Here is a 72089-nt window from a genome sequence, read left to right as displayed (position 1 = left end):
CTTCCATGCCATACACAAGAGAGAAAGGAGTTGCCCCGGTTGAACTGCGTACCGTAGTACGGTAGCCATGCAAGGCAAAAGGTAGCATTTCATGCCAGTCTTTGTAAGTAGTGACCATCTTCTGAACAATCTTCTTGATGTTCTTGTTAGCGGCCTCAACTGCACCATTCATCTGAGGTCTATAAGGAGAAGAGTTGTGATGTTCGATTTTGAATTCTTCGCATAAAGCTTGCATCATGCTATTGTTCAGATTGGAACCATTGTCAGTGATAATTTTGTTGGGAACACCATATCGACAGATGATGTTATTCTTGATAAACTTGACAACCACTTGCTTGGTCACATTGGCATAGGAGGCAGCTTCAACCCACTTGGTGAAGTAGTCAATTGCCACTAGAATGAAACGATGTCCATTGGACGCTTTTGGTTCAATTCTTCCGATCATGTCAATGCCCCACATAGAGAAAGGCCATGGGGAAGAGATAACATTGAGGGCATGTGGAGGCACATGAATCTTATCAGCATAAATTTGGCATTTGTGGCATCTTTTAGCATGTTTGTGGCAATCACGCTCCATGGTTATCCAGTAATAGCCGGCTCTTAACAATTTCCTTGACATGGTATGACCCGAAGCATGGGTCCCAAAAGTACCATCATGTACATCATGCATCAACTTCTCAGCTTCTTGTTTGTCAACACATCTTAACAAGACCATATCATAGTTCCTCTTGTATAGGGTTTCTCCGTCCAGAAGGAATTTGCTAGCCCACCGTCTCAGAGTCTTTTTATCCCTGTTGGAAGCACCAGGTGGATATTCACGATTCTGCAAGAATTGTTTGATGTTGTAGTACCAAGGCTTTTTGTCATTCACATCTTTGTCAGCTTGATCTGGCATATTTTCAATAGTAAACACATGAGCGGGTCTATCAAGACGCTGCACTTTGATTACGGGCACATCATTCCAGTGATTGACACGAAACATGGAAGACAAAGTAGCAAGAGCGTCGGCCATCTGATTCTCATCCCGAGGGATGTGGTGCAGCTCAACCTTTGTAAAGTATGTCAACAGACGTCTTGCATAATCACGGTAAGGGATCAGCTTCTCATGATGAGTCTCCCATTCACCCTTTATCTGATTAATGACAAGTGCAGAATCTCCATAGATATCAAGGTGCTTAATTCTTAGATCAAGGGCTTCTTCAATGCCCAAGATGCATGCTTCATATTCAGCTATGTTGTTTGTACATTCGAAAGTTATTCGAGCGGTGAAGGGAATGTGGTGCCCTTGCGGAGTTACAATGATGGCTCCAATTCCTTTACCATAAGCATTAACAGCACCATCAAACACCAATCCCCACTTGCTATTGGGATCTGGCCCTTCATTGATCAGTGGCTCTTCACAGTCTTTTGCTTTCAGATACATAATCTCTTCATCAGGGAAATCAAACTTAATTGGCTGGTAATCATTAAGAGGTTGACAAGCAAGATGCTCAGCAAGGATGCTTCCTTTGATTGCTTTCTGAGCTTTGTACACAATGTCATATTCAGACAACAACATTTGCCAACGTGCAATCCTTCCAGTAACAGCAGGCTTTTCAAAGATGTACTTGATTGGATCCATTCGGGATATCAACCAAGTTGTATGATTCACCATATAATGACGCAGGCGTTTGGCAGCCCAAGCTAAAGCACAACAAGTTTTTTCAAGCATTGCATACCGAGTCTCACAGTCGGTGAACCTTTTGCTCAGATAGTAGATAGCATGCTCTTTCTTACCAGTCTCATCTTGTTGACCGAGAACACAGCCCACTGAATCATCTAACACTGACAGATACATAATCAACGGCCTTCCTTCCACTGGCGGGACAAGGATAGGTGGCTCCAACAGGTATTCTTTGATGCTATCAAAAGCTGCTTGACATTCATCATTCCATACAACAGGCTGATTCTTTCTGAGTAATTTGAAAATTGGTCCACAAGTAGTAGTCATGTGAGATATGAATCTTGAAATATAGTTCAGACGTCCGAGGAAACCTCTGACTTGCTTCTCAGTTTGAGGGGCCGGCATTTCTCTGATGGCTCGGACTTTGTCAGGATCAACTTCAATGCCTTTTTGACTGACAATGAAGCCTAGCAACTTTCCCGATCGTACACCGAATGTACACTTGTTAGGATTCAACCGCAGCTTGTACTTTCTTAGTCTTTCAAACATCTTTTTCAAATACACAACATGCTGCTCTTCATCACTTGACTTCACAATCATGTCATCAACATATACCTCAATCTCTTTGTGAATCATATCATGAAACAGAGTTGTCATACCTCTTTGATAGGTAGCACCAGCATTTATCAAGCCAAACGGCATTACTTTATAACAGAACGTTCCCCACGGAGTGATGAAGGACGTCTTTTCTCTATCTTCAGGAGACATTCGTATCTGATTGTAACCAGAGAAACCATCCATAAAGGAGAAAACTTTAGACTGAGCAGTACTGTCAACAAGCACATCAATATGAGGCAATGGGAAGTTATCTTTTGGACTGGCTTTGTTCAGATCTCTGTAATCAACACACATTCGGACTTTCCCATCTTTCTTTGGTACTGGTACGATGTTGGCAATCCACTCAGGGTATTCAGCTGTCATGAGGAAACCCGCATCAATTTGCTTTTGCACTTCAGCCTTGATCTTAAGAGCCATGTCTGGACGAGACCTTCTCAATTTCTGCTTGACAGGAGGACATTCAGGTCTTGTCGGTATCCGATGTTCCACAATCTTGGGATCTAGACCCGGCATATCTTCATAGGACCATGCAAAAACATCTGGATAATCATGGAGAAGCTGAATGATCTTCTTTTTCACCTCTGGCTCAAGTGCAGCACCAATCTTGATCTCTCGCTTGTTTTCTTCAGTACCCAGGTTGATGAGTTCAATCTCCTCCTGGTGAGGCTGAATGGCTCTTCTTTCTTGTTCAAGCAGTCGAGTGATCTCATACGGTATCTCTTCATAATCATCATCCTCATCTTCAGCTTCATATACAGGGAATTCAAAATTTGGAGGAACCATAGGGTCACTGTGTTCAACGGGTTTATTATGGTTCAATCTGCATAATATGATTGGGATGATTTTTAGAAAAAGTTTTTCATGCAGATTTTTGAAATTAATAAGAAAATAACAAATGTTTTGGTTTTTTCTGGCATTACCATTATTTCCAAGAAAAAGGCACTAAAAAGTAAAAAAAACAAAGAGTCGTGAGAAAAACGACAACTTTTATTGATAACGGCAATGCCGAAACAAACATGCCCTTACAATGGTATCACTTTCGCCTTGGGCAGAGCGAAAGGATTGTTATTTTGAAAACGAAGAAAACATGAGCAACAAGACACATTACATGGAAGCATGCATGACTAAAGGAACATCAATGGCTTCCCAATTTCTCACAGTGCCTCCTGGTATAACAAATGCAGGCACGTGACCACTTCCAGCAGCGTCTTCAGCAATGGCATTGATGAACCCAGCACTGTAGAAGGTTCCCTTTGAAACAGCAGATGTTGGGGAGAATCCAAGGCCTTCTTTACGCTTGTTTTCCAAAATCTGAATCACTTTGCCCCAGCCAGCAGCTTGCCCTGCTTGAACAGCCTTCTGGGCGTCCTTGAGTGAAGCTATGCTAGTACCAGCCCTCCGGGGTTCTGCACCCTTAACAGTCAAGCCTGGCACAATCACACATACATCACTGGCAATCAAGTGTTTGTCATCCATCAGGCTCTGAATATCATCTTGCACCACACAACAGCCCATAGGATTTTGGAGACACTCTGAACAAGAATCATGATCATGATTGAACAGAGAAGCCTGGCAAAGTTTGACATGTAATGGTACCAAGGGAGTAACGACATTGCGGACATCCAGCCTGGGATCCTCTTGATGAACGGGAATCCTTTCAAAGGCCTCAATCATATTGACAGCAGCATGGTTTGGAAGCGGGTTGTCAAGGACGTGAGGAACACTATTCTCAAAAGTCAACCGTCCCTTTTCTATCAGATCTTTCACAATATACTTCAGAGCAAAGCAATTTTCAATATCATGGCCTTGAGCACCCTGATGAAATTCACATGTTAAGTCCTGTCGGAACCTGGGAGGCAATGGATTAGGCGGAGGCTTGCCTGGTCTGGTGACACAGTGCCCCTTGGCCAGTAGAGTTGGGAGCAGCTCACCATAAAGCATTGGTATTGTTGGAAAAGAAGGTTTGGGTCGGGGACCCTGTTGTTGCTGCCGTTGCTGTTGAGCAGGAGGCTGTTGTTGTACTTGCTGAGGAATAGCATTGACGGGCATTGGTGGTTGACCCGGTGGCAGAGGGTATTGCTGGTAGAATGGTGGGAAGAAAGGATGCTGAGAGTATTGCATGTAGTGATAAGGCAGAGGTAGTTGCATGGCTGTTGCAGACGGGTTACCAGACACCATCCCTACGTCAGATTCTTTCCTTTTGTGATGACCGTTACCGTACTTCTTTGGTGCACTGTTTGAAGATTCACCCTTCTCAAGGACAATAATACCATCTCGGACAGCCTCTTCTAGACGGGTTCCCATTGTAACCATATCAGAGAAGTTGTTCGGAGCAGAGACTATCATTCTCTCCTTATATTCCTTCTTTAGAGTCTTCAGGAATGTCTGCGTTAATTCTTCCTCATCAAGTCGAGGAGAAACACGAGCAGCTGCCCCTCTCCACCTCTGAGCATATTCTCGGAAGGTTTCATCTGATTTCTGAGATAGGGCTTTAAGAGAGTCCCTGTTTGGCCTTAGACGGGTATTGAATTCATATTGACCTTCGAAAGCAGCAGCGAGTTCCTCAAAAGTATGAATGTTGTCTTTGCTCAGACTAGTGTACCAATCTGCTGCATCATCTGTCAAGCTACTCTGGAAGCAGTGGATCATCAGTGCATCATTGTCGGCATAGTTAGCCATCTTTCGGACATACCGGATAACATGGTTGTGTGGGCAAGAAGTCCCATTGTACTTGTCAAATTCTGGCTCTTTGAATTTCTTAGGAACCTCAAATCGGGACACCAAGCACAGATCACGAGCTTTAGCAGGAGCACCATTGTTTCCTCGGCTAGCCTTGACCTCACGGAGTTCCCCAGCCAACTCCCTTAACTGTCTCTTCATAGCTTCCATTGCGGGATCTTGTCCACGCGGAGTATCAACATCAATCACCTGTTGCACAGTGTGTACAATAGGGTCGGTAACAACGGTGGTTACTTGAGGCATAGCAGTAGACACAGGAATCTGTCCTTGACCAGCAAAACCAGAGACACCAGCAGCAGTATTAGGAGAGTAGAAAGGTGGGAGTCCGTAAGGACGGCCGTTGGGCATAACAAAACGAGCATCAGTAGCCACAGTAGATAGTGGGATAGAGGGAATCACCTCAGCAGTAACTGGAACAGAAGTGGCTGGTTGTTCTTGTGAAGCCATCATAGCGGACATAGCGTCATGAGCCTTAGCCAAGTCTTCCTTCATAGCAGCCAATTCGGCACGGAGCTGAGCATTCTCTTCTTCAAAATTAGCCATCATCCTTCTCTTGTGAAATCTTGTCTGATGAATTCTATCTGGTTGGTAGACTTTGCGAACACGAGCCACTTTTCAGACTGCGGCGGACAAAACCAGGAGGCAATGAGCACGAGAGAAGTTTTTTGTGGTCAATGAATGCATATGATGCATGAAATGTGTAAATGCATGTAAAAAAAGACTCTTTTTACGTTATCGAAGGGTTTTAGACAAATTATAAACTCGTAAACATTACTAAACAACAATTAACATAAACGGGAAACACACAATCAACATATGGTTTTACAAGACAATTTCAACATGAACAAATGGAAATAACAACAGAAAAATGGAAATCCTCAAGCATAGGAAGTGGAAGCATCATCCTCAGACTCAGACTCATAGTCGCAGTATCGTGCATAGAAGTCACGGGCCCCCCTAGCCCTCTTGGAGTCCCTCATAAGCATCCTATCTTTCTCTTCAATCTCTATCTTAGCCTTAGCTAACTCTTTCTTCAGTGTCAAGACCTCATGAGTCTGCTGCTCACCCTTTCCATCCAAAGTCATGATCAAGTTCTCAGCCTCATAATATCTAGCTCTCCACTGATACTTCTCCCGACTCTCCATAGCTAGATGCTCCTGATACATCTCCTGGGTAGGTGGGAGTAGAGGCAAAGGCATGGTAGGAACAGTTGCAGACACATATCTCATAGAGGGGTAAGGCATACCAATCTCCTCAGCTTGGTTTATCACCCACTGTGTATAGGCCTCATGAGCAATACCGGACCTTACGCCCATATGCTTCACCTCTTTCTTCCGAAGCTTAGTCCAAGCTTCCATGAAATCTTCTCTAATTCCGGTAGGAGCATTGGAGTAGTGAAAGAAATAAGGAGCCGTAGCAAGATTGATGGGTTTATCTTTCATCGGGAAACCAAACTGTCGCAAAGCAAGCTCCGGGTTATAGTTGATTCCACCCCGGGTACCAAGAAGAGGTACATTAAGAAACTTTCCACCACCGAAGATGATTTCCTTGACCCTAGAAGCGGGAGTGAGCCAAACCACTTCATTAGGAGTGAGAGCCATAATCCTCTGTGAAATAGACCAATTCCTCGGATTGTCATGGAAAGACTGCGGAAGGTGCGAAATAAACCACCTATAGAGGAGAGGCACACAACAAAGAATGTATCCACGACCTTTGCTGGAACGATCGTGAATAGCATGGTATGTGTCAGCTAGCAAAGTAGGAACCGGATTCTTGGAGTGGAAGATCATAATAGCATTCATGTCCACGAAGCCATCAAGATTTGGAAAGAGAATAAGCCCATAGATGAGAAGTGCAAGAATAGCCTCAAGAGTGTCCTGACAAGTAGTCTTGAGGTTGGCTTTCTCAAGTAGATACTCTGAAGTGAACCCTCGGATATGTGCCTTAGTAACAAGATTCTTGGAGACATCGGTGGTCTTGAGATAGAGATCTTTAGCAATAACCAATGGAGGAAGAGGATTTTCAGGTCCTGAGAAAGGTATCCCCTTAGCAATAGATAAACCCATCAAGGAAGGATAAGCCTCTAGAGTAGGCACCAACTGAAAGTCTGGAAAAGTGAAGCACCGATACTCTGGATCATAGAATTGCACTAGAGTGTGCACAAGCTTCTCATCCACACTAGTATGAAGAATAGGAAGTAAAGCCCCGTAGCGACGTCGGAAACCAGTCGGATCCTCAATCTTGAGTGCCAAATCTCTCAAACTAGCCAAATCCACTTCCTTGAACTTGTAGGATTTAGTCATCTTCATCCCTACAATGTTTACAAATTCAACTTGTCTAAGCCCTTCGATAACAATGCATGACAAAAGTTTATGCATGTATGCATGTATGCATGAATGCATGATTATGTTCAAGTTCGGAGAAAACATGGTGGGTTTGAAGTTCAAAGTCGAGGAGTCATGGGTGGACACGGTGTCCGGTGAAACTAGGGTTTTAGGATAATAGTAACCGGGTTCTAAAAAGGTTCCCAAGTTGCAACCTCTCCGACGTATCTCATGGTGCCACGAGACAACTCTCGCTCCATGATTATACGTGGAAGGTCTAACTTGAGTGTAGTATCGCGTGACGACTAAAACTCGAGACAACACCCGGTTTAGCCTCCGCACTACATCCTAGAAAATGGCCATGGATGGGTTTGGTTATCTACGGTTCATAGCGTCATAGAACAATTAGAAGCAAAGTGCCTAAACGCGACAACTCGCGCCGACAACATCACCCCCAAAATGCCTCAGCTATGTGGGATTGATCGCATAATCCAAAACACGAGGCAACCCCCGGAATGAATTGTCGATTATATCCCTCCTAAATCCTAAGTTCACTCAGCCCGGGTGCAGGACTTTTGATATTCTCACCCCACACGTTTGCAAGAAATTAAACATTTATTCACATAGGAAAACAAGTAAAAGAAGCAAGTAAAAAAAGAAGCGCAAGCGTGGAAATAAAGACTAGGCGTAACTCTCGAATCTCCCCAGTGAAGTCGCCAGCTGTTTTATCTTGGTTTTCGGGTGTCAAACATTGATTACGTTTGAACCTTTCAAACCGGTGATATCTTATTTTTTCTTGGGAAGGGAAAAAGTAAGCAAAACCCTTGAGAATCGAGGTCCGGGAGTTGTTTTCGCTACGGGAAGGTGTTAGGCACCCATAACGACTATAGTAACCTATAGGAACCGTCTTTAACTTCTACGCGCGCGCTTTATTTTTAAATGCTATTTTGAAAATGTTTATTAAACCTAAGAATGTTCTAAGTGAAGAATTGGAGGGAGAAGAATGTTTTTGGATTTTTATTTTAGTTGAATTGAAGGAATTTTGGTTCCTTGCCTACGTACCCGATTAAGGGATCAAATCCACCGTAGTTCTCTTCCAAAAATGTTTTTGTTTTTGTTGATTGATTTTAAGTTTGAAAATGGAGTTTGAAGAATAGAAAGAGGCCTCAAGGGCATGAGATTGGAAAATTGTGAGGTTGAATTAGTCATTTGCAAAAACAAGTCAAAGTATGATTATTTTCATTGGATTTTTGATTAAGAAAATAAAAGGAAAATTCAATGGGATATTGGATCCCAAGGTTTATTTGAAAAAAATTTGTGTGAAGTTGTTCACATTTGTTTGGAAAATTGGTTTTTTCTAAGCATAAGTCCTAGGCATTCATCTAAACATACAATCCTAAACATACATCTAAACATGCATATTCTAGCTATAGTGGTGTGTGTGCATGTGTCGGTGCTTGTGTCGGTGTACATCATTAGAGTCCATTGTCCTTTACATCATACCCTAGATACATTCTATGGCCTCTTTGCCAAGAAATTAAAAGCATGAAAGAATATTACAAAATCTCCTAAACATTACATTCTAAGTCTTAATACAAATTATATTGCAAGAAGAATAGAGATGAAAATGGGATGAAATGGAGATGCTTATGAAATATGAAATGAAAGGAGTTAGTAGCACATGACAATATCAAGAGAAATGGAGTAAGAGAAATACTAGAATATAAAGGATAGAAAATAGTGCAAATATAGCTAAAATTTGTTCATAAAATGCAAGAACCAAGTGACCTATAATTCTCACATTCCAATTACATTTTAAAGGTTTAGAAACAAGTTTTGGAATGGGAATTAAGGCTACATGATCTACTTGACATTTTAAAACAAATTTGGGGCATATTTACATTATTTAACTACCTAATGACTTGTAAGCTAAGTAACCTACCAAAATTCACAATTATGCAACAAAATTAAACACAAACAGTAGCTAAAAATCCTATGAACTCAAGTAGTATAGGTCACCAACATTCATCAAGCCATTTGGATTAAAATCAAGCAAAGATCCACTTATTTTTAGCACAAAATATGACAAAAATAGCAAGAAAATTGACACCTAATTTTTTAACCAATTTTAACATGTGAAAATTATCACAAAATACTACAAAAATATCAAGAAATCTACGTGAATTTTTAGGAATTTTTTAAAGGGTTTTTTGGACTAAAAATGACAAGAAAATGATCAATTCTAATAAAAAAAAACAAGGAAAAAGCTACATATATTTTTTAACAAAATTTATCATGCAAAAATGTCATAAAAACATCAAGAACATCATCAAGAACCTATGGAAAGTTAATTGGAATTTTTTCTAAGATTTTTGAACATGCAGGGGGTATGAACAGCAACAATTAGCAAGAAGCATGCAGAGATGGGGGGCGCAAAGAGCAGCATATGCACAGACATGGGAATTGGGCTTAAACTAAATGAATGGACCGGGTAGGGGTAGGAAACGGGTTGGTCCATGGGGTGAACCGGTTCAGTGGCCTATATAAGGCCATGAACCGGTTTTTCCCTCATTTCTAACCCTAACTTCTCTCTCTACATTGTGGTTTAGTGAGAGAAGCTCTCACCCAACCTTCATCTTCAACCTCGTGACTTTCTGGAAAAATATGAACACCGATGAAGTTTCCGGCGACGGTTAGGTTTCCGTTGACGGAACCACCGTGCCGGAACTCCATACTTGACTATTTTCGAAAGCTTTTTACACCGATGTGTTCGTTTTTCCTTCCTGAGTTTGAAGATCTACTTCGTTTTTTCTAAAACTCATTGAATCTTTGTAGATCTACAATTCGAACTTACGGTTTCAAGCTTTTCAAATCTTTTCGAAATCTCTTGAAATGAGGCTCTAATCTGGACTATTTCCTCTACTGATTATGAATATGAACTTGTATTTGTAAAATAAACCGTGAATCTTCGTGGATTTGTACTTTAGGGTTTCGGTTTCAAGTTTTCTGAACTTCTTTCAACCTTTTTCAACTGAATGAGCCTCAAGGCTTATTAATCCACTGGATTCACCGTTTATTTTTGTTTATGGACCTTTGATGAAGATTTGAGGTGAAACGAAAAGGTCTTTTCGAAGTTACCTGGATTTTTTAGTGGAGATTCGAACACAGATTCTTGAGAAAGCCTTTGAGTTTTCTGATGCTTCTTGCCGTTCCAGAATTCACTTCGTTCTTTCTTCTTCTCTTCGCGCTATCCAGACTTCGTGATCGTGCTTGAATTCGTCACTGTAGGTGATGGATTCGCACTAGAATTGCGAAGCACAGTTCAATGATGAGAATCCAGCAATGGATTCACTGAGAATTGTAACGAAATCCATAAGTCTGCCTCGAATTGTTGATTCAGGAAAATTAGGGTTCCTATGTGATTTTGTGCATTCTTGCGTTCCCTGTGAAATTGAAACTGTTTTGAGGACTGTGAGGATTCTGTGGGATTGAATTGCGTGTGAATTGAAGGATTTGATGGAGAATTGAAGAGATTAGGGTTCGGAGAAGATGAACGTCATGCGAAGTTCTTGATGAACTTCGAAGATTTTCTTCAGATTTCTGAACCTTGATCTTAACTAACAAGAGAGAGAAAATTGTGATGTGTTTGTGTGAGTTGGCACTGAATGAATGGGTCCGTTGGCATTGACTGAGATGACTGGGCTTTATAGCTGACACTTGTGCAATTTGGACAAATAAAAAAATGACATGTGGCATAATTTTGTAACAAACTCTTGGACAAGTGGACAAATGAGGAACTGACATGTGTACAGACCTGATGACTTGGAAAGAAGGACCAAAAATGCAATTTTTAGAAGTTTAGGACTAAAAAATAAAAATAAAAATAAAAATGAATTAAAAAATGGTAATTGGAACACAACGTAAAGTGAAACGACTAAAATTGACAAAACGGACTTAAAACGAACAAATGGCCTAAATGAGGTACTTTAAAGTACCTCTCTGCCGAAATTTCGTGTGAAATGACTAAAATGCCCCTAGGGTTAAAAACGACTAAAAAAGACTCAGATGTAGATTTAAAATGGATTTTTAACAGGAAAATGAAACAAAGACTTATACAAGCAAAATTAAAAGACTCAGAGACAATTTTTATGATTTAAACAGTGACTTGACACTTGAAATGACCAAAATGCCCCTAGGGGCAAAACTGACTCAAAAATGACTTCAAATGCAAATTTTGGAATGGATTTTGACATAGAATGAAATGAAGACTTATTCATACTATTTGAAAAGACTCAAACAAATTTTTAAAAGACTGAGAGACATTTGACATAGGAAATGACTAAAATACCCTTACATGTAAATTTTGCAAAGAATATTGAAATAAAATGCAGAGAAAGATGCAATTGATCAAAGACAGTTCAAATGACTTATAATGCAAGAAAAGAAAAATTGACTAGTATTTTTAGGTCCAAAATTAGGGTATAACAGCATGGGAAGATGATGAAGCTTCATCGACAAAAAGCGAGTCGGAAATGACGAAATTGCTCAACTGTGCTTCATGGGACAAAGAAAGAAATCAATTGAGGTTAGTGATCGAAAATACAAACTAAATCCATCCTAAGATGAGTTGCAAAATGTTCTTATAGAAATGCATGGAGATGCCATGAATGCTTTTAAAACCATTGGAACCCAAAAGAGAACTATTCTCAAATTGGAAGCCGAAATTATACAATTAAAAAAAGATTTTGAAAACTTCAAAAATGAACATGCATCTCTAAAGCAAGGAATATTTGCAACTCCTTCTAAAGAGTCACCTACTATTGATGTTCCCAAGTCATCAAATGAGGACATCAATGCTTGCTTGGCTTGTCCTAAACTACAATTGGAGATTGTCTCTCTAAAAAGTAAGATAGAACAAGTCACTAATGTCTCGATGAATTTCGCAAATCGATTTGCTAAACCGTCAAGCTTTAAAAAATCCTCTAAAAGGAAATTTAAAAAGAACAATTGAAAATGCAAAGTTCATGAGCACAAAGTTAGGTGCAATTATTGTAGAGAAATTGTGCATACCACACCAAATTGCCATGTCATGAAAAATCTAGTTCCAAAAGGCATTATGAAGTGGGTTCCCAAATTGTCTACTTGCGTCCTATGGTGATAACAACCAAGGTAAGATCTTAGGTAAGGGTGTTGTGGGAAATCCCTCCACAACCATCATAAAAGATGTAATGTTAGTTGATGGGCTTAAACATAACCTCCTTAGCATAAGTCAGTGGGTTCACAATCACCTTCAATACCCAAGGTTGCATAATTAAACACAATGATGACAAAGATATTTTGTTTAAGGGTTTGCGTGTTAATAATGTATATGTTCTTGATTTAGATGATGTATCATCAAGTGGTGCTAAGTGTCTCATAGCCAAAAATGAGGATTCTTGGTTATGGCATATACGTCTTAGTCATGTGCACTTTGATTTGCTAAACAAAATTGTGTCCAAGGATCTAGTTGTCGGATTGCCTAAAATAAACAGATTATGTGATGCTTGTCAAAAGGGGAAGCAGACTATAGTGTCTTTTAAACCCAAAAAGGTCGTTTCTACTTCAAAACCTCTAGAGCTTCTCCACCTTGATCTTTTTGGTCCTTCAAGGACAAGAAGTCTTGGTGGCAATTATTACGGGTTTGTCATTGTTGATGACTTTTCTAGATTTACTTGGACATTATTCTTGTCTAGCAAAGATGATACCTTTGATGTCTTCATTAAATTTGCCAATAAAATTCAAAATCAATTTTCTTTAAAAATTATAGCTCTTAGAAGTGATCATGGCGGTGAATTTGTCAATCATCGCTTTGAAGACTATTGTGACGAATTCAGTATTTCACATAATTTTTCATGTCCTAGAACTCCTCAATAAAATGGTGTTGTTGAAAGGAAAAATAGAGTTTCGAGGAATTGGCTAGGACTATGATAAATGAAATGAAACTTCCTAAGTATTTTTGGGCGGATGCTATTAATACCGCATGCCATGTCTTAAATAGGGCCATCATTAGACCGATCCTAGATAAGACACCCTATGAACTACTTAAGGGAAGAAAGCCAAATTTGTCACACTTAAGAGTTTTTGGTTGTAAATGTTTTGTTTTAAACAATGGAAAAGATAAACTTGGCAAATTTGATGCAAAGGAGGATGACGGTATTTTCCTAGGATACTCATATAATAGCAAGGCATATAGAGTGTTTAATAAACGGACTCTCATGGTTGAAGAGTCCATTCATGTTGCTTTTGATGAGACACCTCCCCAAGGTGTTGGGAAAGGTACTTCTGGCTTTGATATTGCAGGAATAGATACCGAGGAGATTGTCAAGGATGGTGTCCAACAAGAAGCTCCTCCAAAAGTGGAGGACAACAAGGACAACGAATGTGAGGGAGATTTACAAGAGGGCGAAAAACAAGAAACCTCACCATCGTCTCCTCATGATTGGATTGCCATGAGAGATAATCCCTTGGAAAATGTTCTTGGCGATATTTGAAAGGGTGGAAGTACAAGGTCTCAAGTAAGTAACTTTTGTGGTTTTACCGCATTCGTCTCTCAAATTGAACCTAAAACCATTAAGGAAGCAATAGTTGACGAATTTTGGACACTTGCTATGCAAGATGAATTAAACCAATTTAAAAGAAATGAAGTTTGGGATCTTGTTCCTTGTCCTAAAGGAAAGTCAATTATTGGGACCAAATGGGTTTTTAGAAACAAGTTGGACGAAAATGGTATTATCACAAGAAACAAAGCAAGATTAGTTGCTAAAGGGTATAACCAAGAGGAAGGGATAGACTATGAGGAAACTTATGCTCCCGTAGCCCGACTCGAAGCTATACGACTACTTTTAGCTTTCACATCTTGCCTTGATTTCAAATTGTTTCAAATGAATGTAAAATCTGCCTTTTTAAATGGTTTACTAAATGAAGAGGTCTACATTTCCCAACCACCCGAATTTGAGGATATTGAGCATCTGGATTATGTTTTTAAATTGAAAAGAGCTCTATACGAACTTAAACAAGCTCCTAGAGCATGGTATGAATGTTTGAGCAAGTTTTTGTTAGATAAAGGATTCTCACATGGAAACGTAGACAACACCTTGTTTAGTAAACGTGTAAAGGTAAAGATATCTTATTGGTTCCAGTCTATGTCGATGATATTATCTTTGGTTCTACTAATGACACTATGTGTCAAGAATTTTCTAAGTTGATGCAGGGATAGTTTGAGATGTCCCTAATGGGGGTGCTCACCTTTTTCCTTAGTCTTCAAATAAAGCAAACTCGCGATGGTATCTTCTTGAGTCAAACAAAGTATGCTCTAGAACTACTAAAAAAGTTTGACATGCAAGATTGCAAGTCTATCTCAACTCCTATGACATCCGCACTATCAATTGACAAAGATGAAACCGGTATTGAGGTAGATGGTAAGAGATATCGAGGTATGATTGGCTCATTGCTTTATTTAACCGCAAGTAGACCCGATATCATGTTTAGTGTTTGCATGTGTGCTAGATATCAAGCCTTCCCAAAGGAATCACACTTAAAGATTGCAAAAAGAATTTTTTGATATGTAAGTGGAACCAGGAATTTTGGATTATGGTATCCTAAGGGAAGTCCTTGCTATTTAGTTGGTTTTTTGGATTCTGATTTTGCTGGTTGCAAATCGGATAGAAAAATCACAAGTGGTACATGTCATTTGTTTGGAAATTGTTTGATTTCGTGGAAAGCAAAAAGCAACATAGTGTTGCTCTTCCTACCGCGGAAGCTGAATATGTGGCAGCTGGGAGTTGTTGCTCTCAAATTTTATGGATTAAACAACAACTCCTTGACTATGATTTGAAACTAGGCTGTGTTCCAATCAAATGTGATAACACTAGTGCTATAAATCTTACAAAAAAACCCTGTGTTACATTCAAGGACTAAACATATTGAGATTCAGCATCACTTTCTTAGGGATCATGTTGAAAAGAAGGATGTGTCTTTTGAATATGTTGACACCAAAGATCAACTTGCTGATATTTTTACAAAACTAATACCATCCGAACCTTTTTTCAAGATCCGTATGGAGCTTGGTATCTTGGATACCACTTGCCTTAAATAAACAATATCTTCTTCACAATATTCCTTCACGTGTATATACTTTCTTCTTTGCTCTTTATTTTTGCATGTTACACTACTGCTCAATTGCGATTGCCACTTGCGTTGTTCCTTTATATTTTTGAATTTCCACAATATCCCTTTTTGACGTTGTCAAAGGGGGAGTATTACATAATGTTCCATGTTCTGTTGTTCCTTCTATTATTATTCCTTTTTCTTCGCGTTTTTTCTTCGTATGCTTTATGACAGGGGGAGCCATCATCATGTTTGACATCATCAAAAAGGGGGAGAATGAAGACCTCACTGTTCAGTTTTTATGTTTTTGATGATGTTCTTTAGCATAGTTTAGATAGTTTTAAGTTTTTGATTAAGTAGCATGTTAAAGCACCCTAGAGTCTATATAGTTTGATCTTGATCTTTCGTGTCATTTGAAAAAGTGTCAAAATTCATTTTGAATCAGTTTGAATCAACTCATCATAGTTTAAATCGATTTAATAAAGTTTCTGACTTCATATGAATCGATTCCAATATATTTGAATCGATTCATCTATGCATCGTCTCTTTTTTGCTTGAATAGTCTCACAAAACTTTCTGACTTACATTGAATCGATTCATACATAGTTTGAATCAAATCAATCTTCATCTGGGCACACTTGAATTGACTCAAACTTATCCTGAATCGTATCATCCTTCATAATTTTCTAGTCTGTCTTCTTGCTGTCTGAATCGATTCAAACATTTAGTGAATCGATTCAACCTGTTGTTTTTGTGCGAAAATTTAGTCTTATCATCTCTCTCTATAAATAGTCTCCTCCTCATAACTTCAAAAGCATTGAATCATTTGCATCTATTCTCTCTAGGTCTCAAAAACTCATTGCTCAAACATTCTTCAATATTAAACACTTTTTCTTAGAATCACTTTGTCTTTGAGTGTGTAGATTCTCTAGGGTGCTAGTAGGGATTGTAATGTGGTTCTCTCAAGAAGATTGATTGGGCTTAATCAAGACTTCAAAGGAAGTGAATAATCTCATTCCACCTCCAAAGAACTTCGGGGTCTTTCTAACCGTTCTTGAAGTCGAAGGGGGTTCGTTTGCCAGACGTAGCATTGAAGACTCGAGTGAAGAGTTCGAAGGAGTGCACGGGTAATTCAAGGATCCGAAGATTCAAGGAGTACGAAATTCAAGGGGTACTTGAAGTTTGGGGTAGTAGTTTACATAGGAGTTGAAGAATTAGGGCTTTAATTTGAAGGAACTCTTGTAAACATTGTAATCAACATTTGTTACATAGTGGATGACCTTGGTGAAGGTGTATTTCATCAAGAAGAGTAGATGTAGCCCTAAGCGATGACGAAAAAGGGTGAACTACTATAAACACCGGTGTGCTCTCTCTCTCTCTCTCTCTCTCTCTCTCTCTCTCTCTCTCTCTTTCCATATCCTTTTACTTTTCAATATTGCTTGTGATTAATTGAATAATTGATAGGTTAATTGCTAGTATTGATCTAAGTAGTTTTCATTGAAAATTGGTCTAATTCATTGAGTTAGGTCTCATACAATTTGCTTAGATCAATTGATTGCAAATTCTATTCAATTCTTCAATTACACTAGCATTATGTTTTTGATTTGATAGCATATTATTCTTGATCATAGGTTGGTTTGAAATTGTGTATTGTTTTGTACCTTGTTCAAGGATTGTTAATAATTGATTATGCACAAAGACTTGTATCGTGAATCTCTAAATTCTAAGATAAAATCTTATTCCACATATATTTGGTATTTGTTGATTCATTGATTGTGATTGTTCAAGCAAATTTCAAATAGTCAATTTATTAAAATCATTTTTCACCAATCTCCGAAAAGTTTTTCAAACACGCTATTCACCCCCCTCTAGCTTGGTAACCATCTAGCCATATAGACCAACAAGTGGTATCATAGAGCTTGGTCTCTTCTTACGGCTAACTACCGAAAGAGTTGATCAATATGGCTAGCAAGGAGCCCAAATGGGCGTATAATAGAGCACCTATTTTCGACAGAGAAAATTATGACTGTCGGAAAGAATGCATGAGTGTTCACATCCAATCGGTGGATATGGATGTGTGGGATGCCGTTGTCAATGGTCGGTTTCAACCACAAATTGCAGCCGATGGTGACAATGGTGTAGTCCTAGATAAGCCTAAAGCCAATTGGACCGATGATGACAAAAAAAAAGTCCAATACGATTTGAAGGCACGGAATATCCTCATCTCCTCTCTTGGAGTAAATGAGTATCATTTCGTATCTCATTGTAAGACTTCCAAAGATATGTGGGATGCATTGGAATATCCTCACCTTTGTGATGAACCATCATAACAAGTCATCTTTCGTTTTTCTTTCTAAGTTTTTCAGTCATTTTCAGTAAGTTTCACATCTAGAATAGAGGAATATTAGAACAATTGCTAATGATTTCAGGATATTTGTAATGTTTTCTATATTTTCATCTGCAATTCTATTCTCCCCCGAAACATAGCAATTTTAGAGTGTTTTGATGTAATTCACGAAGAAATCATGCAAATATGCAGAGCAAGACATCTGAAGATTTGTGGAGACCTTGGGAAGACGAGAGAAAGAAGATTCAAGAGGCCTCAGGAGACATTACAAAGGGAGGAACTTTGTTCCCAAGTTTAAAGACATCTTATATGAAAGCAAACACCCCAAAAGACGAAGAAACATGCATTTCAGCACCCAGACAACACTCACATGCGCCTGGTATTTTAGCCCAACTTTAGGTGGAAACTCTCCTTATCAATACCACTTCTCTCATTCATAATTTCTCATTCAGAACGAAGCGTTTCAAAAGGAAGGCAAGCACTACATGCTTCAAGGGAGGAGTTTCTCTCCTCACTCCAAGTATTTCTAGGTTATGTTTTATTTCTTTTGTAATTTGTCTTTATTTACCATGTGTAACTAAATATATTTTGGTTGTTGGATAATTTATTTAATTTAAAGTCTTATTACGATTATTTTCTTTATGCTATTTAATTTTACTGTCATGTGTAAGATTTGTCTCCTCTGAAGCATAACCTTGATACCTAGACACTTAGGGAAGTGACATAACTAATATGAATATTTATATCTGTCTTAATCAGGAAGTAACTAATTAGTAACTAGGGAAACTGCCATAGAGCAGAACCTGAGATAAAAATACCTTGGGAGATGACATACCTAATATTGGTGCAAACCTACTCAAAGAAAGAAGTAACTAGTTAGTAATTAGGAAAACAGGTGACTTCAAGAATTAAATTAGCCCAGTAACTTCATTCTCCTCAAACCTTGGTAAGGTAGACGCTGATAGGACCACCCGTTTGTAGAACTACCGAGAGGGAGAGTGTGCTATGTGTTAGAACAAGAATAGTTCATATAAGTTCTCCTTGGGTTTTAATGATAACAAAGTATTGAAGAACAATTGGTATACTAACATATGTTCAAGTGTGCAGGATCTACGTATCATGAAGAAGGATCATATGAAGAGCATCATAAAGGGATTATGAAGCTTAGACGATTATGGTGGAAGATCTACTGGATGGTTAACTAGAAGTCAACGTCCTTAGTAGAAGGAAGTCTCACAGAAGCTGGGGAGTGATCTCCATAGATTATGTGCAGGACATCAGACGCAAAATCTAACAGGCTACTTGGATCCGAGGGACCCAAAATCCACACCAGCTTTTGTGTTATTCTATGAGCTGTCTCTATCATAGCATCTGGTAGAGAAGTTCTTTAGTTTTCTTATGTGGCTACTTAGACGGTCGTGCTGCCTAAGTGAGAATGACTGACAGGGTCCATGCCACAGGGGCGCACGGTCATGCCAGCTTACCAGTGCAGGATTTTCTACGTTTTCGTCTTTCGGCACGCGCTACTCCATTATCAAATCTGTTTTCGATCCCGATCGTGTAACAACCCGATTTTCGTTAGAATTGTTTATTTGTTTATTATGTTTATTTATATGTGCTTGTATGCGATTAATTGTCTCTGTGTGTTATTTGTTAGGGATTAGTATAGTTTGGCTTAAGAAGGGTATTTTAGTCATTTCAGACTCAAGGGTAATTTGGTCATTTGGTGAGCAAGGGTAAATAGTCTTTTGGTTACGAGAGTTATTTTTAGTTGTTTGGGTGGCAATAAATATTTTTACTAAGTTACTAGTCAGTTGGGGTAATTAATTAAGAGCTGGTAACTATTCTTTAGTTTTATCCGTTAAGTGAGTCGAAAATTTTATGAATTAGTTAGAGAAAACCTTAAGCCCATTAAGACAATTGAGGGTTGAGCCCATTTATGTAGAGCCTATGTAAACTCTAGTCTTAAGAGAAATTAGGTCTCTACACTCATTTTCACAAATATTGAGAGAGGTAGAGAGAGAAAGAGCTAGAGAAAGGAGAAAAGGGTTTTGGGAGAAGGAGAGCTTGGAGAGCAAGAAGCGGGTAGAGATTTAAGGAGCAAAAGTGAAGCCCAAGCTAGGATTGTGCTCAATTGAGGTAAGGAGAATAGTGTCCATTCATAATTTAAGCTATAATCTCTTTTTCTACTTAATTCCATAAGCGCTTATTTTATGAATTGTGCTTTTGGTGAATTTAAATGATGAATTTAGTGTTCCTACTTTGATACTAAGTTTGGGTATGTGAAATTGATGCTAAACATGTTGTTGTTGTTGAATTTACATGTTTGAATTGTGGTTATAAGAACCTTTGTTGATTTTTGCTCAAATTGGTGTAAAATGGTGTTGTTGTTGTTGATTGTTGATGAATTCATGTTTAAATCATGTTGTGGTTGTTGTGAGATGTTGTTTTTGTTGAATTATACCATGTGTATTCCAATTTGTGAGGTTGTGGTTTGAATTGTGAAGTTGTGTTAAGTTTTATGTGTGAAGGACCAAAATAAACTTTTGATGAATGAAGTTGTTGACTGAGATTTTGATGTTGTTGAATGAGTTAAACCTGGTGGAATTTCTGTTTTTATGTTAAGGTTATGTTAGTCGAGTCGTTTGGGAGAAAACAAAATTTTTGTGTGAAAAATCAACGTTTAAGCGTTTTTGAAAATAAGTGATTATGTGAGGTTCTAGAAAGCTATTTTGGGATATTTGAAACTTTAATTTCTCTGTAGAATATGATAGACTAAGTGTCAGGAGCGCGTAGGCAAAAACGGCATCGAAAATGGATTAACGGTTTGGATTTTATGCGTGATATGGTGAAACGATGAAAAATCGAGTTTCTGGACCTGTCAGTCGCGCACGACCGTGTGTGGCCAAGCACGGACCGTGTGGTTGATTCGCACTTGGTCTTCACGACCGTGCGTCCAGCAGGCACGACCGTGCGCCCTGTTCTGACACCCGGAAACGCTATTTTTTGCGTTTTCGCGACTTTTTAAGTATGCCTATGGGTTCCTAACACCTAACCCTATCCAATCAATGTATAATTCAGCTTCTAAGAGTGTCATAGCTTGGTTCTACCTTGGTTTACAATTGGTGTTTCATTTATGTTGAATTAACTTTGTTTTCGAGAAGAAAATTGTCGAATTTGACGTTTTAATCGCAATTGGCCGGTGAGACACACATGTATATGCAACTGCTCACAATTGTGATTGTTGTATATGCATAGTTGAGGCGAATGAGTTGGTCCCCTTGTTTTTTTTAGAGTTAACCGAAAAATGTGGATTTTTACCGCAATAGACGAACCTTGTCGAAAATGATTTTTAAGACTAGATAACTCGCAAGTCTTTTGTGAATAAGTTAATATGATTTAATGAGGATGAATTGATGGTTGATAGGTGTTGAACATGATGTTTATCATGGTATAATATATATTTCTTTTTACTTTAATTATGAGAAAATAGGCGAAGTCGTTCTTTTGTACTGATGATTATTAAATGATAATTTGATAGTGATGATGTTATTGATGATGTTGATGTTGATTAATGAACATGCTAAATGTTGATTGTTGGTGGTGAATTCATACATGCTAATTTTGATGTGATTGGTGATGAATGCATGTATATATATAACCGTTGATTATAGTCGTTGAATCGTCGTGAACATATGCATGGTTTATTGAGTCATATGTTCATGCATCATATGTCGAGTCAGATGTTTATATCTATATTGCCGTTGATCAGATACTTGTATCCATATAGCCGTTGATTATAGCCGTTGACTATGATGTTTTTGTTGCATCATGAGGTGACGGCGTTGGTGACTATTGGTACCACATGCATATAGGAGTCGTGTCTAGGCGCATTGCATAATTTGACATGTGTCATAGTTGCTATGTGTTTGATTAATATGTATTGATGAATACGTGCTTGGTGAATATTTGATTGGCGAATTGTAAACTCAATAAATGTTGGTGATTATTTGCTTTAGTGACTGTAGTACTTGGTGAATGATATGTTTGTCGACTGTTGGTGAACTTGTGATGATGTGATTATATAAGTGTTGAAGAATATTTATTGATGTTGAGATTGCTTAGTCATTTGAATTTCATTATGATGCTTTAACTTCATGTGATTATGCTTATTTATGTTAATGTGAACTAACCCCCCAGTTGTCGTTCGGTTGACAGCCTCACTATATTTAAATATGGTGTAGACGGCGTGCATGATTAGCTTATCGTTGCTTGATGAGTTGTTGGAGGCTAGTTTTGGAGCTACCTCGTCTACTGTTTTTTTGGAGTCTTAGTGTAGGGCTCCGATTTAGGACTTTGGTCTTTCTTTTTATTTTGGTGTTGACTATTTTATATGACGTTGAGATTTTTACTCATATGTTGAGACTGGAGGTTTATATGGCGATGTTTTATGTTGCATATGACATGGCTACTTGGAGATGTATGCTTTTTATCCACCGTGATGTTTTTGAGAAAAAATTTATGCATGCTAATTGAGATTTATTGAAGACATGACGTCTATTTCTTGAATATTTTTAATATTCGCGTGATTTAGCGCTTTAATAGAAATAAGGCTTTACAGATCGCACTAAAATAATACCAATCACTTAAACCATTTTAAGCTTACAAATTAACCTCATTTCTAACTCAAAAAAGTTTCAATTCATTTAGCCCAAAATAACTTGTTTCCCATAATCACTTACAAACGACTTTTAGCTTAAAACCCATTTTTCCCCAAATTCAATTTCACACCCAAAACTCTTAATCAAGAAAGAAATTCATTCTCATTCCACCACATTAATAACTCCACCGTCATAATCACAAAACACAATTCATCAAAACTCCATTTTCATGATTAATCACTCAATTCTCACAATTTCACCAACAAACCACAACTTAACCGAAACATCACATTTAACATACTCAATTCCATGAATTTCAACATACAAACATACCCAATCACATGACAAGCAATTAAAACATGGTTTGAGAACTTATCATCAACAATATCATGATTTTCATACATTTAAGCTAAAACCTCAAGAACAAGTTATCATTTATCATCAAATATGGGTTTAAGCATATAAATAACTTAATTTCACAAAATTTATCATACCCATAATAGGTCAATATCATGATTTTCTTCTTTCGTATTCTTACTTTCTATTTTTCTCCCTTCTCTAAACTTTGCCTCTTTCTCTCAATGCAACAAATGAGCTCTTGACCTAATTTCACAAAGACTATTTTCTTATATCCTATTTGGCTTAGTCACACTCACTAATGGATTTAGTAACTTTCTACCACTCATAAAATGTTGCTACAACATCATGTAACAGCCCGATTTTTCGTTAGATTTATTTTATTATTTATTTATTGTGTGTTATATGTGCTCTTATGTGATTATTTGCTTCTATGTGTATTTTTGGTTGGGAATCGTAGAATTCGGTGTTAGAAGGGTATTTTGGTCATTTTGAGAGTAGGGGTAATTTTGTAATTTGTTGAAGATTATTTTAGAGCTTAGTAAGAATTGTTATTTTACTAAGAGCTAGAGAGTTGTAGTGATTTATTTAATTACCGGTAAGTGACCGTTAGTGTTATATTTTACCGTTAAGTGAGTAAGTAACATTTTGGGTTAGAATAGAAATGGGTTAGGCCCATTAAGACATTATGAGTAGAGCCCAATTGAGTAGAGCCTATATAAACTCTAGTTGTTGGTGAGAGTAGGGTTTTACCAACATTTTCATTTTCATTAGAGAGAAGAGGTAGAGAGAGAAAGAGCAAGAGGAGAAAAGGGTTTGAAGAAGAAGAAGCTAGAGAGAAAGCTAGTGGGAGGTCAAGCTTCAAGGATTGAAGTTAGGATTGGAGCTAAAGTGAAGCCCTAGTGTTGATTTTGAAGAATTGAGGTAAGTGGGTTAGGCTTTAATCATAATTAATAGTTGTAGATTCTACCCTAATTCTTTCATTAAGTGGTTAATTTGAATTTAGTTGGAGAAATTCGTGCTTAATTGTGATGATATGATTATGTACATGAATTGAATGGTAATTGTGTTGTTGTTGTTGAATTTGTATGTCAAAATGAGTATATATGAACATGATGAGTTTTTGGTATGAAATTGATGATGAATAATGTTGTGGTTGTTAGAATTCATGTTCAAATGTTGTTGTTGTTGTTTTAACATGTGTTGTTGATGAATTGATGCATTGGGTATCCCATTTTGTGAAGTTGCTGTTTGAATTGGTGAAGTTTGTGCTAAGTTGTTCACGTGAAGGACCAAGATGAACTTTTGAAATATGAGGTTGTTGACTGAGTTTTTGATGTTGTTGGATGAATTGGACTTGGTAGAATTTTTGTTTTCATGTTGTGATTGTGTTAGTCGAGTCGTTTGGGAGAAAACGGATTTTTCGTGTGAAATGTCGGTGTTTAAGCGTTTTGCAAATAAGTGATTATGTGAGGTTTTGGAAATCGTTTTTGGGGTGGTTGAAACTTGAATTTTTCTGTAGATTATGATAGAGCTAAGTGTCAGGATGGCGTAGGCGAAAACGGCAACGAAAACGGGTTAACGGTTTGGGTTTTACGCGCGAAAACGTGAAAATTGGAAAATCTGATGCTGTCTGTCAGGCAGCCATCGTACTACGATTTTTGGCATCGTACTACGATTTTGACCAGTTTTTGGGAGTGTTTTCACACTGGAAAAATCGTACTACGATGGAGAAAAATCATACTACGATTTTGCCAGACCAGAAACTTTTAAAATGCATTTTTTTTCAACCAAATTGTTTCCAAACCTATTCCTAAGTGTAGGAACTTTATCCTAATCATCTACGGGTGTTTTTATGAAAGAAATAACTTTGTTTAAAGGGTCTAATGAGTTCTTGTGTTGCTTTACATTGAATTGAGTAATTATGAGACGAACTTAGGATTTTCTCAAATGAACCTTAGTGGGACTTTGAACTAATGCCTGATAGCTTATAAAAGGCCTAGGTTTGTACTTATATGATTTCAAAAATGGTTGGGATTGGTTTCATCAAGTCTTAATTTGTTTTGAATTGAAAATGGGAATTTCTTGAATAATGATAAAGAGAGGCGAACTTTGGGATTTTCATGATTTAGTCGCATTTGGCCGGTGAAACGCCAAGGTATCCTCTACTGCACTCATAAGTGGCCTAGAGGTATACTTAGTTAAGGCATTGGAACTTGTTTACTTGGTTTTGGCTCAATTGCTCAATTATTTCTAATGTTGTGATTTTGATAGACAAACTTTGATGAAAATGATGTTATGAGCTGAATGCTTATTACATCCTTTATGAATAGTTTGATATGATTGTAAGAAGATGTTTGATTGATTGTTAGGCGAAAAATATGATGTTTGTTATCATGTGTTGTATTGAGTGGAGTTGTTGAACGTTATGATGAAGTTGAATGTTGATGATAGCCGTTGATTATAGCCGTTCAATTGTTGTGAACATATGCATAGTGAATTGAGTCATATGTTCATGCATCATATGTCGTGTCGGATGTTATATCCATATTGCCGTTGACTATAGCCGTTGATAATGATGTTTTTGTTGCATCATGGGTGACGACCTTGAGGAGAAATGGTACCACATGCATGTATGTGTCGAGTCTAGGCATATCACATTGCATGAGTCTTGATTGTTGTATTGAATGATGATGATGAGTGTGCTAAATGATTATACACTTGCAATGATTGAAGTTGTTATATGAATGTGGATGTGGAGGTTAAATGTCCATGATGCGTAATTGAGAATTGAACTATTTATTTATGTCAAGTTAATTATATTGATTATGATTAATGTAATGCTAACCTCCAGTGGTTTTGACCGCCTACCTGTCTGTATGGATGGGTTGACGCTGTGCAGGAGTAGTCCGCTTGCGGTGAGTGCTTGGATAGCTGGAGTTAGCCTCCACGATCATTTTGGAGTTTAGTTTAGGGCTCTGATTAGGTCGAGTCGATGTCCCTTTACTTTTGTTGGATTTTATTTATGTTGAGATGTACTCTCTGTTGAGACTTTGGAGGATTTTATGATGTTGATGTTATTTGACCATGGCATATGTATGGATTGATTTGGAGATGTATTGATTATATCCGCTGTGACTCTGGAGATATTTTATATGCATGTATGAGATGTTTGGATTTATGTGAGACGTAGCGTCTATTTCTTGAATACTTGTTATATTCGCGTGTTTTATCGCTTTGATAGAAATAGGGCGTTACATATCACTTCATTAAAACTCCCACTATTACTCATACACCACTATTCCATTAATTAACCCAAGTTACTACTAACTTCCTTAACGAAATCTTCTTCCTATATTACCAAATTACCCTCACTCCTCAAATTACCAAATACCTTTAACATCTCTAAAACCCAACTAACTCAATAAATAAATCACACTATACAATTAAATAATAAATAAAACAGTTAAATAAATACAATCTTAAAATCGGGTCGTTGCACTGCCTACATGGGAAAAGATGGATTTGAAGTTCATGGAATTGTTACTCACTTCTACTATAGAATAATCTCATATAATAATAGTTTTAATACAATTAGGTATATTAAAATAGACAGCAAGACTAGTAAAAAAGGAGGCCTCCGCAGTAAGCGTACAACAGCCGCATTTGCTTGTTTCCTAGCAAACTCTAGTCGAGAGATGGTAAAATGAGAATTGAACAGTGAACAACAAGATGCAATAATGTACCCGAATTCAGAAATATCATCATGGGTCAATGAAAAGTGTCACAAGTTATCTTGGAGTCATTTGATAAGTGATATTTGTCTCCTATACAATCACAAGTTAAAAATAATTCACAATTACTTTTAATAATACACACATTAATACAAAAGATATTCTAATAAAGAGGAAAAGAGGAAAAGGGCGTGGACATATCTATCCATTCAAGAATTGAAACATTATTATGGAAATATCACATGAAATTTTTTATTCAGAATGATAAGTAAATAAACTAAAGATAATGATAATGTGCTTTGCTATGGGGGTAAACTAAAAGGAAGAAATTTTCTGGTTGCATGGAACATGAATTGTTCTGCGCATAACAACCATTCCTGGGTCTACACATAGTAGCTTATTAGAGGTGTAATTAAATGGTCCCAAAACTTATTGCATTTATATATTTATTTAATATAATTTATTTTTGCTACTTATACATTTGTGAAATTGTGATCATAAGCATAATCAAATACAAAATGAAAAAAGAAGTACTCGAATCCAATGCTCCACCAAACTATTGCACAAATAACATTAGTGTTTCAGTGTTCAAGGAACATTAACTCCATCCAACCTTTTTCACAAAGTTCTTATTGTCATAACTTTGATATAATCCATCTTTCTCTACATTCCAATAGATAATGGGATGACCTTGGTCATTTTTATGATCATATGCAATGAACTGAGCTTGTAAACCTTGCCAGTTTGCATTACAAGATTCAGATTGATCAGTAGGATATGTAAAATGATAGAGTTTTTGTGGATCTAGGTGACCAATAATACCACCCCTACTCAAACATGTAAGCATAATACCACCTGATAAATTATCAACACGAATGTTAATTGTTACAGAAAAAGCATCACATATGCCATATGAGAGGGTAAGTGCAAACAATGTGACAACAAAATTTAAAGCTGACATTTTGAAGTAAATATGATCCAATGTCTCACACACACACACATATATATATCAAATTTAGTTGAAAAAAATAAATAACAATAAGTAAAATATATAAATTATATTGAAAATGGTTATCATGGAATCTCCAAATTAATATAGTCAAATTAGCTACATTCATTTCATCCAAAAACAATTAGCTACATTCAGTAATACGGTGTGCATATTGTTGTCATAAATTATTTTATACTGTTAGTGATATTTTCAAACTCTTTTTTTGACGAGATGATATGGTCAAACTTATGCCCCAATTTTTAAGAAACTCATTAAATGTGTGTAAATTATACTTACGCCCATATATTCAAATATCTATTCTAACATAATACATTTTAAAATTTTCCATTTCAAAATTTTAATTTTTATGTGGAGAAGTATCTTTATACTAACAATTGAAAGTTTTTAGAAATAGCCTATTCCAAGAATTCACTATTCTAAGCATGTCCACATCATCAAAATTTTGCATGACAATTGTTCCAAAAAATTCTCCTAAATCTTGAATAAATTATATTTTGAATTTTGATCCGTTACTCAATTACAATGAAATACTAATTAAAATTTTAAATGTAGTAATTCGCTACACATTCAAATAATTATTAACATAATAGGCGTTTCGATTAAAATTTATATGGTACATTAAAAATTCGGTATGTTACAAAATTATAATAAATAACTTGAATAAATTATATTTTGAATTTTGGTCCGTTACACAATTACAATAACATAGTAATTAAAGATTTGAATTTATTAATTAGTTTTTAAGGTTATATGATTAATTTTTGTTCATCACAAAAATACATTACTTAATAATTTGCAAGATACCATTAAATTTCAAAGGTAATGTAGTTAATTTTTTGTTGGTTAGATGAAATATAATCTAATCATTTAATACACAATATATAAAATTAAACATGTTAATAATATTAATTTTAAAACGATTAAATTAAAAATTAATAGATATTAACCGTTTTGGTACTATTTTTCTATATAAATAGTAGCGCTTTGGGGTACGAGTAAACGACAATCACAAAATATAGTTCTTCTTTATCTGTTCTCTGGTTCTCTATCATCGTGTTGTTTCTGTAATTTTTTCTATTGCAAAGAAAAAAATGTCTTTGAAACACGACTTCATATATGATGTTTCGCCAAGAAAACAATCGTGGACATTGGTTGTGAGGGTTGTTCATGTTTGGTTTCTTCAAGACTATAAATATAAAAATAAAAAATACCATTTTTCATGGAGTTGGTTCTAATGGATTGAAAGGTATTTTTTTCATATCGTTTTAGTTTTTTTGTATTATTTTGTTTGTTTAAAGTATAATGTTTTAACCTTTGTTATGTAGGGTGACTGAATTGGTGCGTCTATAGGAAGAACTTTGATCTACAAGTTCAAGGAGCACCTCCAAGAAGGAATGGTGTTCTTGAGTTCCTCATTTGATGTTTCTTGCAACAATGGTTCGTATAGACCATCATACAACGATTACAAACTAAATTTCACAATCAACAAAAATATGAAAATATCTAAAACTGCTTTGGTCCCTACAAACATGTATTTGTTTATACTTGCATCTGATGTTTACAATGATTCATATGACAACAACTATTTGGTTGGTAAGTGACTATCACTTTCTCCGTGTCAATTGGATTATTAACTATTGTTTATTTACAATAATAGAATAATAAATTAATTACTTTTGGGTGAAAATAGTTTTATTTTTCAATATCAATTTTTTTTAAACCTTATTTTTGCTCACTCATTAAACTGGATTCAAATGGATAAGTTTGATGTAGTTGGTATCCTGATCGGGGTGGATTTTGTTTGTATGAAGACGTTAAATCAATTGTATTAAAAACCCTTCAAGCACAAGATGTGCCCAACAAAGTAAAATACAAAGTTCAAGATGCATAGATACAAAAGAACAAATTCATGAGGTAGAATAACCAAGGCAAGTAGAAGGATTATTCCACCAACATTTCAACTCAAAATATGAACCTGATTTCTTAGTATTTTGCCACCACTAAACAAAAGTTTTAAATTTATCTAACACCACCATAAATGGGTCCAAATACAAGTCAACAAAATCAATTGAAAACTAAAACGAACTTTTTTTGGAACAATTGAGAACTACCAAAATGAAGAGTACCCTCGCAGAAATTAATGGAAAGAACACAATAATTATCCAACCCCTTTAGAATATTATGTCATACGGTACCAAAGAATTCACACTAAAAATAAATATGATTAACATTTTCTTCTTTTTCACACCTGCCATAACATAAAAATGAGTCCATATTTATAATACTCCATCAATATAAGTTATCCTTTGCTAGAATTTAGTTATTCAAGAGCCTCCACGAAAAAGAAAGAGACATTTAGAGGAGTTACTTTGTTCCTAATGAGGTTTTTTAAAGCAATAGCTTCGTCATGCTCCACCTGCATGATCAGATGATATACTCCTTTGTTAGGGTACCTTTCACCATGATCAACTTTCCATGTCCACTTATCAAAGACACTAGCCTTAAAAAAATATTGTCCAACAAAGAACAACAATATATCCCTTGCATATCTTTCCAAGAAAAATTCTATGACATCGTCTCCGCCCCATCCAACCCTAACCTACGCGTCTCCTAAAATGGCATAGAGTTATTTGAGATAACTCAAAAAGTCTTCTAAATATATTACACAAAGGAGATCTTTACATCCACGAATCATGGCTAAAAAGGTGTATTTTTCTCATTACTTTCCACTTTCATCAAGTTGTCATCAAACCGATTTCTAATCTCCATCTTCACCCCTATTTTAACACCATAGAAGTATTTCTACCACACATACGCATAACGTCCTCACTCTTCACATGAACTCCCTCTAACCTATTCTATGAAGCTAAAAGTTTAAAATGCAAACTCATTGATCCATATTATCCTCCAAAACCATCCACTTAACAAAGATAAGTTGATATTCTACACTATACGAACCCACCAATAAACAACTATATCGACCAAGACACACCTTATCCCACTTAATCCAATTGACTTTCCTATCTTCCACACTCCCTCCACACTAAAAATAAAAAGGATTAAATAAAATAAATTATACTTATGTGAGCCTTGAAGAATGAAGGAAATTAAATCAATTCTGGTCGATATTGAAAGAGAATACAAAGATACATTACAAGAACATTGAATTAAATTTGAATGGGTGAACTTTATTTTTCTTTTTATTATATAATATTATGGTATTCAATTATTATTTTAATTATATGTCAATTAATTTTGAAGAGATGTCAGTTTGAATGTTCTATTTTTCTATCTTTCGGTGAATTTGAAAAGACAACTTTGACAATTTTGTTGGCAAAAGTTAAGTTGTTCTTAGGTAAGTATTTATAACTATCAATTTTATTATTTAATATCAATGAAAAGTACATATATATTCATTTACTTGAACCATTTTATTTGTTTCTTTAGTGATTGAAAAACGATGTTACCAAATTCTTTTCAATCAACTAAGATCAAATTCAACCGTAAAATTATGGAGACAAAAAGAACTAAAGAAAATATATGCTTATTTTGATGGAGGGGATTTTTTTTCACATTCCTTTTAGTAAATACATTTTCTAATAAATGGTAATATTTATGTCCTTTGTTTTTTACCTTTATTTTTAGATGTCTGCTTTATCCCGCATTAGCATACTGGAAGAGTTTTTTTAATCTTACTCCTAGCTAGGATCACCATTGAGGAGTTGAAGAACTTGCATGTAATTGAGTGGGTTGACATAGATCTCATGCCTTTTTCTTCCCCACGTTTGGTAGAGTTTTTAGTTTTGTGGGTTTCAGTTAGGAACTTTAAGAAAGAGGAAATGTTTGCTTGGAAAAAGAGGAAACAATGAATTCGAAATCAGAATTACAGTAAAGTGTAACGAAATTAGGTTAGAGTGTTTTAATTTGTGACACTTGATCTCTAATTATAAAAGAAATGAAGGGATGAGATTAAAGAAAATTAGTTTCTCAATTTTCTAGGGACTCTCTCGAATCTTAAATATAAAAAATAAATAATTACATTTTTTATCTTAAATTGAAACAAGTATAACTTACTTTGACTCTATTTAATGTTATTTATCCCAATAGGTGGCACTTTTCATAATTTTTATATTTTTTTTATAAAATCAAGAAAACTAATTGCATATAAGTAAATATTTGAAGTTAGATATTTTTTATAATTGAAATCCGAAAGAATATTGTGATTAAATAAAAAAAAAGTAATAATTTTATGGGTAAACAGTGTTTTTAGCCCCTGTAATATGGTGCACTTTTGGTTTTAGCCCCTGTAAAATTTTTTTTTTTTAGATTCCACCCTTGAAAAATGAAGATTCTTCAGGATTGGCCCCTGACCTCAATGAGTCAGCAGAATCTCCTACATGGCAATGACGTGGCATGCTGCGTCACCTTTTTTGATGACGTGTCACGCTAACTGTATAATTAATTTTATTTTTTTTATTGGGGTACACGTGGCATTTTTGATTTTTTAATTAAAAATAAAAAAATTCTAGAAAAATTAATAAAAATGGAAAAAAATCTAAAAAAATACGGAATTTTTTTTAAAAATTCTGGAAAAATTAATAAAAATAAAAAATGATTAAAAAATAAAATAATCTAGTAAAATGAAAAATAATGAAAAATTAATAAAAATAAAAAATGATTAAAAAAATAAAAAAATCTGGTAAAATGAAAAATTCTGAAAAATAAAAAATATTCTGCAAAAAATTTTAAAAAAATTCGAAATTTTCGAAAAAAATTAAAAAGATTAATCATTTTTAAGATATTGAAATTTTTGAAAAAAGATAAATCATATTTACAAAAACTAAATTTTCGAAAAAAATTCTGGAAATGATTAAAATAAAACTTCTTACTTTTGAAAAAAAAATATGAATTTTTTCCATTTTTCCGTTATTGAAAAAATTCTGGATATATGATTTTTTTTGTCTAAATATATTAATTTTTAGAAAATTTCGAAAAACTGAAATTAAAATTTTGATTTGAATTAAAAAAATTATATTCTGAATTTAAAAAAAAAAAACTTCAAAATTTCTAAAAATCTGAATTCTGGAACAATATTTCAAGATTTTATAAAAGTTCAAGATTAAAATTTTCAAAAAAAAATCTGTAGTTAAGATTATAAAAAATTAAATAAAAACAATTTTTTTTAAGATTATATAATTGGAATTTAAAAACATTTATATCCAAAATTTTAAAAAACTAAAATATTTTCCAGAATTTTTATTTTTTGTAGAAAAATTAAAAAAACTTTTTTATTTTGAAAAAAATCTGATTTTTTTTAATTTCGAATTTGATCTTTTTAAAATTAAATTTCATAATTTTTTAGTATCTTCTTAATTTCGATAAAGATAAGAACTTTTTTCTATTATTGTTAAATTTCTCGAAAAAAATGATTAATCTTTTTAATTTTTTTTCGAAAATTTTGAAATTTTTTTAAATAATTTCCAGAATATTTTTTATTTTCCAGAATTTTCCATTTTACCAGATATTTTTATTTTTTTAATCATTTTTTATTTTTATTAATTTTTCTTTTTTTTTCATTTTATCAGATTATTTTATTTTTTAATCATTTTTTATTTTTATTGATTTTTCCAGAATTTTTAAAAAAAAATTCGTATTTTTACAGATTTTTTTATTTTTATTAATTTTTCCAGAATTTTTAAATTTTTTCCGTATTTTTTCAGATTCTTTTTTCATTTTCATTAATTTTTCTAGAACTTTTTAATTTTTTTTATTTTTAATTAAAAAATAAAAAATGCCACGTGTACCCCAATAAAAAAATAAAAATAATTATACAGTCAGCGTGACACGTCATCAAAAAAGGTGACGCAGCATGCCACGTCACTGCCACGTAGGAGATTCTGCTGACTCATTGGGGTCAGGGGCCAATCCTGAAGAATCTTCATTTTTCAAGGGTGGAATCTAAAATTTTTTTTTTACAGGGGCTAAAACTAAAAGTGCACCATATTACAGGGGCTAAAAACACTGTTTACCCTAATTTTATTTATAGTGGTAGATTTTTTTTTTTATAAGGCAAGAGCAAAATGACATCAAATAGAAAGGTTCCCAACTTAGTGGGTACCCTACTCTAATCTTTTGTCAAATGCTCATAAATATTATTAAAAAAAGGGGAAAAATTACATAAAAATTGTGGGGACATAAACTTGACCCAGTAAAACCACACAAGAGTGTAGATCAACCCAAATGGGTGGTACAAAGATTAAAACAACACACAAGTGTATAAGTTTATCAACCTCTAATTAATCTTAAAACAAATTCAAGGTCTTCGATGCGGTGATTGAACCCTCGGTCAACGCTGAGGCGGCTCATGTACCATCAACTCCCTGCAACAATGGCAGCAAGCTAAACAACCCTTTCAGGCCTCTCAGTCCAAATCAAACAAAAATGAATGGCGAATCTTAAGCTGGCGTATGAATTGTCTGCGAACACAGTGGCAATTCAAGATACATCAACTCCCTGCAAAAATAGCAACAAGCTCTACATGTCTCTTTCGAGACCATAAGTCCAACATCAGACAGATAGAATGATGAGGATTTCAAATCAGTCCGAAATCAATCACGAAAATTGATACGAATATTAAGGCGGCAGTAGTTCGGAGGAGGCAAACCTTAAATTTGACACCTGCAGATCTCAATATATCTGGACAATAATCAGAGAGTCAAAGCATCGGAATGCCTACCACGAATCGATGACACACCTTCAAAAGATCATAACGACGTCAACATGGTGGAAACAAACCATAGTGGGCATGCACAACAACAACAAAAATGATGTCATTCACTGAACCAAACCACACAACCGCTACAACAAGAAACCCATACAAACGTCAACCAACAAGAACTAACGTCGTATCTAAGCAAACTGACCCCACCGACACGATACTATATCCGAAAACAACAGTAACCATGATCCGATACCGCGAACCCAACTGGATCCAACACCACCATGTGACCGACGGCAAAAAACGACGACGGTGACATAGGCGGAGAATCGGAGCCGGAAGGAGATGGGGTTTAACCGACCCCAAAGGAGTGGAGAGGTGGTGCAGAGAAGGGATCTCGTCGCACCACCATTTAAATGGCTACATCGGAAGCTTCTGGGCTTTGGATTTTAGGGAAGAAGGTGTGGTGGCTTGGTTGGTGAGTTGTAGTGAAAGGTGAGTTCAAAAATCGAAAGGGATGGGGGAGCTGGCGGAACAGAGGTAATCATACATGTTTAATATATGGAATGACTGAGAAACCAAATTTAATTTGAACTCTTATTAATTAGATATAATTTTAAGAATATATTAATTATTCATAGTGTTTTTATATTTTAAGTATAGTTGTACTTTTATCCACTACTTTATCACTCTCACAAAAATAGGTATATTTTTATACAATTTAACTTTCTTGGTCCCAATAAACGGTGACTTATTATTTCAATTTTAAATATGAGGATAAAATGCCACATAATGTCAAAATTCTGAAATGAAATCAAACTAAAAGATCAAATAATATATAAAAAAAACCTATCGATTACAGAGATTTGAATAAAGTCAGTCCGAAAGATAACTTCCCACTGCCTCATATTGATGTGCTCGTTGATAGTACTGCTCAATCCAAAGTGTTCTCCTTTATGGATGGTTTCTCTGGCTATAACCAGATACGGATGTCGCCTGAAGATAGAGAAAAGACGTCCTTCATCACTCCATGGGGAACATTCTGTTATAAAGTGATGCCTTTCGGCTTGATAAATGCGGGTGCTACCTATCAAAGGGGTATGACTACTTTGTTTCATGATATGATTCACAAAGAGATTGAAGTATATGTAGATGATATGAATGTGAAATCAAGTGACGAAGAGCAGCATGTTGTATACTTGAAAAAGATGTTTGAAAGGTTGAGAAAGTACAAGCTGCGGTTGAATCCCAACAAATGTACATTCGGCGTAAGATCTGGAAAGCTGTTAGGCTTCATTGTCAGCCAAAGAAGCATCGAAGTTAATCCTGACAAAGTTCGGGCCATTAGAGAGATGCCGGTCCCTCAAACTGAAAAGCAAGTCAGAGGTTTCCTCGGACGCCTGAATTACATATCCAGATTCATATCTCACATGACTGCTACCTGTGGACCAATTTTCAAATTGCTCAGAAAGAATCAGCCTGTTGTATGGAATGAGGAATGCCAGGAAGCTTTTGATAGCATTAAAGAATACCTGTTGGACCCTCCTATCCTTGTTCCGCCAGTGGAAGGAAGGCCCTTGATTATGTACTTGTCAGTATTAGATGAATCCATGGGATGTGTTCGCGGTCAACAAGACGAGACTGGGAAAAAAGAACATGCTATCTACTATCTGAGTAAGAAATTCACCGACTGTGAGACTCGATATACAATGCTTGAAAAGACGTGTTGCGCTCTAGTTTGGGCTGCCAAACGCCTGCATCATTATATGGTGAATCATACAACTTGGTTGATATCTCAAATGGATCCAGTCAAGTACATCTTTGAAAAGCCTGCTGTTACTGGAAAGATTGCGCGTTGGCAGATGTTGTTGTCTGAATATGATATTGTGTATAAAGCTCAAAAGGTGATCAAAGGAAGCATCCTTGCTGAACACCTTGCTTGTCAACCTCTGGATGATTACCAGCCAATCAAGTTTGAATTCCCTGATGAAGAGATTATGTATCTGAAAGCAAAGAACTGTGAAGAGCCACTGATTGGTGAAGGGCCAGATCCCAATAGCAAGTGGGGGTTGGTATTTGATGGTGCTGTCAATGCTTATGGTAAAGGGATTGGGGCCGTTATTGTAGCTCCGCAGGGGCATCACATTCCTTTTACTGCTCGAATAACTTTTGAATGCACAAACAACATGGCTGAATATGAAGCATGTATCTTGGGAATTGAAGAAGCAATTGACATGAGAATCAAGCGTCTTGACATCTATGGAGATTCCGCACTTGTTATTAATCAGATAAAAGGTGAATGGGAGACCCATCATGAGAAGTTGATTCCTTACCGTGACTATGCAAGACGTCTGTTGACATACTTTACAAAGGTTGAGCTACACCATATCCCTTAGGATGAAAACCAGATGGCTGATGCCCTTGCTACTTTATCCTCCATGTTTCGTGTGAATCACTGGAATGATGTGCCCACAATCAAGGTGCAACGTCTTGATAGACCTGCTCATGTGTTCACTATTGAAGAAGTGCCTAGTCAGGCTGATCAAGATGTGAATAATGGAAAGCCTTGGTATTATGACATCAAACAGTTCTTGCAGAATCATGAATATCCACCTGGTGCTTCCAACAAAGATAAGAAGACCCTGAGAAGATTGGCTAGTAGATTCTTTCTGGACGGAGAAATCCTATACAAGAGGAACAATGACATGGTCTTGTTGAGATGCGTTGATGAACAAGAAGCTGAGAAACTGATGCATGACGTACATGACGATACCTTCGGAACCCATGCTACAGGTCACACTATGTCAAGAAAACTGTTAAGAGCCGGCTATTACTGGATGACTATGGAGCACGACTGCTACAAACATGCCAAGAGATGCCACAAATGTCAAATCTATGCTGACAAGATTCATGTGCCTCCACATGCTCTCAATGTTATCTCTTCCCCATGGCCTTTCTCCATGTGGGGCATTGACATGATCGGAAGAATCGAGCCAAAAGCTTCCAATGGGTATCGTTTCATTCTAGTGGCAATTGACTACTTCACCAAGTGGGTTGAAGCTGCTTCCTATGCAAATGTGACCAAGCAAGTGGTAGTGAAGTTTATCAAGAATAACATCATCTGCCGATACGGTGTTCCCAACAAGATCATCACTAACAATGGTTCCAATCTGAACAATAACATGATGCACGCTTTATGTGAGGAATTCAAGATTGAACATCACAACTCTTCTCCTTATAGACCTCAGATGAATGGTGCAGTTGAGGCCGCTAACAAGAATATCAAGAAGATTGTTCAAAAGATGGTCACTACCTACAAAGACTGGCATGAGATGCTACCGTTTGCCCTGCATGGTTACCGTACTACGGTGCGTAGTTCAACCGGGGCAACTCCTTTTTCTCTAGTATATGGTATGGAAGCACTCCCTCTGGAAGTGGAGTTTCCATCTCTTCGTGTGATCATGGAAGCAAAATTAACTGAGGCTGAATGGTGTCAAAGTCGGTATGATCAGTTGAATTTGATTGAAGAAAAACGCATGGATGCTATGGCTCATGGACAGTTGTATCAAGTACGTATGAAGAGTGCTTTTGACAAGAAAGTCTGACCTCGTGAATTCAAGGAAGGCGAACTTGTATTGAAGAGAAAAATAAGTCAGCAACCGGACCCGAGGGGTAAGTGGACACCTAACTATGAAGGGCCTTACGTTGTCAAGAAGGCTTTTTCTGGTGGTGCTTTGATTCTTACACACATGGATGGTGTTGAGCTTCCGAATCCTGTAAATGCCGATATAGTCAAGAAATACTTTGTCTAAAAACATGTAAAGAACAGCGTGGTAGGTCGAAAACCCGAAAGGGCGGCCTAGGCAAAAATGCGCTTCCCGGTGGATCGAAAACCCAAAAGGGCGATCCAGGAAAAAGTTAGGGACAAAAAACAATAAAAAGAAAAAAGCTCGTTGAGATTGTACGCAACTCAGGAAAAAATGGGCGTCTCGATGAACCGAAAACCTGAAAGGGCGGTTCATGCAAAAATGAGATTGAAAATGAAAAGACAGGTAACTATATCTGGCAAGTCACCATCACCCCTTGGGGCATCTGCAACTGTCAACGATTGTTTTCATCAGAAACTTCTGTACCGGTAAATTCAAAATTTCCATGAAATGTAGGGGTCATCGTGCTCAATGTACCACCAACCAATAAAATTACCATTTTCCAAGCTTTGTAAATCCGTGGAGTTATGCCCTTGGCTAATTTTCACTCCTCTACATCAATTTGAGTCTGTGCTTTTGTTTGAAATTCTACTTTCCTTCTATTTCCAATGCTATGTACAAAAATATTTTCTTTCCATTTGATAATGCCAATGTCTGAAACAAACATTTTTTGAAAAAAATTGAAAAACCTTTTTCCTTTTTCCTGTCTATTTTGAAAACAAAACCTGAGCAACAGGGTACATTCAAGTGAAACATGCATGAACAAATGTGTGTCAATGTCCATTTCAATACATGTTACAAGCAGGTTGTTCCCCGGGATGATCTGTGGTCAACGACAAGAATGAAAAAACAGAATGAGAATGAAAAATGAAAATAAAAAGCTCGCTAAGTCGAAAACCCGAAAGGGCGGCTTAGGCAAAAATGAGCACCCCGCTGGATTGACAACCTGTGAAGGCACTTCAGGCAAAAATGGGGCAATGAAAAGAATGTGTTCCCGGTGGATCGAAAACTCGAAAGGGCGGTTCAGGCAAAAATGGGATTGAAAACGAAGAATGAAAAAACAGAGTGAAAAATGAAAAATGAAAAATGATATGAAAAGAATTGACCACAGATGCGAACATCCAATGTTTACCCGGCACTGACGCACCTAGCAATAGGCGACCTGTATCAAAGGATCTTCCAAGGTTCCCTCTCCTGCAAGTTTTGCATATGTGATGTGATATTGCCTTAGCCGTGGTCTCAATACATTTTCTCAACGTCGATCTCTCCATAGAGGATCTCCCAGTGTATATGTTATGGAACGAGCCACTACGTGCCCAATCTTCCATTGTTTTGTCTGTCTATGTGAAACTATCCTGCCAAATTGCAAACAATCATGCATTTCCAAGCATCCATACATGCATAATCATGCATTCTACGTACTCATGCATTTGTAAAATTGTTATACCATACATACATGTTGCATTTCCAATCTCAATTTCCAATTCAATTCAATGTCTATGTAAAAACCCCTGTGAAAATTTCTGTGAGCCAACATTACTTGGCCATGTTTCTACCTTCAAAATTAATGTCTGTGTTAAAATCCCTGTGAAAGTCTTTTTGGGCCAACAATAATGGTCATGGCTATCTTCAAATCAAGTCAATGTCAATCTACTCTCAATTTGCATCTTGTTAAATCAAACTTCCAATGAATCTTGCTATATGATTTGTTATCGGCCAAGCGTCCAGTTCGATCCAAAGAACAGCTTGCACCTACCTTTGTGTTTTGTTATCAGTCAAGCAGCAAGTTCGATCCAAAGAACAGCTTGCACCTGTCTATATGCCTGTGTTTCTGGTCAAGCAGCAAGTTCGATCCAAAGAATAGTTTGTACCCGCCTTGTGTTTTGTAGTCGGTCAAGTAGCGAGTTCGATCCAAAGAACAACTTGTACCTGCCTATCTGTCTGTGTTTTTCGATCAAGTAGCAAGTTTGATCCAAAGAACAACTTGTATCTGCCTATGTGTCTGTGTTTCCGGTCAAGTGACGAGTTCGATCCAAAGAACAGCTTGTACCTGTTGTCATACCCCAATTTTTGACCTAAGACCCCTTTTTTTTCTTTTTCTTTTGGCCCGGAATATTATTTTGCCTTTTTAGGAAACATTTTGGCAGAGGTATTTTAATCCAGAGTTCTCTGATCCAAAATTTATCAATAATGTTTTTCTACTGTTTTTTCTTTAAAATACCTCGTTTTTTTTTTCATTCAAGGACAAATTTCAAAATCACAAAAATAGATAATTTGTTTAATTTTATTTTTTTTATCGTTATTAATTTCCCCCAAAAAAGAGGAAAATAAAAGAAACATAAAATGAGATTTGCTTTATCAAGATCTAGAGCATACACCAGAACATTCTCTAGAACATTCTCCAGAACATTCTAGTCATACTACAAATGAAATAAAGGGACATCATCAAAGTGACATCATCAAGTGACATCACTAAGATGACATCACATGACAACTTGCTCCCATTAGCTCAAAAACTTAATCTCTAAGCTTCCATTTTAGATTGATCCCCAAGTGTCTTAACATCTATAAATAAAGAGAGTTTTGGAGAGGAAAAAAAAAGGAAGCTTTGAGATAGAGAGCAAAAAAGAGCAACACACCACTACACATTTTTTAGTCTTAGCATGTTCCTTTTCTTCACCATCAACAACAAAACCACCACTCAAACCACCATTAAAACCAAAAAAAACACCACATAAACCACCATAAAAACCACAAAAAAAATCACACAATCATCACTACAAATCAACATAAAACCACCATAAAGCAACACAAAAAACATACTATCACTACCAAAAACAAAACAACCCTCTTTTTTATTTTTCTTTCTCCTATTCTCCCCACAAAGGTATATCATCTTCCCTTTTCCTCTTTCCTCCTTCTTCTTCTCATTTTCTCTTCTTTCCTTTCCTATTTCCTTCTCTATCTTTTCATTTATTTTACACTAAATACACACATCTTAATCCAGAGTGTTCTGGTCCTAATATTAACTGTTAATATTATATTTTTGTTTAATTTAATTATTCTCCAGAACAATCTGGTCCTTGTTAATTAAATTAATCCAGAGTGCTTTGGTCCTAATTAACTGTTAATATTATATTTTTTGTTCATATTATATTATTCTCCAGAACAATCTGGTCATTGTTAATTAAATTAATCCAGAGTGCTCTGGTCCTAAATAAACTGTTAATATTATATTTCCGCTTATATAATCATTCTCCAGAGTATTCTGGTCCGTGTTAAAATAACCTCATATTTCAGCTTAACATCATTTTTCTCATTCTGCTTATATAATTTTCATATCATTTTTTCAAAAATAACAAAAACATTCAAATAATCAAAAATCACAAAAATATTTTCATAACAAACCTTGATTTCTCAAGGTTTCTCAATCAAGCGATCGTTCATTTTATTTTCTTTCTTAATCAAATTTCAAATCAATCTTAATACTACTTTAAGTCTATTTTCTTTCAATATCAAAAATACAAACAAATCCCAATTTGCCACTTGGCTTTTCACTTTAAAACCATTTTCAAAACTAATAAAAAAAACACAAAACAAATCAAGCGTCAATTTCTACCCCGAACTACGAGGTTTTGATCCCTCACGGGTACGTAGGCAAAGGACATACGTCCTTCCAAATCAATAAAAAATGTAGATAAATTAGGTCTCTATTTTCTTTTATCATCGCAAATTCCATTTTTTAAAGCAAGCAAGTTTATAGCACAAAAGTTAAATAAAATCAAGAGGTTCTCGTAGAGTACTACGAATATTTAGGGTGCTTAACACCTTCCCTAAATATAACCAACCCCTGAACCCTTAATCCCTAAAAAATGTGGTATTTGAACCTTTTTCACTTTCTTTTTGAAAAGAATTAAACGTTCAGTCGTGAAACCAATTTAGTGAGTCAGAAGCTAATGAAATGGCTTGATCTCCGAAAAATGACGCGACAGAAATGGCGACTTCACTGGGGAATTAAAAGTAAGAGGGTTAAGCCTAACTTGGCATTATTTAAATTTTGTGCTAAACTTGCAAAAAGAAAAAATTAAATAAATGATGGAAATTATGTGTATATATGTTCTTCCTTCTTGTTTCTTCTTTCTTAAACATGAGTGGTGAGATAAGTCCTAACCCGGGCTTGAGAGAAATATAAGATAGGAGTGGTAAACTCATAGTGTCATACCGAGGGTATACTCGTGTCTTGACACATGTGAGATAACCACACTTAGCGGAGGAGCTTGAAGTGATATATGTCTGCGTGTGTTTTCAAGTTTAGACTTTATTACTCTTAAGTTTCCGTTGAACGCTAAGGACCTTTAGTAACCCTAAACCCATCTTGGATTTTTAGGACGTAGTGCGGTGGCTAACCGGGTGTTTTCTCGGAATTAGTCGACACGCGATACTACACTCAAACGAGACTTTCCTACGAACGTTGTTGGACCGGGTGTTTTCTTGGTATCCGATAAAATTCAGAGGGGGTTGGACATTGGGAACTTGGTAGAACCTTTGTTACGAGTACAAATGAAACCATAGTCCTTACCAAATGGTGTATTTACCTTTGGCTCCAACATTATGGACTTATACCTCACCATGTTTTCACCGTTTGTGTAGCATAAATCATGCATACATGCATTCATCCATAATTTTTTTTTTCTCTTTCCATCCATTAAAATATCGAAGGACTTATATAAGTTTCTCTTTGTAAACATCATAGGATATGGAGGGTGTTGGAAGGAGAACTCATGGGTATAAATTCAAAAGTCCGGATGTAGAGAGTTTAAAGAGTCTGACAAAGATGTTGAAAGATCCGGATCGTTTTCAGAAACGGTATGGTAATTTACTCGATATTCTCAGGACAAAAGTGGATGTGGTACTTCTCAATACTTTGGTTCAATTCTACGATCCGATCTATCATTGCTTCACATTCCCAGACTTTCAGCTTGCCCCTACTTTAGAGGAGTACTCTCATTGGTTTGGTTTACCCGTGCTCAACGAAGTACCCTTTCATGCCTCTTGACCCACTCCTAAGATCCCTACCATCGCAAAGGCGCTTCACCTTGAGGTAGCCGATATAAAAAACGAATTCACCCCCAAAAATGGTCTCCAATGCCTACCATACAACTTCCTCCACCAAAAAGCCACCACTTGTTTTGAGAAATCCCAGACCGTTGCTTTTGAATCTATCCTCGCCCTGCTTATCTATGGTATGGTCCTCTTCCCAAATGTTGACAATTTTGTTGACATGAATGCCATTCGGATCTTCTTAACCCAAAACACGGTTCCTATTTTGCTAGCTGACACCTATGTTTCTATTCATGAACGCACTCGTAAAGAAAAAGGGACCATCGTTTGCTGTACACCTTTACTCCACCGCTGGATTACTTCACACTTACCTCGTCCCAAGCTTAGACCAGAGCGTCTCCCTTGGTCTCAGAAGCTCATGACTTGGACCCCGAAGGACATAGATTGGTTTAACCCAGCTTGTGACCCAGAGTTTGTCATTAATAGTTGCGGGGACTTCAACAACGTACCTCTTCTCGGTACGCGTGGAGGAATTAGTTATAGCCCGGTTCTTGCTAGACGACAGTTTGGGTATTATATGAAGATGAATCCCGTGTACCTCATCCTAGACAGGGATTTCTTCCTCTATAAAAAAGGATGATGGGAATCAAAGAGACGCATGGATCTCTTTGCAAGTGCACACCCAGACTTTGGGGAGTAGTCTACTTCAGGAGCTCAAGAGTTTCCCAGTTTGTTTTCTCTTTTTTTATAGCTTTCTGTTATGTACTTTGGAGTCTATCCCTTGGCTCAGTTTTGTTAAAAAGGGAATTATCTTGTTTCTATTTGTAAGTCTATCCCTTATCTTTTATAATGTTTACAAAATTGCTTTTATAAGTCCTTCGATAAATAAAAAATATGTCTATTTTTGCATAAACATATCATGCATCATCTTGCATTTCATAGTTTCAAGTCCGAGTCTCGCCGAATTTTCTTTTCCACAAAAGGTATGATGTCTTCATTCAATCTCAGCTCGCATATGCAAACACTCGTGCAAACCCAGAAAATGGATCAACTTGAGCAAGAGGTCCGCGAGCTTCGTTCCAAGGTAGAGAAGTTAACAAATATGGTATCTTCGCTGATGGTTACAAAGGACCTGCCACAACTCCAGCAAAGGCCCCAACCACCATGTCAGCCGTTGTGTGTACAACATCCCCGACAACAGGCCCCTCAACAATCCAATCCACAAAATCAGGCTCGGGGAGCACGCTATGATCCAATTCCCATAAAGTATGCGGAGCTGCTTCCCATCTTGCTCATGAAGAACCTTGTCCAAACTAGAGCGCCTCCTCGGGTGCCTATCAAATTGCCGGCTTGGTATCGATCTGATCTCTCCTGTGACTTCCATCAAGGGGCACCCGGCCATGAGGTTGAGCATTGTTACGTTTTGAAAACCGAAGTTCAGAAGCTGATTCAAGCCAAAAAGAATTGAACCCAAATTTGCAAGTCAATCCGCTACTGGATCATAACATCTGATGTTACAACATAAAGAGGGATTATCCGCAATTAGGTTGATGTTGATGTTTTCTTTCGTTTTTCAAAAACATCCTTTTGTCCCACCCAAGACGAAAGTGGGCTTGTATATGGTTTTTTTGCTTCATATATTTTCCATCATTAATAAAAAGTCGCTTCGATCCCGACTTTGCTTTTATTTTGTGCTTTTTCTGGAAAAATGGTAATACAAAAAACCAAAAAAATCTTTTTTAATCATTCTCAAAATATCTGCCAAAATCAATAATCAAATCATCCATTAATAAACCCATTGAATACAATAACCATGTACTTTTTTTCCAACTTTGTGTTCTCTGTGTCCGAATATGAAGAAAAGGAAAATGTAGAGACTCCCGATGAGATCTCTCGCATACTGGGGCATCTTAGCTGTCAAAACTGCCAACAAAAGTAGATTGCCCAGAAGATGGCCTTCACTTACAAAAACTTGTGTGAGATGTTACCATTACTTTACATGAGTATCGTGCTTCAGTACACATTTCAACAGGGGCAACCCCCCCTCCTTCTCTCAGTATACAACTTCGAAGCCATGCTTCCCGTGGAGGTCGAAAGTCCCGTCAATAGGAGTTCTACTGGAATCTAAGCTCAATCAAATTTAAAATGCACGACGACCTTGTATAATTATATCAAAAGAGGTTGAAACAAACTTCCAACAAGAAGGTTCATCCCCGTGAAATTTCAAGAAAGAGATCTTGTGCTCAAAAAGACAAAATCATCCCAATCAAACTCCAGGGGCAAATGGACGTCTAACTATAAAGACCTATGTGCGATGACTCTTGTGACTACAAAAGGTGACAAGCACGCACGTCCTGTGAATACCGGTGCAGTCAAGAAATACTTTGTCAAAAAATAAAAGCTCGATGAGTCGCAAACCTGAAAAGGAGACTTAGGCAAAAATGAGCGTCTCGATGGACTGAAAACCCAAATGGGCGGTCCAGGCAAAAATTAGAGACATGAACAAAAATGATTTATCCTGATAGATTGAAAACCCGCAAGGGCGATCTATACAAAAGTTAAGGATCATGACAAAGTAACTGCATCAGTCAGCACAATCCACTTGGGGCATCCAGTTATCAAAAAGACCGATTCGAAGCATCTGCAGATCCAAGACTCAGAACAGAGGCATTCAAGGTTGTTGGGAAGTATGACAATTATTGTGTTCAATGTACCCTTCCCATCATATTTACCATTTTTCAAGATTTTTCAAAGATCCATGGAGCCACGCCATTGGTAGGCACCACTCAATTCATAAAGTTTGAGCCTGTACCCATTTATTTGGAACTCTCATTTACTCTATTTGCAAAATTTCTTTTTATTTTTGATGACAATACTTGAAGCAAAATTTTCAAAAAAAATATATGAAACTTTTTATTTTTACATCTTTTGAAAAGTGTGAACAACAAACACACTCTCTTTGAACTCGTGAGTAGGTGAAGCGTACATCAGCACCCGCCTCGAGAACAGTTACACTGCAGAAGAGAAACATGGTTAAGCACTATGGAGAGGACCTCTTCGTTAAGCAAGATGCAGTCACAATCCAAAAATACAAAAAAATGAGAAATACAAAAAAAAAAAATCAAAGCTCGCTAAGTTGAAAACCTGAAAAGGCGGCTTAGGCAATAGAGAGCGTCCCGGTGGACCGAAAACCCGAAAGGGCGGTCCAGACAAAAATTAGGGGCACATAAAAAAGGGAATATACTCCCGGTAGACTGAAAACCCGAAAGGGTGGTCCAGGCAAAAGTTAGGGATTTTTCAAAGAAAAACATGACTACTGAAGCATGCCAATGAAGGAACGCTCTGCGCTGGTTTACAAATGACGACTTCTGCCAGACTTCTCGTCAACAATGGGCTTTACCCCCAGGAGGCATCGGTTGCTACCTTGTGCCTGATTTTACACCGTCAACGGCTCTATTTGCTCACAATAGTATCGTCTCCAAGGAAGTTTGTCGAGTGTTTGTACTGCGTCGTCAGTCCGCCTCCCATCTTACCTGTCTTATCTCATTTCATCGAGTTCACCTGTCACAATCCAATCATACACTCGTACATTCATACATCCATACATTCATACACTGATACATTCATACATCCATACATTCATACATTCATACATCCATACATTCATACACCGATACATCCATACATTCCTACATCCATACATTCATACATTCAAGGGGGTAGTTCCGACAAAAGGGCGATTTGAGTCAAGTCAATCAATTTCAAATTCAAAAGTGTCATCCTCAGCATAGCCGTTCCAGTAATGTCACTAACCAATTTCAAATTCAAAAGTGTCATCCCCAGTATATTTGTTCCAAGAGATGTCACCAATCAATCATTTCAAGTCACCAAGTCCACCAACGGACGCTTGAGTTTACCTTTTTTATCTTGTTTCAAGTCACCAAGTTCACCAACGGACGCTTGAGTTTACCTTTTCATCTTGTTTCAAGTCACCAAGTTCACCAACGGACGCTTGAGTTTACCTTTCATCTTGTTTCTAGTCACCAAGTTCACCAACGGACGCTTGAGTTTACCTTTTCATCTAGTTTCAAGTCACCAAGTCCACCAACGGACGCTTGAGTTTACCTTTTTACCTTGTTTCAAGTCACCAAGTTCACCAACGGATCCCTCTCTTCAATAAACTTGGGTATCCCGTTGTGTTTTCTCGTCTCAGTCAAATCATCTTTTTTCGTCCTGCATTCATAATTACATCGCGAGCATTCATAACATCTTAGGTCAAAATTGGTGCACTTTTGTATTTAAGTCTCTTCGGCCCGTCAAATCAAAGATTCCATCTTCAAATCTCCGGACGAAGAAAACTTAAATAGGGGCATCTGTCATACCCCAATTTTTGACCTAAGACCCCCCCTTTTTTTTTTCTTTTTCTTTTGGCCCGGAATATTATTTTGCCTTTTTAGGAAAAATTTTGGCAGATGTATTTTAATCCAGAGTTCTCTGATCCAAAATTTATCAATAATGTTTTTCTACTGTTTTTTCTTTAAAATACCTCGTTTTTTTTTCATTCAAGGACAAATTTCAAAATCACAAAAATAGATAATTTGTTTCATTTTATTTTTTTTATCGTTATTAATTTCCCCCAAAAAAGAGGAAAATAAAAGAAACATAAAATGAGATTTGCTTTATCAAGATCTAGAGCATACACCAGAACATTCTCTAGAACATTCTCCAGAACATTCTAGTCATACTACAAATGAAATAAAGTGACATCATCAAAGTGACATCATCAAGTGACATCACTAAGATGACATCACATGACAACTTGCTCCCATTAGCTCAAAAACTTAATCTCTATGCTTCCATTTTAGATTGATCCCCAAGTGTCTTAACATCTATAAATAAAGAGAGTTTTGGAGAGGAAAAAAAAAAGGAAGCTTTGAGATAGAGAGCAAAAAAGAGCAACACACCACTACACATTTTTTAGTCTTAGCATGTTCCTTTTCTTCACCATCAACAACAAAACCACCACTCAAACCACCATTAAAACCAAAAAAAACACCACATAAACCACCATAAAAACCACAAAAAAAATCACACAATCATCACTACAAATCAACATAAAACCACCATAAATCAACACAAAAAAACATACTGTCACTACCAAAAACAAAACAACCCTCTTTTTTATTTTTCTTTCTCCTATTCTCCCCACAAAGGTATATCATCTTCCCTTTTCCTCTTTCCTCCTTCTTCTTCTTCTTCTCATTTTCTCTTCTTTCCTTTCCTATTTCCTTCTCTATCTTTTCATTTATTTTACACTAAATACACACATCTTAATCCAAAGTGTTCTGGTCCTAATATTAACTGTTAATATTATATTTTTGTTTAATTTAATTATTCTCCAGAACAATCTTGTCCTTGTTAATTAAATTAATCCAGAGTTCTCTGGTCCTAATTAACTGTTAATATTATATTTTTTGTTCATATTATATTATTCTCCAGAACAATCTGGTCATTGTTAATTAAATTAATCCAGAATGCTCTGGTCCTAAATAAATTGTTAATATTATATTTCCGCTTATATAATCATTCTCCAGAGTATTCTGGTCCGTGTTAAAATAACCTCATATTTCAGCTTAACATTATTTTTCTCATTCTGCTTATATAATTTTCATATCATTTTTTCAAAAATAACAAAAACATTCAAATAATCAAAAATCACAAAAATATTTTCATAACAAACCTTGATTTCTCAATCAAGCGATCGTTCATTTTATTTTCTTTCTTAATCAAATTTCAAATCAATCTTAATACTACTTTAAGTCTATTTTCTTTCAATATCAAAAATACAAACAAATCCCAATTTGCCACTTGGCTTTTCACTTTAAAACCTTTTTCAAAACTAATAAAAAAAACACAAAACAAATCAAGCGTCAATTTCTACCCCGAACTACGAGGTTTTAATCCCTCACGGGTACGTAGGCAAAGGACATGCGTCCTTCCAAATCAATAAAAAATATAGATAAATTAGGTCTCTATTTTCTTTTATCATCGCAAATTCCATTTTTTAAAGCAAGCAAGTTTATAGCACAAAAGTTAAATAAAATCAAGAGGTTCTCGTAGAGTACTACGAATATTTAGGGTGCTTAACACCTTCCCTAAATATAACCAACCCCCGAACCCTTAATCCCTAAAAAATGTGGTATTTGAACCTTTTTCCACTTTCTTTTTGAAAAGAATTAAACGTTCAATCGTGAAACCAATTTAGTGAGTCAGAAGCTAATGAAATGGCTTGATCTCCGAAAAATGACGCGACACCTGTCTTTTGTTTTTATTCTCGGTCAAGTGGCTAGTTCGATCCAAAGAACAGCTTGTACCTACCTTTTGCTCCCTGGTTTGTCTACCCTGTTAATGTCTACCCAAATCCCCATTGATACGACATATCTTGTAGACTCCAGTTGTCTGTCTTGCATTCATAATCAAAATGTTGCATGGCATTCATGGCTTTTGAAAATATGAAAGCGTATTTTTACGTCCAAAAACAGTGCAAATGTTAATATTTAAGTATCTTTGTCCCGTCAAATCAAAGACTTCGTCTCTCGACCCTCCGGACAAAGAAACTTAAATAGGGGCAGCTGTCATACTCTAATTTTGGACCTAAAAATACTTGCTCAGAATATCTTTTATCTCTGATATGTGTCTCTGACCTTTGAGAGATTGCCAATCTACTACTGTTTACTCTGATATTTTACTCTGCTGTATTTGTATATTTCTACTGTCTGTGTTTGAAAATATTTTCAAATGTGATTTTGTCTGTGTTTTCCTGCATTTCAAACCATCCAAAAGGTTTTCTTGCATTCCCAATTGTCTCTGGTTAACTGCATTTTTACTTCAATGTTATTTGCAAAAACTCATGAAAAAGGGTATTTTAGTCATTTCCTGCATTCAAGCTCATTTTAGTCCCTGTAAATTGTCTCTGAGTCTTTCCAATTAGTTAGTATAAATTCTTGTTCTAATTCCATGTTAAAATACCTTTCAAAAATTGCATTTGAATCATTTTGGGTCAATTTAGTCCCTAGGGGCATTTTGGTCATTTCACTCAAAATTGTGACAGAGAGGTATTTTAAAATACCTCATTTTGAAATTGTTTCATTTTAGTCCTTTTGGTACTTTTTATTTTTGTTTCACTTTACGTTTATTTCCAAATTACCCTTTTTAATTCAAATTTTATTATAATTTTACATTTTAGTCCTTTTGCAGTCCAGTCCTGTTATTTCTAACAATTGCAGAGAGGTCCTTTTGTCCAAGTCCATGGCCTGCGCCACATGTCATTTCCTGATAGGTCCAGAGGCCACTTGGCAGCCTATAAAAGGCCACCTAAGCCCAGAACAGTGAGGGAGCGATCAATCCAGTTCCACATCACAACCACAGTCAGAAACAGAAATCAACATTTCTCTCTCTTCCAAAACCGATCAAAATCCAGAAGATGATGAAGAACGTGATGAATCTTCATCGAGTTCATCATCAAATTCATCTCCAGAAAATACAGTAACAACACAATTCTTCGAAACCGAATCAAATTCAATCAAGAAAACCAGCACAAAATCAAATCAAACGCAAGAGAAGCAAATTCATTAAGATTGGATCAATTTCGCCAAAACCGAATCAAAACATTCAACAAACTCAAATCAAAGTCCAGTTCGAGCCAATCCAAAACCCTAGGGTTTTGAATTAAGCATCGAATCAAAGATCAACAGCGAAAGGATCTCGAACTTGCAAAAGATTGAAACGGTTAGGGTTTGAACATCTTCCAGAAAATCAAAAGGCGAAGGGGAAATCGTTCGATTCTCGTCAAGAACTCATTGTTGCAAACCGATTCGGTATTATTCTTTCCTCTCTCAACTTGATTTGTGCATGTTTATGTAATTCTGGATTTATTGTCGTGACTTTTGCCTCATTCGCGTTTCAAGGAGCCGAATCCATATATCTTTAGATCTAGTAAAACCTAGGAAGTTCTTGAGTATGTGAACGCCAGAAACGGGAATAGGAGAGGAAGGCGATCCTTTCTGTGTAATTTGTTTTGAAAACGGCGTCAGATCGCCGGAGAAGATGAAGATTCCGATGAATCTTCATCTTCCTCCGTCGTCTGCCACCGCCCTCCGCCTCCGTTCTCAGTTTCCGGCGAAGTTGCTAATTCTAGAGAGAAGGCAGAGCGTATGAGTTTAGAGAGAGAAAGTGTTTGTGCAAATGAAGAAACCGGTCCTTGCGCCTTTATATAGACGCCTGAACCAGACCGGTTCACAAGAACCAGTCCTGTTCAGGCTCCCTAGCGCTCTCAGCCATCAGATCTAGGGTTGATCCATCTGGATCAATCCTGTGGCTCTGGTTCAATACGCCCTGGACCTGGATCTTGTATGTATGGACCTGGATATGTTTCGTTTTTCCTTCTTCTTTCCCTTCATTTTTTGCTATGCACACCCGTGGATCTTGCTTTTTGCACCCTCTGCATGTCGAAATTTTGTGCAAAAATTCCTATCAAATTTCTATGAATTCTTGATAATTTTCTTGGTGTTTTATGATATTTTTGCATGATAAAATTTGATAAAAAATGTGTGTGTTGTTTCTTGCTATTTGTTTACTTTCTCGTTAAATTTTGAGAAATTTTACTATGTCTTTGATCATGATACCTTGATGCATGATATTGGTACTTGATATGTGATTTTGTGATGGGTTTACCACTGATTTTTTTGTGTTCACTCCACTGTTTTGGGAATTGATTTGGTAGCTTCTTGTTTTACAAGTCATGTGAACTTTTTCTTTTATGTGAAAATAAAATGTAAATGTGCCTAAAATGAGTCATAATTTTTGGCTTGATATTGCTTTGTGATTTTCATGTCATGGCTGAAAAAGAACCTTTGAAAATTGCTATGGTATGAAAATTATAGGTCATATGCTTGTGTGAGATATATGATCAATTTTAGGCATATATTGTCATTTGTTGTTAGTAATTTTTTTTTTTTTTGCCATTATTTAGTGCTATTTCACTTGCCAATAATCTCTACCATATTAAGCCATATGATGCACTAACCATTTCATGCATTTTCTCATAGCATTTCATCTTCAATTGTGACAACTTTAGGTTTCTTACACTTTAAATCTTCTTGCAAAATTTAGAATGTAAAATTAGGGCTTTGTAATTTTTTACTTCCATGTCTTTAAATTCTTGCAAGACTTTAGCTTGTACTTAGGGCCAATGTAACTCCAAAAAGAAATAGTGAAAATGCACCGACACAAGCACCGACACAATGCACACACGGTGTATGGATTTTTTGCCGCTTTACGACGTAGTTGTTTAGGAAGCGTGAAACTTAGAAAAATTCCTATTTTTCAAGAAAACAAATAAGCATCACTCAAATTCTTTTCCAAATAAACCTTGGGATCAAAATCCCATTGTATTTCCTTTCCAATTTTCTTAATCAAAAATCCAAATGAATCCTAATCTCTACTTTGATTAATTCTTTTGCAAATAATTGAACCAACCTCACTATTTTCCAATCTCAAGCCTTAAGGCCTCTTTTCTCTTCTTCAAACTTATATTTTTAAATGTAAAATCAACTATAACCCACCAAAAACAATTTTTGAGAATGAACTACGATTGGTTTTGATCCCTTAAAAGGGTACGTAGGCATGGAGCCAATACTCCTCCAAATCAAATAAAACAAAAATCCAAACACATTCTTCTCCCTCCAATTCTTAACCTAGCAAACCTTTAGGTGTAAATAGCATTTTCAATAAATAGCATTTAAAAGTAAAGCGTTAGGTGTAGAAAGTGAAGACGACTATAGAGTACTATAGTCGTTATGGGTGCCTAACACCTTCCCGTAGCGAAAACAACTCCCAAACCTCGATTCTCAAGGGTTTTTTTCCTCATTTTGCCCTTCCCAAGAAAAAATGGAGATATCAAAGGTTAAAAAGGTCCAGGCTTAATCAATGTTTGACACCCGAAAAACCAAGATAAAACAAAATATTCTAGCTACAAGTATTTAGAAGGAATGTGAGAACAAAAAAAAAGAAAGTAAATTTGAGGTATAAATGATTGAATCTAAAAGTAAATTTGAGGTATAAAGAAGGAGCAGAATTTACCCTTATTAATGATGAAGCAAGCAACAAAATCCTATTATTTTAAGTTTTGTTACTTTCTGGAAATAGTAAGGATCTGATGTTTTTATCTTCCCCGTAGAATATGTTTGTTGTCTAAGCAAGGAGTGACATTTGTTCTTGAAAGTTAACAAAAAAATGATCATAATCACTTAGAAAGCAATAGAACTAATCACTTCACTCACATACTTCACTACATGTGGATGGAGATGCGAAACCCGTAAGACAAATCACGACGAAGAGAAGTCGAGAGCAAACCGAATCGAGTTAGGGCCATCAGAGGAAGAAGGTGGTGCCGATTGTTGAAATCGGGCATAACCCATCCTTACAAAACCTACTTGTAAGGTGAGGAGTGTCTCCTCTTTATAAACTCTTATCAAGAGTCCTGTCTATCCGATGCCAGACCTGAGTTTTTCCCAATACACCCCCTCACACCCAACACTATTGGGCTTGTTGTATTTCTATAAATGGTGTGTGGCCTGATCGATAGGATTTGATACCATGTTGACAGAGAGTCCTATCTATCCGATGTGGGACATGAGTTTTTCCCAATACACCTCTTCACACCAATACTATTGGGTTTGTTGCGTGTCTATAAATGGTGGGTAACCCGATCGATAGGCATTGATACCATGTTGACATTGGGCCTAACTCATCTTTACATAACCGGCTTGTAAGGTAGGGAGTGCTCCTCGTTATAAACCCTTATGCAGAGTTCTATCTATCCGATGTGAGGCTTAGGTTTTTCTCAATACCGATGAAGGATTACATGTGGATGAGGAAGAAGACTGTGGTGGATGAATGAGAAATCGAATGTGAGGATGACTAAGACGCGTCAGAGAAATCTCACAGACAAAGCCCATATCAAAGATGATGATCAAAGAGGGCAAACACATTGAAATTGACGATCAAAAACATTTTTTCAGCACCCAGATGGAGCTCAAAACATATTTCAATTTGGTGGGAGGGGCTAGCAGATTGGGGGTAGTTTTAGGAGTTTTCCTCTCCTTATCCATTGAAGAATCCAGCCCTGGGAAAGATCTTGGAGCTTCAATGAACCATAATCCTATTTCCATCTCTATACTTTTTCATGTGATTTTATAGTTTTCCTTTTGATTAGACAATAGGAACATGGTGAACTTTTGTAGGACTCGTGTTATATATTGCTTTAATACTAGTTATATTCTTGTTGATTGAGCAATTCTATGTTTAATGTTTTTCATTGATTGGTAATTTTTTTAATTGATTTTAGATTCAAACTCGCAATTAGACAATTGAGCTTTTAATTGGAATATAATAAAGTTTTTTTTTTTGTGTTTGAAAAGATTTGGAACATATTCCAAAAAAATGTCCAAGTTTTTTAATTGTTTTAATTCAAACTCACAATGACTTCTAGTTTTTTAATTTTTTTTTATTTTTGAAAAGATTTGGAACATTTTTTTTTTTGAGGGAGTTGGAACAGATTTAGAAAATTGATTTCTAAGTTTTTAATATGAAGATTTTAGGTTTGTGTTACACGTGATATTCCAAAAAAGAAAAAAAGGGATTCAATTCTCAACTATTTATATCACTTTCTTTTTGTGCAAATCAAGTGTTTGGCACATATTTTTAATTAATTAAGTAAAAAAGAAAAATAATGTCCATTGGTTTCTTCAATTTTATTTGATCAACAATCAAATTTGTTTCTCGGTCAAATAGTAATTGATTTGTATGTAGATAATCGACATTCAATCGTTGAGAACGATATTTTGGTAGTATAAACCATTTTATTACTTGGAACAATCAACGTTTTAGATTTATTGAACAACCGATGCATTTTGATCTATATATTATTGACCAAATACATCAATTATTCAATGAAAATAAAAATGTATTTTTTTGCTTATAATAGTCTTCAGAGAGAGAGTGTATTTGTTCAGTCTTCAACTATCCAACTACAAGAGTTTTTCTTGAACAAATCCAACTACAAGATTTGATCATCCAAAATCTTAAACGACACAAACTCGAACATGATCTTTATTTAGAAATATAAATCATCATAAGGGGATCCATATCAATACAATACAGTAAATTACTAAATAAATCATCAATAGCTTGCAGTAATATTATTGATGTTGTTTGAGCTACTCCTTGTAGTTGTGTCCAAGACTGAACTGAAAGACCATGAAAAGATGTCATTCATTTGAGATATCCCTGCAGCACCTGATATACCAACCATTGCCATTTCTGGTAGAAACCATTTTAAATTAAGCTTTTGCGAAAGTGTGGAAACTTGACCATCTTCGTCAGTGAGAGCAACAGTCAAGGTACTAGAGCTAGAGTCATACATGATTTTTTACTTTAACCAATGTCACAGTCCCATAGACCCATCTCCATTTCATTACTTTGGCCGAATATAATGAGTTGAGATTAATTCCAACATGTGCATAGTTGGGATCCCATTGATTGGCATAACTGTCAAACTCTACACCAACAAATCTATTAAAAGCATTGTTTGCATTAGCTACTCCCAAAAGTCCTTGACGTGAGTTGTCAGGAATATTCTTGGCGCTTGTTGGATCGGTAAGAAAGAAGAGTGGCGGAGTTAGGAAAAAAGTCTAGGATGAGCCATAAATAGTGATGGAGCTTAATTTTCTTACAACTACATTTTATCATTGGTTAGTTCGAATGACTACAAATTTTTTATTTGTTGAATATAATTCAAACAAGTATTTTAAAATCTGAACCGTTTATCAACCCAAATAAAGTACAAGATAATTGATCGAACAACTAGGTCATTGAACCTAAAGACTAAATTAAATGACTCGACTTCAATAAACAGATGTATAAGTATTAAATCGAATTGAATCAAACGACCGAGTAAAAAAAAAGTTAAAATAAAACTCATGACATATATAGTAATGTAAAAAAGATCATTACATAAGAAAATATACTTATAATCAAGTACAATAATGAAATATATTTTAATTTAATAAAGAATATAGTATTTTTTTTACCTTAAAAATAGTGTGTATACAATTAAATATTTTTATGATATCATGTTTTTTAAGGATATTTTAACATTTATGTTATATGTTATGCGTTATAAAAGATAGTTGAGGTCCTCTTTTGTATAAAAAATATGTTATGTGTTTTAAAAGAGATTTTTTTTTGACAAAAAAGGAGTTGAAGTCCCCTTTGTATATAAAAAAAAAAGAGTAAAGAGACAATTGTACCCAAAAATAAGAGTAAGGAAGTACCCAAAATAAGAGTAAGGAAGGAAAGATTATTTTAAATTGGATAAAGGAGTTGTGTTTTTTTAACAAAGAAGGATTATTTTAACAATTATGAATTATGTTTTTTTTTTTTGCAAAAGAAAATAAAATAATAAATGAAAATGGTTTTGGCAGGAGTTGAACCTAGCACATAAGACTTGGCAAAAACTCTGTTGGCAAAAAGGCTGTTAACCACTACAACATGCTACAAAACATAATATATATAATAAGAATTTTTTTTTTGGGGTGGGCGATGGCCCACCTTGGCCCATGAGGGGCTCCGACCACTCCATCACCGGGGGGAGAAAATGTATCCTTGAATACTTCAAAAGTAAACGAAGTTTCAAAATTGGCAACGTTGCCGGTGGTACTGTCCCAAATGGGCACTTGCTTGGAATACAAGACACGGCCTACATTCGGACCAAGTCGAGTAGAATCGGGCAATGACAAGACACCATCAAAGTTAGTACCAATATCAGCATAAACATAGGTACTCCCTTGGAAAATTAGATCAGCTTGACTATAGCTAAATTTGGTGAAGTTGAAAGAAACATTTTTTTGTGCGTGAGTTCGCTTTTGTTGCTAACAAGAGAAAGAAAGTTGTGAAGAATGGGAAGTCTTATGCTTGCTATCTCTAGCTGTGAAGGACTGAGTTACTACATTGATCTTGTTGTGCAATATATTGGATTGAGAGCTTCTCATCCCTGTCTCTGATTCCGATGACAACACCAATGCTTCCAACTTCCAAGGCAAGCCATCTCAGTATTCCTCCTCTGTTCATCATGTTGGACGTGAGGTTATTCTTTTTCCCTCATCTACTCTAGGGTTTTAATTGTTCTCCTTCCTATATCCAGTTTAACTTTGAAGTATTCGATTAATCTATATTATGTGCGTGCTTATTTGAACTTGTTAGTTTCAAGAATTTCTTTGACTTGGATTGGTAGCTTGTATTTAGAGGCAGGTAACATTCAAATCATATTTGTTGGAAAATATAGAGCGTGAGGGAGCTAGTGGTAGGGACACACATTAGTGATGAGCATATTGTAGGAAGAGACACATTAGTGATATGGTGAAGCCTTCAATATTATTGACATTGCATCTCAAAGGCTTAAAGGCTTAAATACAATTGCACCCATATAAGTCTATTTATAGGTGCTTATAGATGTTTCTAGAACTAGAATAATCTAGGCCTTTGTTTGCCTTTTCTACATTAGAATATTATGGATGTTTCTAGACTACAACTTAACCTAGACATTAATGGAACAATCTAGAAACATATAATAACTTTAAGCTTATTCTAGTTTTCTCTAATGTATTCTAGAAATATCTAGAAATGTGCATCATATTTCAACACTCCTCCTTGATGCATATTTCAAAAACTTCAAATGTAGTACGTAGTTGCTCAAACATAGATTTGTGCTATCATCTCCTCCTGCATTGATACTCTTCATAGTCGATCAATTTGACATGATAGAAAATTTGTGCCACCTCTTGCCATAATATTTGTTATTGGTTTCCTTGCCGGTCTTGTTGAAGACTTCTGTATGGACCATTCTTCTTCCTTAGTTTCATGTGAATCTCCTTGTCGACATTGTTGAAGATTTTTGACAGGGAGAATTTCTTGTTCATAGTTGCTTGTGAGACTCCTTGTCACTCATGTAGTAGATTCTTGACAGGGACTCATTCTTGCTCTAGTAGTTACCTATGCTTGTACTCAAGTTAAGCATCAGAGGTCACAGGTCTCCATTTATATTTATTGCCTGGACTTGTGCTCCATTCGAACTTGAGTGTCTTATTCGCCATAGGTCTTCGACATTAGTCGGACTTGAACTTTAGAGGATCGGGCTGTTAGGCTACCTGAACTCCTCTATAGCCTTCTTAGTTTTTTTTTTGTTTGAACTCAAACAGAGTAGAGCCTTGTGGCTACATGTACTCCTTTTGTGTTTGAGTCATAGACTGAGAATTTCTACTTTTGTAGAATTCATGTTATAGAAGAACATATAGTTGGTGACACGAGGTCATATTTTGCTACGCCCTGTTAATGACCGAACGCAGCTCTGATACCACTGTTGGAAAATATAGAGCGTGAGGGAGCTAGTGGTAGGGACACACATTAGTGATGAGCATATTGTAGGAAGAGACACATTAGTGATATGGTGAAGCCTTCAATATTATTGACATTGCATCTCAAAGGCTTAAAGGCTTAAATACAATTGCACCCATATAAGTCTATTTATAGGTGCTTATAGATGTTTCTAGAACTAGAATAATCTAGGCCTTTGTTTGCCTTTTCTACATTAGAATATTATGGATGTTTCTAGACTACAACTTAACCTAGACATTAATGGAACAATCTAGAAACATATAATAACTTTAAGCTTATTCTAGTTTTCTCTAATGTATTCTAGAAATATCTAGAAATGTGCATCATATTTCAACAATATTCCTTTTGTTGCAATTATTTTGCTTCGTGAACTATAAACCATACTATTTTTGGTTTCTACTTATGTTTCAAATCATATTATATTTTATCAAACTTTTATTAGTTTCTCCAACATTATATTTTAACTTATTTTCCTAGTGCACGTAGAACTTCAACCCCTTGATCAGAACTTACCCACCGAATCAAATTGCGGAAAATCGTTGACACCTGAAAATCATGAACACTGATTTTCTTTCTGTGTTCCACTTTTGGACCCTATTTTTTCCAATGGTGAATATATTCTGAATAGCTTTTTCTATTTGTTTTTTGGTTGAGTTTAAAGCATCAAAATAAAGGGAAATCAGATCCAATCCGTAACAGAGAGATTTATTGAATACATTTTGTAAGTCTTTGCTCAAATGACTCCATATGATGTGCGAAAAGCCTCTTGTGTGTGTCAAAATGGCGGTGTGAAACCCGTAACCCAGTATTTCAGTGCAATGCATGCTTGAAGGGTTGATAGGTGAGGTCAATATAGAGGTTTTGAAAATAGAACTTTAGCTGCTTATAAGTCTAAGATACTTCAATCACGCCTTCATGGTATGCATTCATATCTACTTGTAAAGTAGGAAATAGGCATCCTTTATTAAATTTTGTACATCACGCCTTCATTTAGGTCCATGTTATCAGTCAAGTCCCTCACGTCTGCATCAGTCATATTTTTCATAATACCTCCAGCTGAGGCATGTAAGAGCGTGCACATTTGCGCCTCCAAACCTGTTCTGAACATCTGCACAGTTTGCATCTCGTCGAACTTGTGGCTAAGGACACCTCTTGAGAAGTAGTTTGAAACTATTTCAAGCTTCATAGAGAGATTCACCATCTTGTTGCCCAAAACTTGCAATCTCTTTCTTCATATCAAAGTATTTAGTTATTGGAAAGAAGCAGCCGAGAAATTGTGTCTTCAGTTTATCCCAATTAGCAATAGTTCCATTTGGAAGTGGGTTGAGCCAATCCTTTGCAGGGCCGGCCCAAGAGATTAAGAGGCCTAAAGCAAAAAAGTTAATGTGGCCTTTAAAAATATTTTTTTAACATAATATTTATATAAAATCAATTTTGTGGAGACCAAAATATGAATTCATGACCAAGAGTAATTGAGGTCTTTTTGGTAATCAGTTAAGTTATGCAAATGTCTGTAACTTATCTATCATATAATATATTTATAACCAAATTAATTTTTTAGAGGCCTTTTTTTCACCCAAAATTTTGAGGCCTAATGCCTTTGCTTGGGTTGCTTGGCCCTTAGGCCAGCCCCGATCCTTTGCACGTGTTGTGAGCGAGTAACCGAAAAATCTTAGCCTCTTGTTTATCCAAATGCTCTAGAAGGATTTGTAGTGCCGCAAACTTCCATGAAATGTGTCAGATGCGTATTATAGTATTCAGAGTCTTTCCTAGAAAATTTATCGTCCCTCAAAAAAGTGAGAACATATTTTTTGATGTCGAACGTGATTGGATTCGCCAGTTGGAATCCAAAAGATACCTCCAAGTTGTTGAGTCTTTCGCAATTGCCTAAGGTGGTGCGATGAATGTCTCTTATCTATGCTTCCTCGAATGAGAAATCACTATTGTCGGGAAGTCGAAGTGCCTCTACTCTTGTTGCTTCTTTCTACTCTTTGGATAACCGAGTAGCTTTCTGGATGACCTGACAGTTATTTCGATCTCTAAGTCAAATTGCAAGACACCTCAATTTTCACCTCACGTAAGAAAAACTCAATAACCTTTCAGTAGATGAAAGGTAGACATTTTTTTTGGTATTTTTAATTTTTTTTTTTTACAGAAAAATAAAATAAGTTGCAATTAAGTAAAGTGAAATTTTCTCTTTGAAGGAGATCAACAATCCCTAACGACGGCGCAAAAAACTTAATGAAACTTTTGACAAGTTTACCAAACGTGTCATTAAATAACATCTATAAGGATTCATCTCCATGAGGATTATTGCATAAGGTTTGTTGTTTGTAAGAAAATAAAATAGGATTCAAACAGAAAAATGACAAACGATTTAGATTCTTTGAATCTCCTATATCTCCTTGTTTGGTAAATACAAGTTCCTAGTTTAATTACAACTTGAGGTTTATGTTCACGACGTTTAACAAAGTAGACATATCCCAATTGCAATGTTATGATAACTAGACACAATACCAACACCATGGGCTTTTTTGTCATTTCAACCTTAAGTTAAGGGCAGCTTTGTAAAACCACTACACACCCTCTTCTATTTCTCTACCTCATGCCCCCATTCTCTCCTCTGTATAGTTTCTCTCAAAACTGAACCACAAGTCCACAACCACTGTCCTCGCACCACCTCCGTCCTCCTAGCACCACCGTCACCATCCTCCGTCGCGGTGACCCATGTCCATTTCTCTTTCTCTCTCCATCTCTCTGAACTCTCACTGTCCTCCAGATCTCCCACCGTCGTCCTCCCCACCACCACCATCCTCCCACTGTCAGCACCACACCTCTTCCTCACAACCACCATCATCTGTCATCACCTCCAGTCGTTGTCACCACCATCGTCGTCGACCTTCACATGATGTCTAGATCTGGATGTTGCGTCGGCTGTCACACGCTGCTGAAGAGAAATAGTGGATGTTGCGGCGGTCGGAATCTTATCGGAGAGGGAGCGGAGGCTGAGTATGGTTGTGTGGAGAGAGAGAGATCGAAGGAGTTTGAAGAGGAGAGAGAGTGAGTGAGGGTTGCAGTAGAGGAGAAGAGGGAAAGAAAAATAAAATAAATTAAAAAAAATGGAAAATGAAAAATACCGTATAAGTATACGGTAGTGTCGAAATTGTGTTTAAAAGTTTGTGTTCGTTTATCATTTCCGCTTTTTATTAGGTTGTAAAGATGCGCCTAATAAAAGTCATTCAAAAATTTAAACTTTAAGGATGATTAAATTAAACAAGTTTAAATTTAACTGGGATTAAAACTTCATGGTGAATTTTTTTTATAGGAACATAAACATACCATTTTTTTATGAGGACTAAAAGTAAAATTTAATATACTTATAGGGATCAAAAATATTTATTTAACCTTTAATTTAGTGATCAAATATTCATACTTTCATATAAAAAGTTACTAAGTTTTGGTGTAGTATTATTTTTCTAATTTTATCCCTTTTTTACCATTTTATCCTTCCTTATCAATCAAATGAATTAATTTTTAAATAATTGAATAAAATTTACAATTTCTAATGTTTATATTGACAAAAACAGAAAAACAAACATGTTAGTGTTAATATTGACGCTAATCTATACTATATAAAAAGGGAATACATCGTTTTGGAGTTGTCTTTTTACTTTCAATTATACCCTTAAACAAATTTTCCTATAAGATTATTAATTACATTATTGATGTCATTCAAAAAGATAAGAAGTAATATTATATTTTCCAATAGAGAATTGCTATATCCAGCTAAAGAAGTTGTCCTGAAAGAATATCAAAAGATAAATTAACAAATAATTAACAAAACAGATAGATGCGGAATTCACAACATGTTGTTGAATAAAAGGATGAAGTCAATAATACAAACTTGGGTGGAATACAGTCGGGACAATTTTGTTTGACTAAGCCTCGCTGTAAACAACATTTCGCTTTTTCATATTGTTGATGTCATTGAACAAGATAGATATAATTTGTTGCAATATAAAATGACAAAATATTTATACCTATAATTTTAATCAAAAATCATTATAATCAAAATTTCAAAAACAAAATTGTTCGTAATTTATACGTATTAACGTAATAGAAAGAGCAAACATACGAACGCAGAGTGTCCGTCTAAATGTTAGTACGATATAAAAAGAATGGCATTGGAAGGTTCACATTTACGGCGAATGAAGATAAACAACTACACAATATCTAACTACCATTTGCTTGTCTTATTCTCGCAGAAGTCATATTATGGTATTTAAAAACATGTTATCCAACTACCATTTGCATGTCTTATACTCAGTGGCGGGTCTACATAGTGCTCAGGGGATGCACTTGCCAACCCTCAAATTTTAATTTTTTCACATATACCCCTATGTTTTTTGCACATTGAACCTGCTCATATTTTTTTTTTGCACCAGCTGCCCTAAACCCAAACCACTTTCACTTTACTCACCAACTGCTCTCTAACTTCTCTCGTATACGTACTCCTAACAGAACCTCTCTTCCTCCACTCCACTATGTAGACCCGCCACTGGCCACAACCCAACCCTTCCACCTTTAGTCTCGCGAGCCTACCCTCCAACCATCTACAGTCTCAGATTCTCGATTGAGTTCTCTTTCTCCATCTCAAAAATATGTTGCAACGCGAACCACCACTCTCTCCGGCTTATTTCGTCGTCCTCTGTCGTCGTCCTCTCAAAAGCCTTCAAAGACATTGAATCTACCACCAAGGTAATCAATTATAAATCTTTGGTTTAGGGTTTTTAAATTTGGGATTTTTTTTACATAACTTCAATTTTGATAAATTGTTTGATTGAATATGCAATTGATGGTCCTAATGATATGTTTGTGTTGTGAAATTGATTGGAGAATTGGTTTAAAGTGATAATATGAACTGAGAATTGAAATGGATGGTTATCGGCTTACTTACTGTCCTTTTACTTACTCATTGTTTCTATAATTCTATGACATTGTTTTTAACTTCTATTCATAATACTTCCATACTTTTATCAGTGATGATACTGTGATAATATTTTTAACTTTTGTTCATATTTTCATATTATGCTCATTGAATCTTAGAGTTTATTATTGTGTTGGCTGTTGTAGGAGTTATGCAGAATTTTTTAAAAAGATCAAGACCATCCCATGAGCAAGGATCTAGTTCTCAACATGTTTCATGTAATTTAGAAGAGTTACCATCGGATCCAGGAATGCGGCCCAAAATGGCAACATACCATCCAAATGATCAAGATAAAATACACCGAGCATATCTACAAAAAGGACCATGCCAACCTAATCAACATAATTTTCCTCAAAGAAAAATTGGAAATTCAATGAGAAGATTTTGTCCCTCTTGATTTAATGAATTTAGTAATTGGTTAGAGTATAGTATCGAAAAAGACGCCGCATTCTGTTTGTGTTGTTATCTCTTTAGACCTGATTTTGGAAAACAAGGTGGTGGTGATTGTTATACCCTAATTTTGGACCTAAAAATACTTGCTCAAAATATTTTTCCATCTTTGATATATGTCTATTACTCTTTAAAGATTGCCAATTTGCTATTGTTTTGCACTGATATTTTACTCTGCTTTATCTCCCAATTTAGTTTTAAAAAATCTTTTCAACTATGTATTTGTCTATGTTTACTTGCATTTCAAGACATCCAAAATATTTTTCTTGCATTTCAAGTCATTTGAATTTGTCTCTAATCAATTGCATATTTCTCTGCATCTTATTTCAATATTATTTGCAAAATTCATGAAAAAGGGTATTTTAGTCATTTCCTGCATTCAAACTCATTTTAGTCCTTGAAATTTGTCTTAGTCTTTTCAATTGGTTTGTATAAGTCCTTGCTTTAATTCACGTCAAAATTCATTTCAAAAAATTACATTTGAAGTCATTTTGAGTCAGTTTTAGCCCCTAGGGGCATTTTGGTCATTTCCTATGTTAAAATTTCTTTCAAACTTTGAAAAATTGTCTCTGAGTCTTTTCAATTGGTCTGAATAAACTCTTGCTTCTATTCCATGATTAAATCCATTCCAAAGCTTGCATCTGAGCCATTTTGAGTCATTTTAGTCCCTAGGGGTATTTTGGTCATTTCACATGAAATTTTGACAGAGAGAGGTTACTTTGAAGTACCTCATTTATGTAGTTGGTTCATTTTAGTCCTTTTGGTGTTTTTTATTGGTTCCACTTTACGTTGTTTTCAAATTACATTTTTTTACCCAATTTTATTTTTAATTGCATTTTAGTCCTTAAAGTCTTTACAATTTGCACTTTAGTCCTTTTTTCATTTCAGTCCTTAAAATCTTTAAAGTTTGCATTTTTAGTCCTTTTTCTTTTCTTTCATTTCAGTCCATAAAATCTTTTTTCAATATTTTGGTCCTTTAGTCTTTAAAAAAATTGTAGTCTAGTCCTTTTTTTGAATTGCAGATTGGTCCCAAAGTCTCAGGAATTGAACAAAGGTCCTCAAGCCTAAGAACTCAGCAAGGCTGAATTACTCAAAGTCCAGGGACAGGTGTCACAAACTCACTGGTTAAGGCATCACACTTGTCAGCTATAAATACGACACAGTGTCAACAATCCCAATGATCAAGTGCCAAATCATCATAAACACCAAATTGATCCTCTCTCATCTCATCAAAGATCAAAATCATAACCATTTTCAGGTTCATCAAGAACAGTGAAGAATTCAACGAAACCCTAATTTTCCAGAACCAAAAATTAAGCTAAATTGAAGCAATTTCTTCGCAGTTCTCAGAGATTCACCACTGAATCATCATCATCGAACCTTAGAAACTGCAATTCAAGCACGAATTCAAAGAATTCGTACGATCACAGTGAGAGAAGTGAGAAGAAGAGAGAATTGAAGCAAGTTCTGAACCAGTGAAGAGGAAAGAGCGAAGAACACCGATTTATTTTCGGTTCAACTTACCAGAAGCTTTCACGGATCCTTTCGTTCGAATCTCCAAATCAAATTCAGGTAAACACAAGAAACTTCTTCGTTTTTCATCGTAAAAGCTCAACGAAGGTCCATAAACGTAAATAAACGGTGAATCAAAGTAGATTAACAAGTTCTGAGACTTGTTCGTTTGAAAAAGATTGAAAAAGATTCGAAAAGCTTGAAACCGAAACCCTAAAACATAAATCTACGAAGATTCACCGTTTATTTTGTAAATCCAAGCTCATATTCATAATCAGTGGAGAAAATAGTTTAGATTAGGGTTTCATTTCAAGAAGTTTCGAAAAGATTTGAAAACATAGAAACCGAAGGATTCAAGTGTAGATCTGCTCGTATCTAAGCCTCGTTTCGAAAAACTAAGTTCATATTCATAATCAGCATGAAGAATAGAACAAATTAGGGTTTGGATCCATGAGGATCAAAGATGTTTGAAGTGTTGCCGGAATCTGGAATTCACGGCGGTGACAATGAAGATTCCGATGAATCTTCATCGTCTCTAGCCGTTTCATTCCAGAAACCGGCGGTGGAGAGATGAACACCGGTGAAGAGAGAAGTGAGAGCTTCTCTCACTAGAACGAGAGTTAGAGAGAGAGAAAAGAAAGGGGAAAATGAGGAGCACGTGAGAAGGAGGCTTATATAAGCCTCAAGAGTGTATCCTCACCGTTAGATTTAGGGTTTGATGGAGCTGGATCAATCCAACGCTCCTGATGCGTTTGGATAGTCCAGATCCATCAAAGACCTTGGGCCTGGGTTTCTTTATACTGGATTTCGTTTTTTCCTTTATTTTCTTGCTAGTTACACCATGTTACTTGCTTTCTACACCCCAGCCATGCCCAAAATGTTTTAGAAAATTCCCTAAAAAATTATAGAGACTTCTTGATGTTTTGTGATGTTTTTGTGTTGGTCTTGCACTAAAAAACTTTATAAAAAATATTGATGCATTTTTCTTGTTTTAATTCCTATTTTTTATGTTAAAAAGTGTGTGAAAATGTGCATCATTTTAATTCCAATTCTTGATATGTGTTTGTGGCTTGTCATATATGGATTTATCTCTGTGGTGATGTTTTTTTACTACTTGTGAATGTGTTATTGTGAGTTGCTTGTTTTACAAGTCATGTTAATATTTGTTTTTTCTTGTGAGAAATAAGTCTAAGGTATGCCTAAAATATATCATGATTCTTGACTTGAATGTGTTCTTATAATTCTCATATCATTGATTGTGATGAAACCTTTGAAAATTGACATGATATGGGAATTATAGGTCATATACTTGTCTTGATATTATGATAAATTTTAGGGATATTTTGCTAAGAGTTTTGTCACCTCTTGTGTTAAGTTTTTGCTACTTTGTTTAAAATTTCTATTCTATTATGTCATGTTATGTTACTAACCCTCTCATCCTTAGTTCATTCATAGCATTCTCATCCCATCCCTCTAGATTTTATTTTCTTGCAATTTACATTTCTTGCAAAGAATTAGGATGTAAAGACCTAGGAATTTTGTAATTTTCTTTATGTTTTAATTTCTTGCAAGACCATAGCATGTAAACTAGGGCATATGTAAAGGGCAATGGACTCTAATGATGTACACCGACACAAGCACCGACACATGCACACATATCACATGGTTACTTTAGATGAATGTTTAGGGAATGTATGCTTTAGATGTATGCTTAGGAATCACGATACTTAGAAAAATTCTCTTTTCCAAAAAATGTGAACAACTTCACTCAAATAATTTTCTAAATAAACTTTGGGATCGAAATCCCATTGATTTTCCCTTTATTTTCTTAAACAAAAATCTTAATGAATTCTAATCATACTTAGACCTTTTCTTTCCAAATCTTACGCCCATGAGGCCTCTCTCTCTTATTCTTCAAAATCCCATTTTCAAACTTAAAATCAATCAACAAAAACAAAAAACATTTTTGGAAGAGAACTACGATGGATTTGATCCCTTAAAAGGGTACGTAGGCAAGGAACCAATATTCCTTCAATTCCAATAAAACAAAATTCAAACATCTTCTTCTCCCTCCAATTCTTGACTTAGTAAACTCTTAGGTGTAAATATCATTCTTCAAATAGCATTTAAAAATAAAGCGCGCGCGTAGAAAGTAAAGACGGTTCCTATAGGATACTATAGTCGTTATGGGTGCCTAACACCTTCCCGTAGCGAAAACAACTCCCGGACCTCGATTCTCAAGGGTTTTTCTTATTTTTCCCTTCCCAAGAAAAAATGAGATATCAAAGGTTAAAAAGGTTCAAACGTAATCAATGTTTGACACCCAAAAACCAAGATAAAACAGCTGGCGACTTCACTGGGGAGATTCGAGAGTTACGCCTAGTCTTTATTTTCACGCTTGCGCTTTGTTTTTTACTTGCTTCCTTATGTGAATAATTGTTTAAATTCTTGCAAACGTGTGGGGGTGAGAATATCAAAAGTCCTACACCCGGGCTGAGTGAACTTAGGATTTAGGGGGGATATAATCGACAATTCATTCTGAGGGTTGCCTCGTGTATTGGATTATGCGATCAATCCCACATAGCTGAGGCATTTTGGGGGTGATGTTGTCGGCGCGTGTTGTCGCGTTTAGGCACTTTACTTCTAATTGTTCTATGACGCTATGAACCGTAGATAACCGAACCCATCCATGGCTATTTTCTAGGATGTAGTGCGGAGGCTAAACCGAGTGTTGTCTCGAATTTTAGTCGTCACGCGATACTACACTCAAGTTAGACCTTCTTGCGGATAACCATGGAGCGAGTGTTTGTCTCATGGCACCATGATATACGTCGGAGAGGTTGCGACTTGGGAACCTTTTAGAACCCGGTTACTATTATCCAAAGCCCTAGATTCACCGGACACCGTGTCCACCCATGACTTCTTGACTTTGAATCTCTACCCACCATGTTTTCTCCGTACTTGAACATGATTATGCATACATGCATACATGCATACATGCATAAACTTTTTCCATGCATTTATCGAAGGGCTTGGACAAATTGAATTTGTAAACATTGTAGGAATGGGGAAGACTAAGTCTTACAAGTTCAAGGAAGTGGATTTGGCTAGTTTGAGAGATTTGGCACTCAAGATCAAGGATCCGACCGGTTTCCGACATCGTTACGGGGCCTTACTTACTATTCTCCGGACTAATGTGGATGAGAAGCTTGTGCACACTCTAGTGCAATTCTATGATCGGGACTATCGGTGCTTCACTTTTCCCGACTTTCAGTTGGTGCCCACACGCAAGGCTTATTCTTGCTTGATGGATCTATCTATTGCTAAGGGGGTACCTTTCGTGGGACTTGAGAATCCTCCTACTCCTTTGGTTATTGCCCGTGATCATCATCTCAAGACCACCGATGTCTCCAAGAATCTTGTCACTAAGGCTCACATCCGAGGGTTCACTTTGGAGTATTTACTTGAGAAAGCCAACCTCAAAACCACTTGTCAAGACACTCTCGAGGCTATTCTTGCACTACTCATCTATGGGCTTATTCTTTTCCCGAATCTTGATAACTTCGTGGACATGAATGCTATTATGATCTTCCACTCCAAGAATCCGGTTCCCACTTTGCTAGCTGACACATACCATGCTATTCACGATCGATCTGGCAAGGGTCGTGGATACATTCTTTGCTGTGTACCTCTCCTCTATAGGTGGTTTATTTCGCACCTTCCGAAGTCTTTCCATGATAATCTAGAGAATTGGACTATTTCACAGAGAATCATGACCCTCACCCCTAATGAAGTAGTTTGGCTCACTCCCGCTGCTAGAGTCAAAGAAATCATCTTCGGTGGTGGAAAGTTTCTTAATGTACATCTTCTTGGTACCCGGGGTGGAATCAACTATAACCCGGAGCTCGCCTTGCGACAATTTGGTTTCCCGATGAAAGAAAAGCCCATCCATCTTGCTACATCTCCTTACTTCTTCCATTACTCTAATGCTCCAACGGGAATAAGAGAAGATTTCATAGAGGCTTGGTCTAAACTTCGGAAGAAAGAGGTGAAACATATGGGTGTGAGGTTCGGCATTGCTCATGAGGCCTATACTCAGTGGGTGATAAACCAGGCCGAGAAGATTGGCATACCTTACCCCGCCATGAGATATGTGTCTGCATCTATTCCAACCATGCCTTTTCCTTTACTCCCACCTACTCAGGAGATGTATCAGGAGCATCTAGCTATGGAGGGCCGAGAGAAGCATCAGTGGAAGACTAGATACTATGAGGCTGAGAATTTGATCATGACTTTGGATGGAAAAGATGAACAGAAGACTCATGAGGTTTTGACATTGAAGAAAGAGCTGGCTAAAGCTCGGAAAGAAATTGAAGAAAAGGATAAGTTGCTTATGAGAGATTCCAAGAGGGCTAGGGGTGCCCGTAATTTCTATGCCCGATACTGCAGTTATGAGTCTGAGTCTGAGGATGATGCTTCCACTTCCTATGCTTGAGGATTTCTGTTTCCTGTTGTTATTTCTAGTTGTTATTGTTGTTTTACATTTCAAAGTCTATCCCTTGGCTTAGTATTTCAAAGGGAATTATCTTGTAAGACTTTGTGATGTTTGTTTGTTTTGTCTGGTTTTGATGTTTCAATTGTTTAGTAATATTTACAAATTTCTAATTTGTCTAAAACCCTTCGATAACACAAAAAGAGTCTTTTTTGCATATGCATCTACACATCTCATGCATCATATGCATTCATTGGTCACAAAAGACTTCTCTCGTGCTCATTGCCTCCTGGTTTTTCCGCCGCAGTCTGAAAAGTGGCTCGTGCTCGTAAGGTATACCAACCAGATAGAGTTCATCAAACAAGATTGTACAAGAGAAGAAACATGGCTAACTTTGAAGAAGAAAATGCTCAGCTCCGTGCCGAATTGGCTGCTATGAAAAAAGACTTGGCTAAGGCTCATGACGCTATGTCTACTATGATGGCTGCACAAGAACAGCCAGCCACATCTGTCCCAGCTTCTACTGAAATGATTCCATCTATCCCACTGTCTACTGTGGTCTCTGATGCTCGGTTTGTTATGCCCAATGGACGCCCTTATGGACTCTCAGCTTTCTATGCTCCTAATACTGCGGCTGGTATTTCTGGTATTGGCAATCAAGGATAGATTCCTGTGACAACTTTTGCTTCTACACCTACATCTATGCCTCAAGTGACTACTGTTGTTACCGATCCTAGTGTACACACTGTGCAATAGGTAATCGATGTTGACACTCCGCGTGGACAAGACCCTGTAATGAAGACTATGAGAAAACAGTTAAGAGAGTTAGCTGGAGAACTCCGCGAGGTCAAAGCTAGCCGTGGGAACGGTGTTTCCGCTAAGGCTCGTGATCTATGCCTGGTATCCCGATTTGAGGTTCCTAAGAAGTTCAAAGTGCCAGATTTTGACAAATACAATGGAACTTCTTGTCCACATAGCCATGTCATTCGGTACGTCCGAAAGATGGCCAACTACGCAGATAATGATGCGCTGATGGTCCACTGCTTCCAGGATAGCTTGATGGAAGATGCGGCAGACTGGTACACTGGTTTAAGCAAAGACAATATCCATACTTTTGAGGAACTCACTGCTGCTTTTGAAAATCATTATGAATGTAACACCCGCTTGAAGCCGAACAGGGATTCTCTTAAGTCTTTGTCTCAGAAGTCAGATGAAACATTCCGTGAATATGCTCAGAGATGGAGAGGGGCAGCTGCCCGTGTTTCTCCTCGGCTTGATGAGGAAGAACTGACACAGACATTCCTGATAACTCTGAAGAAGGAATATGTTGAAAGAATGATAGTCTCTGCTCCGAATAATTTCTCCGACATGGTTACTATGGGAACTCGCCTAGAGGAGGCTGTTAGAGAAGGTATCATTGTTCTTGAAAAGGGGGAATCTTCAGCTAGTGCACCTAAGAAGTATGGTAATGGCCACCATAAGAAGAAAGAATCTGAAGTAGGGATGGTATTTGGTAACCAGTCTACAGCTGCTTCTCAGTTACCTCTGCCATACCAATATATGCAGTACTCTCAACATCCTTTATTCCCGCCATTCTATCAGCAATATCCTCTGCCACCTGGTCAACCACCAGTGCCTGTTAATGTCATTACTCAGCAAGTACAACAACAGCCTCCTGCTCAACAGCAACAGCAGCAACAACAGGGTCCTCGGCCCAAGACTTATTTTCCACCAATACCAATGCGGTACGCTGACCTGCTCCCAACTCTACTCGCTAAAGGCCACTGCGTCACCAGACCAGGCAAGCCTCCGCCCACGCCATTGCCTCCCAGGTTCCGACAGGATCTTACTTGTGATTTCCATCAGGGCGCTCAAGGCCACGATGTGGAAGGTTGCTATGCTCTGAAGTACGTTGTAAAGGATTTGATAGACAGAGGACGATTGACTTTTGAAAATAGTGTTCCTCACGTTCTTGACAATCCACTTCCAAACCATGTTGTCGTTAACATGATTGAGGCTTTCGAAGGAGTTCGTGTTCCTCGAGAAGCT

The 72089-nt window shown here is 36.4% G+C and overlaps 2 pseudogenes; one reads left to right on the top strand and one right to left on the bottom strand.

The window, feature by feature from the left end:
* Positions 1 to 35748: 35748 nt before the first annotated feature.
* LOC146906215 (uncharacterized) lies at positions 35749 to 43726 on the top strand (annotated as a pseudogene).
* An 11512-nt stretch (positions 43727 to 55238) lies between these two features.
* LOC146906214 (putative bark agglutinin LECRPA3 pseudogene) lies at positions 55239 to 57279 on the bottom strand (annotated as a pseudogene).
* Between the last annotated feature and the right edge of the window lie 14810 nt (positions 57280 to 72089).

This window comes from Medicago sativa, chromosome 7 (genome assembly GCF_051527215.1).
Source record: "Medicago sativa cultivar Bolivia chromosome 7, Bolivia_mono, whole genome shotgun sequence".
Classification (NCBI taxonomy): Eukaryota; Viridiplantae; Streptophyta; class Magnoliopsida; order Fabales; family Fabaceae; genus Medicago; species Medicago sativa.
The sequence above is the reverse complement of the archived record's forward strand: the minus strand, read 5'-3'. Positions and strand labels throughout refer to the sequence as shown.